This window comes from Lynx canadensis, chromosome E2, assembly GCF_007474595.2.
Source record: "Lynx canadensis isolate LIC74 chromosome E2, mLynCan4.pri.v2, whole genome shotgun sequence".
NCBI lineage: Eukaryota > Metazoa > Chordata > Mammalia > Carnivora > Felidae > Lynx > Lynx canadensis.
Genome location: NC_044317.1, coordinates 43,409,837 through 43,460,981, shown reverse-complemented (window position 1 = coordinate 43,460,981; position 51,145 = coordinate 43,409,837). Strand labels below are relative to the sequence as shown.

At 57.8% G+C, this 51,145-nt stretch overlaps 2 protein-coding genes across 4 annotated transcripts; both read right to left on the bottom strand.

The window, feature by feature from the left end:
* Positions 1-22,164: 22,164 nt before the first annotated feature.
* On the bottom strand, positions 22,165-39,918 carry HPN (hepsin). 2 transcript variants are annotated; one of them, XM_030298668.1, is made up of 13 exons: positions 39,783-39,918; positions 39,161-39,230; positions 33,159-33,260; positions 33,021-33,062; positions 27,796-27,925; positions 27,600-27,722; positions 27,447-27,487; positions 27,026-27,191; positions 26,746-26,936; positions 23,408-23,503; positions 23,072-23,214; positions 22,725-22,913; positions 22,165-22,506 (listed from the first exon to the last, which is right to left on the bottom strand). In XM_030298668.1, the coding sequence occupies exons 2-13, from the start codon at positions 39,174-39,176 to the stop codon at positions 22,468-22,470; spliced, it is 1,278 nt and encodes a 425-aa protein (XP_030154528.1). In that variant the 5' UTR covers positions 39,177-39,230; positions 39,783-39,918; the 3' UTR covers positions 22,165-22,467. The 2 variants fall into 2 exon arrangements, with proteins under 2 accessions (XP_030154528.1, XP_030154530.1); XM_030298670.1 differs by having other exon boundaries at positions 22,725-22,889.
* Positions 39,919-41,275: 1,357 nt separating this feature from the next.
* On the bottom strand, positions 41,276-49,996 carry SCN1B (sodium voltage-gated channel beta subunit 1). Of its 2 annotated transcripts, none has more exons than XM_030298672.1 (6): positions 49,871-49,996; positions 47,970-48,136; positions 46,940-47,180; positions 42,413-42,554; positions 41,999-42,075; positions 41,276-41,916 (listed from the first exon to the last, which is right to left on the bottom strand). In XM_030298672.1, the coding sequence occupies exons 1-5, from the start codon at positions 49,908-49,910 to the stop codon at positions 42,009-42,011; spliced, it is 657 nt and encodes a 218-aa protein (XP_030154532.1). In that variant the 5' UTR covers positions 49,911-49,996; the 3' UTR covers positions 41,276-41,916; positions 41,999-42,008. The 2 variants fall into 2 exon arrangements, with proteins under 2 accessions (XP_030154532.1, XP_030154531.1); XM_030298671.1 differs by having other exon boundaries at positions 42,004-42,075; positions 49,871-49,995.
* Positions 49,997-51,145: the final 1,149 nt, after the last annotated feature.

The window sequence follows — 51,145 nt, the reverse complement described above, 5'->3', positions numbered from 1 at the left end:
CCCCTGTGGGTTCCAGATAAAATTTTCAGGTCTCTGAGGGGAGATCTTCCAGGGCATTTACATTTTTTGGAGACCCTTGCAACAAGAAATACTCGTTTGAGGACGTGGGCCCCCTGGGACTGGGCTCGCATTTAGCCCTTCTCCCAGCAATGAGCAGCTGTGAGGGCTGGGGGGGTGGGGGGGTCTCTCCCACCTACAGCTCCTGAGATAGGACCAGACAGGCTAAGGCAGTCTTTGGGCCACAAGGATTGCTTCAGTGGGGTCCAATTAAAGTGAAGCACAGAATTTTGTTTAGTAATTGAGGGATAAGGAAATCTGGGTTTTGCTTTGGATAGTGAGAAATGCACACCGGAGGCCTGGAAATTGCGGTCATTTTGCCACCACAAGAAAAGCCAACCTGAGGACAATGCTAGCACCGTAGAGGACCCACAAACTAGGAGAAATGCTGAGAAAACAATCTGCGCCCTGATCAAATCACGCCCGATCTCCCTCTGGAATTTTCAGTCGTGAATCTAAAAATCTGACTGGTTTGAGTTCATTTTAGCCACGTTTCCTGCTATTTGTGATTAACGACAATCAAACTCGTACACAGGGAAACTCCGTGGGCCCAGAATCACTGTGCTTCCACTGGGACATGTCACATGATTTTTACTTAGTTTGAGCCAAGCATTTCTCTTAGCTTTAATCGGTCCAAGTGTCTCTGGAAGCCATTAAGTGCTTACCTTGGCCAGGTCAAGTATTTCTCTTACGGACAAATCTCAGCCCCTGCACCTGCAGAGACATCTGGAGAAGGACCTGTTCTCCTTCTCAAGTTCCACCTTGAAAAAGGGCAATGAGCCAGAGGAGCCACAGGACTCAGCAAAGACAGAAGCACAAGTGTCTGGGAGCCAGTCCTCATATCGAAGGTGGCAGTGTGAGAGTGCCCACATGCCTGGCAGGTGCCAGGGAAGAGTGGGTGGCGCCCGAAGGCACCTCTCGGGGTCCCACGCTTCTGCCCAGGCCTGCAGGAGGAAGGGGAGGAGCACACGGTGTGGGTGGGCAGTGGCAGAATTGCTCACAACGCTCCCCGGCCCAGAAGTCCTCCCTGGCCGGGTGGTACCTGCCCCCCATGGAACGGCCGCCCTGGACGGGGGGGGGGGGGGGCACGCAGTCAGTGCTGCTTGAGCACGAAGCCCGTATCACACTAGCAGCCCTCCCGGCGTGGCGTCAGGTAGCTGTCGGGCAGGGCAGGCCGAGTGCAAGGGCTGGGACACGTGAGGAACCGCAGAGCTCATAATGGATGGTGGGATGGCAGGCGAGATCTGGAAGAACACAGACGGGGGCTAATAATTAGCCAAGCGTTACTGTTCTGGAATGTTTCCAACCAGAAGATGACTAAGGGAGCAGAGGGCAGGTTGAGGAGGCCAAGGACGGATCATCAGGGCAGAGTGGGGAATGTGGAGGTATCATCAGGAGGTGATGCTGTTGATGGTGATGATAACGGCAATGACGGTGATGAGGACTGTCTTATGTAACATTTCCTGAGCACTCACTGTATGCCAGGCCCTGCTCTATGCTCCTTCTAGGTATTGTCTCTTCTAATCCTTAGTATTTTCTTCCTGAATTCACTGAAGAAAACGGAGTTAGCAAGAAACTGTGCCAGGTTATTGTCATTCATCAATAAAAAGAACGACCTATAACTGAGCAGTTACCAGGAGCTTGTTTTTCATGCACCACGTTGTTTATCCCTCACAACAATCTCATGAGATAGACTTTCATCACCCCGTTTGCAGACAAGGAAACTGAGGTCCAGAGACGTTAAGCGACTTGCCCAAAGTCACGCAACTGCTGAGTGATTTGGAATAAGCTATTGGACTCTACTGAGCCCACGATCCCACTTGGCAAGAATTATCTGGAAAGCAATGCCAACCCCCCCAGGCAGGACACACCCAGCCTCCCCCAGCCTCCCCCAGCCCATGTCAGCCATTTGCATGCCTGGCCCCACTGGCGTGTGGGTTTCTGGGACTTGAAGGAGCGACAAGCAGCAGGAAGTTGGCTGGAGAGGGTGGGAATTACACACACTTCAGGATCCCAGAGTGTAGGTGAGGAGCGGCTGACAGGGATCAGGAGTGGGCGCCAGTCTACATGAGCCCTCAAGTGCTCAGCCAAGGGCTTGTGCTTCATCCTAAAGGCAGCAGGAATCAATGCAACGCACATCCTACTGACCCTCCAAGTGACCCTACACGAGTCCCCTAACGTTCTGATACCTCAGTTTTCTCACCCATCAAACGAGTCCTAATAGCACTTCCCTTGGCAGGTGGTTACGGGGATTGAATGAGCTAATGCATATGGCAGAGTCACTTAGAGCCACCAAATGCCCACGTGCTTCCCCATCCCAGCCCCCTTACAGGTAGGTGGGACCATGTGGCCAAAGTGCTACGAGCTGTGAATGTGACTTCCACGGTGAAGGACTGAAGACCGGGGTGGCATCACAGGATGGAAGTGAACTTGAACGGTGCCCTGAACACTGTGGAACCTGTAGGAGAGAGAATAGTCTTTGGCCGTGTTGGGCCGTGGAGATGTCAGGTCGGTTTGTCACTGCAGCGTGACCTAGACCATCCTGGCTGACCCGATAGTATCAATGTCAGCTGTCATTATGACTGGAGCATTTTAAGGGGGGAGGGTCCTAGGGGGCACAGTGACCCAAAGGGCATGCAGTGACTCCACTTGGGTGGCACTGACCTAGGAAGACATCCTGGAGGTGGTATTGGGCCAGCCAGTGAGATCAGGCTCAGAAAGATCCCCGTGACGATACCACTCACCGCAGGCCACCAGGGGTCTTCAGGGAGGCACAGGGAAGCACTCCTGGGCACAGCTCCCTAGCACGGCACACAAAGTCTCTTGCAAGCCCCCTGTGGCACAGAGGTCACGGACACAGTTCTCCATGTGGACCAGAGGCTCCGTGTCCTCATTGCAGGCCCCATAGGGCCCTTTGTGGGTGCCCAGTGGTCCACAGGAGGGCCGGTGTTGGGTTGCCTTGTCCGGCGGGCACAGGGGACCAGGCCTATGGTTGAGCTGTGGTCATCAGAGAAGCATATGCCCTTGAAGTCGCCAAAATCATCCAAGATACCCATGTGACGGTCCCCACTGAAGCCACAGACGGTGCTAGTGTAGATCTCCGACACTGTCCCCCAGAGGACACGGGATTTGTGAAAGGCCACGGAGAGGCCACGGGTCACCTGGACCGCGGCGGCCGAAGATGTGGAGAAGGCCCGGAGCATGACCCCAGACAGAGGCAGGGGCAGGCTGGCCTGGGACCTGCTCACCTGGAAGACAGAACAGACACCGAGGTGTGTCAGGCGGCATTGCCCAGATATCAGCCCCTCGGGTCGGGGCTTCTGCCCCCTGTGACCCACCCTCCTCATGACCTCCAACGAATCGTCTAACGTCACAGATCACATCCTGTCCCTCCCTTGCTCAAGCCCTTCCATGGCTCCTTGGTCTCCTCAGATAAAATCCAAAGTCCTCCCTGTGGCCCATGTCACCTCTCTGTCCTCATGTCCGCCCACTCAGCCCCTCACTCACTCTGCTCCAGCCACACACCAGGCTCCATTCCAACCTTCACACTGACTGTTTCCTCTTCCTGGACACTCTTCCCTCCTGTGTCTACACGACTCCCCCTCTCACCTCCTTCAGGTCTCTGTCCCAGTGCTTCCCTACCTCCCTGCCTCCACGGGCCTCTTTGGACTCCTTCCGGGCCTTATTTTTCTCCAGAACAAACTGCATGCATCGCCTCTGACATCCTCAGGGTGCTCTCAGGGGTTTGTGTCTAGTTTTTTCACCAAAATAAACAAAGTCCCTGCGCTTGGAGAACTCCTATGCTGTCCAGAGGAAGGCGGACAGGAAACATAGTGACCCCCGGTAGCAGGTTTGCGACTGGCATCTGAAGTGGGGGGGGGGGGCAGTCCTGCGGGTCAGCCCTTAACCTGTGGGGTCTGATGCCATCTCCGGGTAGATGTGTCAGAGCCGAACTGAATTATAGGACACTCGGCTGCTGCCCACAGAGAATTGGAGAATTGCTTGGTGTGGGAAACGCACACATCTGGTCACAGAAGTGCTCTGGGTGAGCAGAGAATATGCCACACGGTACTCACATTTCATAGATGGGGAAACCAAGCCACTAGGCCAAGGTCAATAGTTAACAAAGGGCACAGTGGGGCTGGAACCCAGACCTCCAGGCCCAGCACCACACGCTTTATTGCTTCCCCACATTGCCTGTTAGAGCATCGGCTAACACTCTTTGTGTGAGCCTGGTGACCATTTGCCCCACTCGTGGGGTCTGGAGCAAGAGTGTGAATGGAGGCCCACATCTCATGTCTCCCAGCCGCCAAACTGTTAAATGAACTATGTTCTACCCTCAACACAGAGACCTTCCTAATTCCCCGGAGGCCAGGTGTGGCTTTAGAATTCTTGATTCTGCAGAGTTTCTGGACAGGACCTGGTGCCCAGGAGAAGCTGCCCAGGCCCACTTCCCGTCTTCCCAGCCCCGGCTGTGGCCCACGCTGCAGGAGGGAGGTCTTGCATAATGATACAACCCTGTAGCCTCGACCCACCTTGGCCGCCCCCCCTCCTGCAGTGGGGCTTGTTGTGTGCACCTTGCCCGCACGGTCCACCCTCTGAAGATGGACGTGGGATGAGGTCACTGAGAGCCCTGGCGTTGTGGCGCCCAGAGCAGATTCTGGAAAGGGGTCAGGAGGGGGTGCAGGATCCAAGGGCACTTCGCAGAGGTCCTTGGGCTCTGCAGCCTGTGGGGAGTGGCACAGCCAGAGCTGGTGGGACCCTGGAGTGCAAGGCTGGGGCAGGGACCCTCTGCCCAGTTCGAAGGGCGGCAAAGCCCTAGTGTCTCCTTCTCCAAAGTGAAATACGCCTGGGCTACCATTTCATCAGCCTGTCGTTATTTACGCTCATTAGTCATCAGGGCTCTCCGAGACCAGACTAGAGTCAGGTCACGCCTACCTGGATCACCCCAAACTGCCCCACTGGCAGTGACAGCTGCCTTTCTTCCATGTCCACGTCCACCTGTGGGCCCACGTAGCACCCCGGGGCTCCTGCTGCCCGGCCTCCATCCAGACGGCCAAGGGTGCGGCCAGCGCGTTCTGGCCAACACCTCCCGGCCAGGCCCTTGGAAGTGGTGCCGGGTCCCATCGAAGGTGTGCAGGTGGGGGTCTCCAGAGAGCCGCAGTGTCCCCTAGCACACTGCTCTGGCAGGCCGTGGCACGACTCTCAGGGCCCACAGGCATGAGGGTGGCACCCGAACAGGTGTCCAGGCCTGTGGCACCGACACTTCTGCTCACGGGTGGCCGTGGACGGCACCCGGGTGCCCGAGATGTAGCGCCCCTGCAGGTGGCGGCCACGGTCGGTGTGTGACACTCACGTGCCCGCCACCAGGGAGAACCCTTGTAGCAGAAGCAGCCGGCTGTGCGCCAGAGGGTGCGGGGCCCTGAGGAGTTAAGGCAGGCACAGGTGGCCGGGCAGGGTGGCCCATAGAAGTCGTAGTCACCGTTGGTCGGACGTGCCACACCCGGGAGAGGGGACACATGGATCGGAGGCCACCAGCCCAAACCAGAGGGAGAAAAACCTGGGATGGTTGCAGCTCAGGGAGGAAGGCAGGGATGGACCACAGGGTGCTTCCCAAACTGCCACTGTTCCTGGTTAATGCTTTCTCTCCATATGGCTTGTTAACATCATGTCCGCAGGCAACTTAAAAATTCTGGCACGTCAGGGGCACCTGGGTGGCTCAGTCCCTTAAACGTCTGACTCCTGATTTTGGCTCAGGTCATGATCTCACGGTTCGTGGGTTCCAGCCCCGCGTCCGGCTCTGTGCTGACAGCTCAGGGCCTGGAGTCCCCTTGGATTCTGTCTCCCTCTGTCTCTGCCACTCCCCAACTCAAAAATAAACATTGAAAATTTTTTTTTTAATGGTAGCATGCGATGAACAATTAGACAACTCAGGATCAAGTGCAGGAGATGTTTACAAGAGGCCTGTGAGGGACCCGGATTCTGATTTGAGGTTTGGGTCCCCATCCCCGAGAGCAGGGCTCAGGGTCTCCCTGGGGATGAGGGGTTCCGATCGGCTGAGGAAGGTGGCATCCTAGCTGCCCAAGGCGTGAGGCCCTTTGCAGAAGGGGAAGGGGCACTGACGGCCCCCCTCAGGCTGGCTCACCACTCAGGCAGGGGGATGCCACGCAGGGCGCAGAGCTGGACAGGGGCCTCCAGCACGGCACCCGGCGTGCGGTTGCCCAGGCCCCACCGGTGGAGGTCGAAGATGCAGCCTGCATATAGGCCATGGGCTCATCGTGCCTGTGATGTTTGCAGAAGGGCCCGGGGCAGTTCCCCAGAACCCCGCTGAGCTGCTCTCTGGGGCCTGTCCTGCAGGGCTCGGGGTCCCCAGTGTCCCGCCAGCGGCTGAGGGGACCACGGGGACTCAGCCGGGTCCCCCCAACCCATGTGTCCTGCCTCCCCCGCCTGGCCGACCCCACCAGCCCCCTCCTCCGGCCTCCGCCAGCCTCTCCTTTCCAGACCCTGCCATCTCCTCGTGTAGTTTCATAAACTTGAAAAAACCCAACCCGCAGTAACAAGTAATTTTCATACCATTGCTCCCCACAAAGAAGCTGTTAGGACACGGGTTCTGGAATCAGCCTTGTTGCCTCCAAATCCCAGCTCTTCCGCTGGGACGAATTTCCAAATCTGTGCCACCCGATAAAGGAGTCACCAGCCCCCCGGGCCTGCTGAGCGCTTGAAATACGGCTAGTGGGACTGAGGAACAAGATGTTTAAGTTAAGCTAATTTACACTTGAACTTAAATAACCGTCCAGGCTAGTGGCTGCCTCGTCGAACATCTCAGGACTAAGGTTTTGGGTATTTCCTGCCTCCTTTTCGGGATTTGGTAGAGTGGAGTATTTAAGATCCAGGACTCTGGAGCCAGGCTGCCTGGGTTCCAGTCCCCATTTCCTACCGTGGGAAGTTGGGCAAACACTCAGTCCTTCTGTGCCTCAGTTTCCCCCTCTGTAAATGGGTGTAATAGTGGTTCCTGGTACCAAGGAGCACCACGTGCTTGCTACTAGTGGCCTTTCAGCCTGTCTGTCCTTGAGAGACTGCCGGCTTGCCTGCTGTTTGGCCCCAGCCCAGCATCTCCCCCAACCCAGGCCTCCCTGGCCCAGCGTGGCCACTCACCTAGGCTCTCTGTCCTGGGTCTGCCAGGCGCTGCGGACATTGGTATTTCTGGGGACAGGTGCCCCACTAGAGAGTGACTTGTCATCACTGCGGCCTCTGTGGAAATTGCCCCAGAGGCCACGGAGGCCGCCGTGGTATTTGGGCCCCACCCACACAAACAGTATGTTGCGGCCTCTGAACCAAACCTGTAGCTGGGTGCCCACCCGCAGTAGCATCTGGTCCGCCTCCCACCACATTCAGGCCTCAGAGCACTGGGTGTCCTACCCCCAGGTCCTCCACCAGCGCACGCGGTCCGTCTCCTCCTGCCACGCCCTCCCCTGCCCAGTGCCAGGCACACATCCCTTTGTAACCCCCACAATAGTCACAGGGGGACAGAGAAGGCACTAAGGGACATCTCCAAGTGCACATGTCCAAGTCTGAGCTCCTCAAGCCCCGTCCCCTCACTTCCTCCATCACAGGCAGGGGCAGCTCTACCCTTCGGCCTGCAGAGGCCAGCACTCAAGTCCTCCTGGAACCCACTCTCTGTCACCCCACATCTGATTCTTTCAAAATATTTCCAGAATCCTACCACTCCTCCCCACCTTCTACTACCCTCTCCCCGATTCCAACCACGGCCACTTCCCGCCTGGACTGTGCATCAGCTGCCTCTCTGTCTACCTGCTCCCACCTGCCTCCAACAGTCTGTTCCCCACATGAAGCCACAGGGAACCTCACCCTATTTAAAATTATAACGCCCACCCTATACATACACGCACTCCCAATGTTCCTTTCATGTTTTATTTTTCTAGGACTTACTACCATCTGATATATATTTGCTTTTTCGTGTTTGCCTTCCACTTTATAATCTGAGGGGACCGGTCTGCTTTGTTCTCTGCTGTGTCCTCAGAGCTTAGAACAGGATCTGACACAAAGTCAATGTTCAGTAAAGTCTTGTTGAAAGATGGATGGATGGATGGATGGATGGGCAGGTGGATGGATGGATGGATAGATACGTGGATGGATGGATGGACTGATGCATGGATGGGAGCATGGATGGATGGATGGGTGCTTGGATGCATGGATGCATGGATGGATGGATGTAGAGATGAATGAATGGATAGATAAGTGGAGGAGTGAATGGAAGAATGGAAAGCTGGATGGATCAATGGCACGCTACATCATTGGAGATGGTTTGATGCAGGGGAATTTCAATGAAGGGATGGATTGATGAAGGGGTGGGTCAACTGAGGCGTGGAGGGATGAAGAGGTAGAGAGTTGGAAGGATCAGTGAATGGGTGGAAAGGTGGATGGGTGGATGCAGCATGGGCTTGACTGGATGAGGGCAAGATGAGGGAGCGGCCTGGACAGAGCTGAGTGGGCTTGCCTTCTGCCCTCTCAGCTGGACTTGCAGCCCTTCGGGGCCACGTGCATCTTCGGTCCCGGGCTGAGCTCCGCCTCCACAGCGTAAAGAAGAAGGACACACACTGGCAACAGTAGTTGCTGTTGGAAGCATCCGCACTGAAGGAAGGGCCCGGGGAAGGGACGTGGCCCAGCGGGGTGGGCCAGGTGGTAGGTGCAGGTGCTTCGGAAGTGGACCGCAGCCCCACTGAAGGTGGAGTAATGAGGGTCTCCGGTGGCCATACAGGTGCCTAGAGGGCTCTGGCAGCCCCACCGGTCACCCCACAGCCCGCAGACATCCCCAACAGGGCAGCAAGCTGGGCTGTCGTGAAAACACTCTGCTCTGTCCCTGCTGCAGCAGTGGGGGTACCATTCCAGCCAGCCAAGGTCTCCCACCTGGAGAGAGAGGCCACATGAGCATCTCCTGCCCAGGCGGCCGGACCTGACCGGGCACGGTGGAGCCCTGGCGCAGGCAGAAGTGTGGGCCTGGCAGCTGGACCCGAAAGAGCAGAGATTGAGGAGCTGGCTCAGCATGAGGATGGTCAGGAAGGGAAGGTGATGCTCAGAGGCAACCACAAGGCAGGCCTGGCACCCGTGACCGGCCCAGGCAGCAGCAAACTGTGAAACCTGCTTCCCTCCGCACAAAGCACAGCCCATCGGGAGAGTTGTTGGGAGTAGGATCTTGGCATCTCTGGGCATCTCAGGTCAGGCTCTCCAAGGGTGGGAAAGGACAGCCGGTCCCCTTGACAGGGAGGCAGGGAAGAACACAAGGAGTCATAGAGTCCGCCCAGAGGTGGGATTAAAACGTATGCCAGTCAGTAGAATGCCAGCTCCAAACCCATCAGCACGCATCCAGCTGGAGCCTGGAAAGGGGATCCGGAAGCCCCTGCGACGCCAGGCTTCGGAACACGGCAGGAGGTGGGGGCAGTCAGGAGTACAGAAACGTTTCTGTCTGCTAACAACGGGCTCGCAGATGAGTGCCCACCCCGCTCAACCGTGACTCACCACAGAGGGAAGGATTCTTCCAGAGCCCAGTGGTGAGCCCGGCATGCGTCTGCGGGGCCAAGCAGAGGGTGCGGCCACCGCCCTCCGCGACACACAGATCCCTGACACAGCTGGACACTCACGGGTCCGGGGTGCGGGAGCCAGTACCTCCTCCCCGCTGACGTCGTCTGCCCCCGGTCCCCTCGCGCTGGACAGGCAGCCCACAGCCATCCCCATAAGGCTTGCTTGGCAACCTGGGCCCCGGTGTCAGCACTGGGGTCACGGTTGAAGCTCCCGCAGAGCCCACAGGGGTGACCCGCATGGGGCTGTGGCAGGGGGAGGGGAAGGGGGAGGCTGTGGGTGACATCGGGGCTGAGCCACTGGCCACAGTAAGACTGCAGCACAGGGCAGAGGTCGTTCCCGTACACAAGGCTGCCTCCTTTCAAGCCCATGGGGAGGCTCACCGTCTCGCTGTTAGCCTGAGGGGCGGACAGAGGAAAGGAAGGTTCAGGACAACAGGGCCAAGTTCGTTTGGGCCCAGTACCGCTTGGCACATGGTAGGTGTTCAAATGTTCAAATACATGTGAAATATTCCTCAGCGAGGGGGGCAAAGACAAAAGTGTAATGGTGACCATCTCTCGTCCGGTCCTGCTCAGCCTTCTTTGCCCTTTCTCTGGGTTTCCTCGGGGAACCACCCCGCCAATCCAGGCAGTGGGGAAGTTCGCCCCCACACCCCCTAGCTTCCAGCACCTGACCCAGGCCCAGCAGTCAGCCAGTCCACGTGACTGGGCCTGAGATGGTCACATGACTCAAGCCGGGCCAATGAGGGACAAGCCCTGGAGGCTTCAGAAAGCGGTCCTCTGTCCACCAGCACTTGCTAAACTGGCCACCCTCTTCGTGGGGCCGCATGCGCTGAAAATGAAGCCCCCGCAGAGGAGAGTAGGGCCCAGAAATGGGCACAGATTCTGCACACATTGTTTGAGCACTTGAATCCAGCTGTGCCTGAAGCCAGAGACTTTTTTTTTTTTCAGTTATATAAACTAACAAATTCCTTTTTCTTTCTTAAGCTGATTTGAGGTGTGTTTCTATTATTTTATTTTACTTATTTTAATTCTTTTAATGTCTATTTCTGAGAGAGAGAGACAGAGCATGAGCAGGGGAGGGGCAGAGAGAGGGATGGAGACACAGAATTGGAAGCAAGCTCCAGGCTCCGAGCCGGCAGCACAGAGCCCGACACGGGGCTCAAACTCACAAACTGTGAGATCATGACCTGAATCGAAGTCAGACACTTAACCGACTAAGCCACCCAAGTGGCCCTGTTTCTGTTATTTTAAACTGAATGTGTTCTGATGGATATAGACAGAAGAGTAAGAATCATCAGAATAGAGGTAAAAATGAGGAAACATTGGAGGGAAAATTTTTTCCCAAGGGCCTGGGCTTCCTAGAACCCACATGTCCCCAGCCAGGCCTGGGCTGTCCCTCTGGAGGTGGACCCCGTTCTCGTTAACCTGGATAGACACCTTTCAGATGAGCATGATGGGGCTCTGGACCTGCTCCTGCCCGCCCCCCCCCAACCCCAGTCCTACTCTGAAAAAGGGCAATGAGCCAGAGGAGTCACAGGACACAGCAGATGGATACATGGGTGTCTGGGAACTCAACAGTCCCACCGTCGAAGATGGTGATGTGTCAGTGCCCAGATGCCAGAGGGGAGCAAGTGGCCCGTGAAGACGCTCCTCAGGGTCCCACACTTCTGCCCAGACCCACAGGAGGAGGGGGAGCCCATGGTGTGGTTGGGCAGTGGCAGAATCGCTCCCAGTGCTCCCCAGCCCAGAAGGCCTCCCCGGCCACGTGGTGCCTGTCCCTGTCTCCCATGGAGCAGCCACACTGGACAGGGGACACACACTCAGTGACATTGAGCCTGAAGCTCGTGTCACGCTGGCGCAGAGTCAGGCAGCCGCCGGGCAGGGCAGGCTTGGCGTAGGAGCTGGGACATGTGAGAAGCCACAGACCTCGTCGTGGCTGTCGGGAGGGCAGGCCAGCTCTGGAGGGACACAAGTCACAAGGACACCGATTCACTGCCCCAAGATCAAATTCTGTTGCCTGCTGTCTCTCCAGCACCCAGCACAAGGCAAACCTCCGTCAATATTTGTTGAGTCAATGAACGTATTGAGGCCCCTCTCTGTAGTATTTATTTGTTCAACTTCGAGTACCTACTATACGCCAGGTGCCAGCCTCTGCCCAAACTTACCTGTACCTTCCCGGACTCTGAGCCTCCATCGTCACCTTTACCCCACCTGATCTACGGCGTCCCAGTCATACCAGCCATGGGGCTTAGGTGCTCACTGTCCTCCCGCCCCGTAAACACCGGTGCCCCGCCCGCTCAACAGGTGCAGCCCAGCACATAGCAGCAGGAACCCCCGGGTTGTGAGGTTTGCGCCATCAAAGGTGCGGTGGTGGCGGTCCCCTGACACCCTCTTGGCACTCCACGGTGCCAGGCCCCAGCGTGCAAGGGGCATGGAGCTCCATCTCTGCCAGCTCGGGGGCGACAGTGACGTGGTCCCCTTTCCTTGTACTCACACAGCTCGCAGCAGAGGGGGCTCAGCTCTTGAGCCCCTACGGGCAAGACGTGGCCTTGCTGGGGACAGCCACAGAGAGCCCGGTACCTGCACAGAACAGGTAGCTGGTGTCATACATGCAGCCCCCACGACACAGGCTGTGGCGGGCCAGAGGCACCTCCTTATAGGGGCAGCTTGCCTCACAGACACCGGCATGTGTCTGCCAGAGGCCGTTTTCAGGGCAGGATTGTTCTGCAGTTGGATTCAAAGCATTCTCCTCACCCCTCACTCTGACTCAGGTCAGGGTCAAGACCCCTCAGAGTCCCAGTACTGTGTTTTCCTCAGAACCACCCCAACATATACACCCACACACACACGCACACGCACACGGAGTAGGGTTGTGTCCTCTCAGACCCCAAAGCAAGAACAGATGTTTCTGTGCAGTGCACAGCCTGTGCAACTGTACACAGTAGTTCTAGACACAGCACCCACCCTCCTCTTCACTATCTCCCTCCAGCTCACCACCAAAGCCAGGACAACACCAGGCACCCACAGGGATGTCAATAGTTTGACAGGCCCAGGCAAAGGCAGCCAGAGCCTGACAGCCAGGCTCCCGTTGGCTGTGCACTGCTTCTCCACACAGCTGTCCACGAATGGGCCCACAGAGGTCAGGGCACAGGCTGCAAAGGGGCCTGTCAGCTCTGAGAGCTGCCACGGGCCCTGGGGCCTGCATACGTAGCCTTCCTTTGGGCTGGGCGTCTGGACCATTCGGAGCTGCAGCGTCCCACCTCCTGTCAGCTGGCCTGGAACAGCCCAGGCTCCAGCTGGGGTGTTTCCAGGGGGGTCAAGGCCTTGGGTCCACACGAACCCCCCCCCACCCCCCGCGACAGCGACCTCAGCTTCGGGTCCCCCAAGTTCCAGGCGCACATCCTGGATCCACAGTTCAAGGCCGGCGCCCGTGGCCAGGTGGGTGACTGAGTACCGTGCGTGGACAGCAGGCCCAGCCTCAGGGACAGAGGGGGTGGAGGAAGCAGACACCCTTCCAGCTGTGGGACAGGACACAGCCCGGGGTCAGGGGACCTCAGCAGGTTCACTTCTGGGGGAGGCGTGGACGTTAACAGCAGACCATGTGAAAGCGTCGCTCTGGGGAGTAGGTGCAGGTGGGCAAGGAGGAGGCTGGGCTGAGTCCCGGGCAGGCGCTCAGTGGGTGTCCGGGTGGCGACTGCCAGAAGGTGGGAGGAGAACCAGGAGCTTGGGGTCCTGGACGCAGGGAGAAAGTGCTTCAGGGAGGAGGGAAGGGTTGGGGTGTCTCAAGCCACGATGGCCAAGCAGGTTGTGGGCTGAGGATGGGCCCCTGGGGGGACGGGGGGTAGGGGGCTCATCAGGACCGGTCTGGCTGGTGTGAGCTTGAAGGCGGACAGAAGCCCGAGCAGAGAAGCTTCACAGAATGGAAGGGGAGGGGTCGGAGGCACTGAGCACAGGTAACCCTGTGGGGGGTTTTGCTGTAAAGGGTTTCGAAGGCAGGGGGCAATCGCTGGAGGGGCTGAGGGATCAAGGCAGGTTTGTTTGGGTTTTTTTAACAAACGTAAAGAAAATTTTTAACGTTTATTTATTTTGGAGTGGGGAGAGGTAGGGGCGAAGAGAAAGGGAGAGAGAATCCCAAGCAGGCTCCACGCCGTCAGCACAGAGCCTGACGCGGGGCTCGAACCCACCAACTGTGAGATAACGACCTGAGCTGAGGTCAGAGGCTCAACCGACTGAGTCACCTAGGTGCCCCTAGGCAGGCGGGACAAATCGCAGCCTATTGGAACAAGGTGAGAAGGATCCATCAGAAAGGGGCCAACTGCGGGTGGACTCAGACCAGTGTGCATCAGAGTCCCCAAAGTCTGGCTGAAACAGACTGCTGGGCCCCACGGAGTGGTGGCCCGGGGTGGGACCCAAGAGCTCCCATGTCAACAAGTCCCCAGGTGTTGCTCATGCTGCGGTCTGGGGACCCCACTTCCAGAACCATCGATGCAGAGGCGAGAGAACAGAAGGATCTCTGGGTGAGACCCGGGAACAGTCGCAGGGATGGAGCTTAGTCAGGGACCAAGGCCACCGTCACCACAGCTGCTGGGACTCAGAGGGGGCCTCAGAGGGTTCCCACTGTGTTTCCCAGCGAAACAGGAGGCGAGACTGTGGCAGCGCAGCTGAGAGTGGGGTTCGGGAAAGGAGGTGTGAGTGCTCATCCAGGAGAGGCAAGTGAGGGTAGCCGGGAGCTGGGCAGGTGGCCCCTCAAGTTCACGATCACAGATGTGAAGCCGGCCCAGGGGCGAGTGCAAGAGGACAGGGGAGCCTTCTGAAGTGGGGTTTGCCTGATGAGCGGGAGGGAGAGGAGGGTGCCGGCCGGCCGGAGTCACAGACAGAGCCCGGAACCGGAGAAGGAAGGGCGCGGGAAGCAGCAGTAGGGTCAGTGGGTCCGTGGGCTGGATGGCCAGTGAGGTCGGCCAGTGGCTAGACTCAGGGGCAGCCAGAGACTGGCTTGTGCAACAAGGAAAGTGGCGGTGAGTAGGGGTGAAGCTGAGGCCTTGGAGGGCTGCCCCTCGGGAGGGGCCACGAGAGGCCTGTGGTGAGGACCCAACCGTGGGAGGCTCCACGTCTCCCGTGACCCTCTGTCTGCTTCGGAAGAGTCCGCCGTGCGATTCGCCATCCGCCCACCGTTCGTCCACCTGTCCGTCTGTCTCCCCGACTTCCGTCTCACCACTGCTTCCTTCGGCCCAGTATCATTCCGGCCTTCCGTTTTTCCGTCAGCCTGACACTCTCTTGGTCCACCTGCCCATCCGTCTGCCTGACGGTCTGTCTTCTCATCCCTCTCCCTCTCGGCCTGCCTGTCACCCTGCGGCTCGCTGCCTGCCTGCCAGGCTCTTTGACAGTCAGTCCCTGTGACGCCCATTTTCCCACTGTGCCCGTGGCTCCCTGGGTGCCCCTCCTTGCTCCACTCCTTGCCCAGCCCCCAGCCTCACTCATTCACCAGCCCGTGTCCTGTTGGGCCTCGGGGTCTCACCACCACGTCCTGGCCGTGGACCATCCGCCCCACGAGGGTCCCATGGACCACCCGCCCCACTTCCACATGGACGCGGACGCCAGGAAAGCAGGGCCAGGACAGCCTGACAGGGTGGGAGCTCGGCCGCTTCTCAGCAGTGTGTGTAGATGGCCCGGTGGGGCGGGGGGGAGGGCACCCAGGTGGCGGGAGGGGCCCGCAAGGGAAGGGCTGTGCACATGCGCTTTGCCGACCTGCCCACTTCAGCCGGCAGTGCACCCGGCCTTCCCGCCCACGGTGGCACCGGTGGCTACAGGCATTACTGTTCCAGAAAGAGGCACAGAGAGGCAGGAACTGGACTGTGGAGAGAGTGGGGCTGGGGCCTGGACTCCAGGTCCTGAGAGAGGACAGGACAGGGGCACCCTGACTCCTGGATTGGAGAATGGAATGGGTGGGGGGTGTGGACCCCTGGTCCTGGAAGAGGAGAGGGCTGCGGCCTCAGGTTCCTGGTACCCGTGGGCTTGGACCCGGGAGCAGGCAGGTCTGGGATAAGAGCCCCCACTGCCTCACCACTGTAGGCACAGCCATCGGGGACCACAGAGGTGTCGGGGCGGCAGGCCCAGTACCCGGGGAGGCCACATTGCTGCTGTCTGCCACCGACGGGATGTCGGGGGTCCCGGATCCTGGGATGGTGAAACAGTCCCTCTGCTGGCCACTGTTGAAGCCCACGTGGTGTGGGATTCAGGACAGGGTCAGCCAGGCCATTTCCTCACCCCGAGGACCCTGGGCAGCCGCTGTTGGTTCCCCACCCATGTGGGCAGCCATGCCCAACCCCCCCCGCCCCGGGCCATCGTGGGGCTCCCACCGCTGGCCACACCCACGGCCTACTGGATGTCCTTGTAGAGAAATAGCGCCCGGGAGGCACCGCTGGCCATGGAGCACCACCTGGAAGGTGTTCACCTGCAGGGGGGAGTGCGGCCTAGAGCCCCGCTCCTCAGCTGGGCTCCATCTGCCCCACGGAGCTGGCTTCTTCCGGGCTCCCCCCTGTCCCAGTCCCCTGTCCATGTGGGCCTCCCTCTCGCCTACCCTCCTTCTCTATTTTTCTATCTCTCTTTTTGCCTCAACCCTCCCTTCCCCCAACCATCTATCTTTCACCTTTTCTCACTCTCTGTCTCCCTGCTCTTGCTCTCTCTCTCCTTCCTTCTCTATCCCTCTCCCAGTCTGTGTCTTTCCATCTCTCTGCCACCCATTTTCTCTGTCTCACTGTTTCTCTGCTTCTCCTCTCTCTCTCCATCTCTCCCCATGTCCCTCTCGTTTTTATCTCTTGCTCTCGCCCTCTGTCTCTGTCTCCCACTTGCCAGAAATCAGACTCTTTCCCCTGGGGGTAAGGCCAGAGAGCCCCAGCCTGGGCCCTTCTCCCCTCCCCCATCCTCACCTCCATCCATCCCCAGAAAAGGGAATCGGGTCCCAGGTGGCCACGAGCAGGGCTCCTGGGCTGGGAGACACGTTGGGGAAGGCGTAGGCCAGATCTTGGGGCCTGCTATAGTAACCCTGCCTGTGATTCTGCAACATACACAGCCCTGACTCGACGTGGACCCATCTGCCCAGGATGGGGCCACAAAGGCCTGGCCCAACTCCCAGGGAAATGCCTCAGGTGGGAACAGGGCCACAGCCTCCCCAGAGGACACCAGCCCATCGAGGCAGACCTGGGGGAGGCAGGAAAGGAAGAGTTGGGCTGGGGATTGTCATCAGGTCAGGGATTGGAGGGACAGGGCCCAGGGCCCAGAAGGACAGAGAAAAGGAGCAGATATAGACAGGATCAGTCAGGGACCTGTGGTCAGGGGTCAGGGCGCTCACACTGGCCGTCCTGTGCATGACCTCAGAGAAGCCATCATCTGTCCTCTGCAGGGAGGGCCTCATCTCCATGCTTCAGCCCATAAAGGTGCAGGGGCAAGGCTGGGGACATCGTGACCTCTCAGAACTCCCAGGGAAGGGTCATGTCCCTTCAGTCCCCAAGGGCGGGGCTCACCAGATTGGGAGCATGTCCCGCCTCACCTCTGATCGCCTCTCTCCAGGTCACCTGGCTCTGCGCGACTGAGGGGAAGGGGGTTCGGCCAAAAGCTGGGGTCCACCTGCCACAGCTGACCTACCTCCAGAGCCCTCACTGCCCCCTGCCCACCAGCAGCAGCCAGAGCATCCCCATGGTGGCCTCGTGTACTGGGTGGCTGCAATGGCTTATCTATCCCCAGGGCTGAGGTGGGGGCCCGGGAGGGGGCCGAGGTGGGGCTGGGGGGACTGTCAGTTCTGCTATCCGTGGTTCGTGGATCCAGCAGGCCTAGGAAGCCCCCAGGGATCCTGGTCCTCATCGGGTCCGGCCGGGGCTGGGCCAGGCCTGTAGGTGGGGGTGGGGCAAGGAGAGCAGACAGATGGTTTCCAGGCCCTCCCCGGGAGCAGGGTTGCCCCAGGCCCCAGGGTGCAGGAGGGGCTCCCCACTCCATTAGCAGGCCTCGGCATGAGTCAAGCGATCCGCAGAGAACTGGAGCTCTGCTGCCTGGGGAGCTGACGATGCAGGGGCCTCTCCTTCCTTGGACCCCGCCGGCAGTGGGTTACAGACCGTCTCGCAGCCTCCCGGGACCGGAGCCAGCAGGTGCGGACAGAGCGGTCAAGATGTGCACCTGGGGAGATGGAGTGGCTGCAGGCCCGACACGGAGCCCACAGGGGGCGTCTGCAGAGAATGATGGGGGATTCTGTGGTAGAAAATCTTAGTTGAGCATTTGGGAGCATGACTGGGGGACATACCGGCCGAAGGAGAGGTGCACCTGGAGGGGTGAATGAGGAACCAGCAAAGGGGGCTCGTGCTGTGCACCTTGGAGACCGGTGGGGGCTGCCTGGCAGGGGAGGTTCTGAGTTAGGCAGTGGGGACCCCATTGTCAAAGTGGGGGGTCCCTGGGACACTGCTGTAACGTCCCAAATCCAAGCCAGCCTTCACCTAGTCAAACCAGGTGGGACAGAGGGGTGCTTATACAGGCCCTGATATGAGTGGACCCCTCACCTTCCCCCCCTCTGAGGAATCTCGGTTAAGGCCTCCCATCTACGTCCCCAGAACACCCCAGCATGGGGCCCAGGGGACCCCCTGGGAGCAGTGTCCAGGCCTGGTCAGCGGTGGGGGGGGTGCTGGGAGTGGGGGCACTTCTGGTCACATTCCCAGCTTTGCCCCCTCAAATGCACCACCTAGTAGAAGGTCAAACCCCCCAGCCCCTGCCTCCCGGCTTGTACGAGGATTCAGCCAGCATTTCCCAACGTGTGGCTCCTGGGCTGCAGTCCATGCAGGAATTCTGGGAGTGCATAGGAGAAGGTGAGGAAGCATTGGTTATTATTTTACTCATATTTTTCAATCTAATATTTTGTATTTATGTTGAAAAACATATGCCACTGCCACATGAAACCTACAGTTTTAGAAATATCGCCACTAAAGTCAAGGCTAAGTTGGAAAAAGAGAAAGACAAAAAGAAGGAGAAGCAGAAAGACATGATCTAAATAAAATAATAATACAAGTGGGACCAGTGGTATTTGTTGCTGGCCTGCCTCTCCCAAGACACCCCCAGAAGAGCAGGGTTTTCTCTGGTCTCCAGTTGTGTCCTCAGTGCTTAGAACCGCGCTTCCTTGGCACGTAATACATGCTCAATAAATACTAGTCGAATGAATGAAGGAAGGAAGGAATAATACAAATTAAGAAAACCACACTCAAATGTCTGACTTTGAGGAAATAATGAGAGAACATACATAAAACCCTTGGAAGCACCCAGACATAAGTGCTAAAAAATATTCATACATACACTTATTATTATAAAAAATTATTATTATGTACAAGTGCACCAAATAGACATTCTGGGCAAATGCTGACTGGCTGAGCATGAAAATCAAGATATGGCCAGGGCACCTGGGTGGTTTAGTCGGTTGAGCATCCGACTTCGTCCGGCTCAGGTCATGATCTCACAGTTTGTGAGTTCGAGCCCTGCATCGGGCTCTGTGCTGTCAGCATGGAACCCACTTCAGATCCTTTGTCTCTCTCTCTCTCTCTCTCTCTCTCTCTGCACCTCCCCCACTCATGCTCTCTCCCTCTCTCAAAAATAAATAAACATTTAAAAAAAAGTTTTAAATAAATAAATCAAATCAAGTCAAGGTATGCCCAAAGCTGAATACCCCCATCCTAGGACAAACTTTTGAGATGTAAAAGCAAATCTGAAAATGTATTAAACATTTCTTGCTGTCACAGCCTCATTTTCCACAATCACAACAGGCAAATCTTTCAGGTTGAACACTTCAGGGAGGGATAATTTCCCCACTTTGTCAGCTGCCAACATGCTCCTCCGGTCAATAAGTTTCTGTGGCGGTTCTGGAATGCGGGTCCCGAATTCTATCAACGGACTGAGAGTTGGGGCCAGTCTCTCTCTGCTCTTCTGAGTCTGGATAGGTTTGTGATGGCTTCGACCAATTGAGTCGAGCAGAGGGGAAGCTGAGGTGTAAAAGGCAGTGTTTGTGGAAAGGCTCACTGTGGAGCCCGAGACACCTGGGAAGTCCAAGTGTCCTGGGGTGGCCATGCTCAGAGGCCAGCGAGCTGATAGCTGAGCCTAACCTCTGAGCTGTTCCAGCCCCGGCACCAGACATGGGAATAAAGCAGCTCTCCTAGTCCAGTCTCTGTCCACCGACTCCTTCCTTCCCATAGATCTTCCAGCTGAGGGTCTGGACGTCACGGAGCAGAAACAAGCTGTCCCTGCTGTTCCCGTTAGACCTTCTGAACCACGGACTCCATTAGCATGACGAGATGGTTGCAATTTAACCCCCCCCCCCCCCCCGATGGTTGGGGTGTTTTGTTATGCAGCAAGAGGACGGGAACAGCTGCTCACTTAATAGCTGACGCATTTAAATAGTATTACTTCTTCTGCAGAAACTAAAATCCGCTCCCTACTCCCACCACGCCTTGAACGTTCACAGTGATTATTTCCGATCATCGCAATCATTGTTAATCAGGGTGGCATTTTCCTTGTAAGAGAGCTGTTGTGGAAGACTGTACGTTCCTCCTTCCGCTGGACGGGGAGGAAGCCAGCTTACAAACCACACGCGGGGCTTTCCACCCCAAGTCATCCAGAAGGCTTTTCTATATTTGAAAGCGAATATTCAGATAAAAAGTCTATGAGCGCAAACCCCTGCTTGTGTCCCGGATAGGGTTGCACCCGGTGGGCCGAATAGTTCTGGCTCGGAGATGCGTGCCAATGACACGGAATTAAGAGTGTTGATCTTCGACTTTTCTGAAGACCAAGACCTCAGCAGAACATCAAAACAGTCCTGTGTTGTCATTAGTTTTCTCATATCTGCGTGGCTCCTTGGGGAGGGGGCGAGGTGGGTGGGGACAAGAGGAGAAACTGAGGCTCACCGACCCTCAGCAAACAAAGGAAACTGGTAAATGGCTATTGAGTGAGTGGGCGCAATAATGGCCGCAGAAGCCAGCGCCGCCCCATGGCTGGCATGTTTCCAGTACACCTGCTATCGGCTTTTAATGCCCAGACGTCCACTAGATCCGCTAGAGCAGGGCTGTGTCCCCTCAGAGCCCCAGGGCAGGCCGTGCCCTCTTCAGTCCCTTGCGGAACAAGGTCATGTCTGCTCTGCCCAGCCCCTCCTGCCAGGGTAAGCTCCTCCAGGACTTGGCTCCACCTGCTCAGGACCCCTACGGTGGGCCATGTTCTCTCAGAAGCCCTGAGCTTCATAAAACACACGTACGGGTCATTTTTCAGCTAATTACAAAAGAAAATTTATGTTCACGACGTGCAAGTCGAGTCCCAGATGGGATGGGTAGGATGGTCCGTTCACATGCGGACATTTGGAAAACCTGCCTGGAGCTTGCGGATGAGACGGGAGGAGGGGGTCGGGGGGGTGCTGAGGTGCTCCCAAAGGACAAAGCGATGGTGAGGATCAACCACACTAAGGGTTTGGTATCCAGGGAGTGAGGCTTGGAGCATTTTCCAAACGCTCGGTTATCCAAAGGCACTTTCCTGTGTCTATTCATGTTTTAGGAAATTGCTCGGATGGACAACACATTATAATTTTTATCACCGAAAGTCATGGGAAGCAGGCACCCGTGAGCATTTTCCTGCAGACCAGCTGGTTGTCAGCAACACATGGATGAGACCAGGGCAGAAAACACTTGATTCCTCCCAGTTTAGGGGCAGCAGCACCCCCTGGTGGCCGGCAGGCCTCCAAGAGATCTGCAGATGCTCTAGGGAACAGGGGGAAGCTGGGACCCGACCTCCAGCCCAGACCAAGGAAGGGGTGGTTGTCTCAGGTTCTGCTCACAGGGCCTGGAACTCCTGTCTCCATCCTACAGGGACCCAGTTTCCTGTGTTGGCCTATGATGAATGTCTTTTTTCCCCCACTGGGTATCCACATCATGTTTTTAGAAAAAGCGCCCCATTTTCCATTGGGGAACCCCCTATACTCAAGTCATATAGTTCTTGAGGGTCAACCTTCCTGACTCCATGCACTACGTGCACAGTGATTTGATGAGGAATGAGGATATGACCCGAATCCGTCCAGAGAGAGCCAGGCCTGGACCTTGCTGTAGCTACTGGTTAAGAATTCCCTTTCCACTGGGGCTGCTAAGTGGTCCGTGAAGATAAGCCTTGTGTTTGGGTTGAGGGGGGGACATCTCTGTCTCTGGTTGTAGTGGAGTCTTCTTGGAAATAAAGCTGGCATGGAGAAAAGTAGATGTGAGAGAAGAAATGAGGCACAGTCCCGATAAAAAAGTATATGGGCAGCTGGATCCAACAGTACCTGAAGCCGATTGCTCCAGGGCAGTTTCAGTTAAGTGAGCCAATTATTTTTTTTTTTTTCTCTCAAGCCAGTGGGGACTGGAGGATAATGCTCCCTGCCTGATTTGTGCCAGTCCCTAACTTCTCTCTTCCCTCCCCCACAAATGTCCTCATTGCTGTTTCCATTTGCAAACTCAGAGGCCACGTTAATCAAAACCATCTTTATTATTTAAAGAGCATCCTGTCATCAGGGGCACCTAGATGGGGGTCCCCAGATGGCAGAACAATATTTACATGGGGGTCAGGAGGGTGAGGCTCGGGTGGTCCCAGGGCTGAGTGGGCCCGCCACTGTGGAAGAGAGGAGCCTGGAGGGAGGGTATCCTTGGACCTGTGGGCTCAGCCCAAGAAGAAAAATGTCCCATTCCAGGCCCAGGGTGAACCCCACCAGGTGGGGCTGGAGCCACCTAGGCGAACTTGGGCCCTGGAGGCGTGCACATCAAGGAGAAGCCGCAGGTCAGAGCTGGGTCACCATGCCGCTGGCTTCGGAGTGAGTCTGGGGAAAGACAACTGGGGGCTTCTGAGGACTGAGAGGTTTCCCCAGTCCCACAGCTCACCTCCCCTCCCCAGAAGCCCTCTGAAATCCATGTGTTCCCTAGGCCGCCCTCTTCTAGGCCTGAGCACAGGTTTCCAGAAAACCCCGCCTTCTCCCTTTTCCCCATTAGAGTCCCAAACACTCCCGCCCTCTGGCTCCCATCTGGGCCCAACGTTCACCTTTATGGCCTGGAAGATCCACTCCCGGAAGTCACTGACTTTGGTGTAGACACCTGGCTTCTGGGCCAGGGCACAGCCGGTGCCCCAGCTCACGATGCCACACAGCCGCCAACGTGGCGTCCGAGAGATGCTATCCTCACACACGAAGGGGCCACCGCTGTCACCCTGGTGGGGGAAGGGGAGGCCTGGCTGGAGGCCGAGAGGGCATCCAGGAGGCCCTCTTGAATGGCCAGCGGCTGTGGCCACAGAGCCCCCTGGGCCTGAGATAGGGAGCCCGACCGCCCCCTGCCCTGGGTCTCCATCCCCGGAGTGGCAGGGGCTAGGGGCTACCCCACACTGTCCCTCACCTGGCAGGCGTCGATGCCACCCTCAGGGTAACCGGCACAGAACATCTTGGGCTTGATCTGGTTCGCGTAGAAATCGGGGCCGTTGCAGACATCGTTGCTGATTATGGGGACTCGGGCCTCCTGGAGTACCCCAGCCTGTTGGCCTGGGGGTGTGCGGGCAAGGCTGGCCAAGGCTGGGGAGCGTGCGCGGCCCCCTTCCCTCCTGGTGCCCCCCGCCCGGGCTCCTCAGCGTCCCTGTGCCCCGGGGCCCAGAAGCATTCGACCAGCCGGACTGCTTTTCCCCAGCCCAGCTCAGTCTCCCTGACGGCGGCTCCGCAGACAGAGGACGGGACTCACCGTAGTACTGTGTGTTGCCCCAGCCGGTTACGGTACAGATCTTGCCATCCACCAGGGCCTGGCCGGCAGCCGGGAGGCACACGGGCTGGATGTATTCTGTGAGAGAGACCACGCGGTCCAGCCTCTGCCAGCCTGGCCCACCTTGTACCAAACCCCTGTCCGGCGGCCTCAAGCGCCCTGGTACACCCTTTCCTCGGTTCTTTTTTTTTTTTTTTTTTTCATTTTTTTTTTCAACGTTTATTTATTTTTGGGACAGAGAGAGACAGAGCATGAACGGGGGAGGGGCAGAGAGAGAGGGAGACACAGAATCGGAAACAGGCTCCAGGCTCTGAGCCATCAGCCCAGAGCCTGACGCGGGGCTCGAACTCACGGACTTCGAGAGCGTGACCTGGCTGAAGTCGGACGCTTAACCGACTGCGCCACCCAGGCGCCCCTCCTTGGTTCTTTTTTTTTTTTTTTTAATTTTTTTTTTAACGTTTATTTATTTTTGAGACAGAGAGAGACAGAGCATGAACAGGGGAGGGGCAGAGAGAGAGGGAGACACAGAATCAGAAGCAAGCTCTAGGCTCTGAGCCATCAGCCCAGAGCCCGACGCGGGGCTCGAACTCACGGACCGTGAGATCGTGACCTGAGCTGAAGTCGGACGCTTAACCGACTGAGCCACCCAGGCGCCCCTCCTCAGTTCTTTTAAAATAACCACGGGAAGAGTTGCCATCAACTGAGTTAACCGTGTACGAGGCGCTTTCCTGTATCCTCCAAACTCCCATCAGCCCAGGGGGGGGGGGCACCGTTAGCCCATTTCCAGAGGAGGGACATGAAGCCAAGTCACTTGTCCAGAGTCTCATAATGACTCAGTGACAGAGCTAGAACTGGAACCCAGGTCGGCCTGATTCCGGAGCCGGTGTTCTTAACCCCGGCCCACAGGGCCAGCCCCTGCCGAGAGGGTGCCTTTGTGAGAAGTAGGAAAAGGCATCCCTATCTTTACATACTTGACTTCCAACTGCCAGAAAACCATCACAGTAGATACACAGGTCTACGCCCACAACAGTGACAATGGTGCCCCTGAGATGCGATGTCCTTGTGCCGTGCACAACACGCACAGAGGGTTTGTCTGCTCCCTGCTGGTGACTTCACGGGCCTGAGCCTCGGAGCTCTACGCTATAAAATGGACAGAATAATCTTTTCCCCCAGAGGGTGTGGTGAGAAACTGGCGAAGCACTGAGCAGCCCACCTGACACATAGGAAATGCTCACATGAATGAGTCGCAGTAATAAACGACAAAAGCGGTGACTGCTCACACGAACTGGGTGCTCACTGTGTGCTGCCATCGCTCGAAGCTCTTTACTCACATTCCCCTTTTAATCGTCTCAAAAACCCTAGGCGGTCATTTAATGGATCAGGGAAACTGAGGCACAGACAGAGGTGAAGCCACACACTCAAGATCACATAGACGGCAAGCCCCGGAATCTGATCCCAAATCCTACGCTGTTACCCCCTCGGCCTCGTGTCTCGAACCGAAGCCACTCCCACCCCCTCCTCCTGTGCTTCCACGGACACTTCTTTACTTCAGTATTTGTAACCCCCAAAGACAAGGCTTTGTTTTTTTAAAAAAAAAAAAAAGTGTATCTGGGGCGCCTGGGTGGCTCAGGTCACGATCTCATGGTTCGTGGGTTCAAGTCCCACATGCTCTGTGCTGTCAGCGTGGAGCCCAATTTGGATCTCTCCCCCTCTCTCTCCCCCACTGGTGCATGCTCTCTCTCTCTCTCAAATAAATACAAAAGAAAAAAGCAAAATGTGCATCATCCCCTTCGATGGGAAAACCAATAACACGGACCATTCAAAAGAAAATAGGCATAAAAATAAGTATAATAGAAACCACAAAACAGTCCCAGCAGCACAGCCTGGGGGTTACACGCACAGATTCCCACGCCAGGCAGGCTTGGCTCAGATCTTTGCCATTTTCCAGCTGCGGGACTTTGGAGCAGAGTTCCCTTCTCTGTGTCGGGATCTTTCCCCACGTGGGAACGAAGGATCAGAGGAGGACCCACCCTCCCCAGGCTGCCGTGGGGGCTAATTGTACTATTTCATTATCACTGTACCGTTGCCTGGCGGAGGCTCATCGTCGTCATTACTACGACTTCGTGGCCATTGTTTTTATGATTAGTGTCACCACACTGTGGCCTGCTGAAAGCGGAAGCCCAAGGTCTGCTCTGAATCCAGAGGCAGGCCCTGGAGAAGCGTCCTGGCCCCCAAGGGGAGTCTTGCCCCCTGACAGCAAGGAGATGCCCCAGAGAACTGCAGAGGGGCTAACTTCTCAGTCCCTCTCTGATTCATCTGTGTATTTTAAAAGCCTTCTTCATTTCATCTTTTTAATTTTAATTTTTTTTTATGTTTATTTATTTTTGAGAGAGAGGGAGAGACAGACCGTGAGCAGGGGAGGAGCAGAGAGAGAGGGAGACACAGAATCCGAAGCAGGCTCCAGGCTCTGAGCTCTCAGCACAAGAGCCCGATGCGGGGCTGGAACTCACGAACCACGAGATCATGACCTGAGCCGAAGTCGGACGCTCAACCGACTGAACCACCCAGGCGCCCCTCTTCATTTCATCTTAACTATATTTGTTGGTAACAGCTCTTTTGAGACGTAATGCACACACCATGCAGGTCGCCCTCTTCGAGTGTACGAGTCAATGGCTTTTTAGTGGGTTCACATAGAGTTGGGTGCCTGACGATCCATTTTAGAACAAAAGAGATCCTGTATTCTTGACTCATCCCCTCCCAATCTCCCCACCTCAGCCTCGCCCCTACCTCATACCTCCCCTACCTCCTGGTAACCACCGATCTTTCTCTGTCCCCACACCTGCCCATTCTGGAATTTCATTTTCACGGGATCATAGAGCGGCCTTTTGTGTCTGACTTTGGTTTAGCACAGTGTTTTCAAGGCTCATCTGAGTGTGTCTTGTGTCGGTACCCTGCCACTCCTTCCGTGTGTGGATGGACCACGTTCTGTTCATCCGTTTGTCAGACGTGTGGGTTGTCATCTTTTGCTTGTCGTCAACCGAGCTGCCTTGAACATCTGTGTGTGAGATTCTGTGCGGACATGTGTTTCCGCTTCTACTGGGCGCGTACCCTGGGGTGGAATTTGCTGGGCCCAATGCTAACTCCATGTTTGACTTTTCGAGGAATTGCCGGGTGGTTTTTCAAAGTGGCTGCACCAGTCGTCCCTGTTTGACGCGTGCCCGTCAAGATCGTTTCCCTTACCCCCATGAATTCCTATGGCTCCGTCCTCTCTCCTCCCAGCCTCTGGAGTCCCCAAGGCCAAGGCTCATCTCCAGACTTACCCGTGAGGGGCAGGGGGCTGGACAGGTGGACCAGGGCGATGTCATTGCTGTTTTCCTCGCTGTTGGGGTCTCGAAAGGGGAGGTAGCCCCCGTGGTACACCACCGCCTGCACCCCTAGCTGCAGGCCATGGGGGGAGGCCTGGGCCACAGCTCCGGCAAACACCCGCCATCGGGACAGGACCCGGTTCCGCCTGCCAGGGGACAGGAGAGGAGGATGGCAGCTGCCTGGGCACGGCCCGTCCCACGTCGCCTCTCCCCCTCAGCGCTACGGGACGCTCACTCAGGGAAACAGTGGGCAGCTGTCAGGACCCAGTCTCCAGAGAGCAGGGACCCTCCACAGAGGTGAGCTCCATCGTAGCGAAGACTGACTTGCCACGGCCACCTGCCCAGGCTGGTGTCTCGGCCTCCCACAATGCGATCCACAGGCAGCTTCCGACGGCCACAATCTGTGGGAGAGGCGGAGTCACGAGGGCCCCGGGAGGGCCTGGAACCTCAGGACACAGCCCCATCCTTGGGGATCTATGGGGACAAGGTCCTGCCATCCTGAGGGAGTCTGAGAGGACACAGCTCTATCCTTGTAGGGTCGGATATGGCCAGTGTGGGGGGCAGGGGGCGGGGGGGGGGGGCCTGATGGGACATGGCCCTGCTCTGGGTTTGGGGGGAGGGCCTAAGGGAGAGGGTTCTGAGTTTCAGGGTCTCACCTTGGCAGACAGTAGCCAGGAAACGGCCCCTGGGACAGTCACTGTGAGAGAAAGACAGGGGCAGAGGCAGAAATAAAAAGAGAGGCCAATTAAGATGGAAGAAAGGGCACCGACCGCGGGCGGGTGGGCGCCCCTGCCCGCTGCCCTCCTCACCACACGGAGATGACCTCGAGCAGCCTCCGGGCCAGCGGCAGCCTCCCCTCGTCCACGCAGAAGAAGCCCGACGTGCCGTTGGCGCCCGCCGTCCGCACGTCCAGCTCCGAGTGGCCCAGGGCCCTGGGCAGGCAGGGGTCAGGCCTGCTCCTCCCGCCCCGCGCCGCCCGCCCACCCCCCGAGGGCCGCCCGCTACCTGAGGAAGCCCATGTCCTCGCAGCCCAGGCCCGCCACCCCGGCGTTGGAGCGCGAGGAGCACAGCAGCCGCCACGTGCCCTCCGTGTCGTCGAACACCATGAGCCGGGCGTCGGCAGGGCTGACCTGCACTGCAGGGCGACAGGACGGCCGCCTGGGTCACCTCCCCGCTGTGCCCACCCGCTTGCCCGCCCGACCCTGCGGGGCTCCAGGACAGGGTCTCCGCGGAGCCAATAGGAGCTGGGGCGCACCTATGGGCTGGGAACCCGGGGACCTTCCTGTGGCCGCCGGGCTGCCTGAGCCGGCTGCACAGGCACCGCTAGTCTGACCCTTTGCTTGGCCATTTGGGAAGAGGGAAGCGGTTTCCAGCGAGCTCCGGAGAGGATGGGCGTGTGCGGCTGGATCTCCCGGGGCCATCTTTACCCCCAGGAGGGGAAAACTTAGCCAAGGTGGAGGAAAGCCAAGATCTGCCCCTTGATGAAGCCAGGCTTGCCAGACCCCCAGAACTGTTGGAGAAGTAAGTTCATCATTTCCCTTTCTGTTTAACCAGTTTGTTTCTTTTTTCCTTTTGTCTTCTGCAGCCTGAAGACCCTTGACACATCAGATTGCCCAAGTATCTAGAGACCCTATAGTTTTTTTGAAAGAAAGAAAGAAAGAAAGAAAGAAAGAAAGAAAGAAAGAGAAAGAAAGAAAAGCTATCTTTTCTGCAAGACTTGTCCAAGCCTTGAATATACTAAAATGCATATGGCACTTCTCCAAGTAGTATCCATTCATTCATTCATTCATTCATTCACCAGATAAGTGTTAACCAGACATATACTCCGTACCCAGTCCTGTGTGGGGTGATGCTGGGGGCACAAAGATGACCTAGGCAGCCCTGGGTTGTGCCTTCACCAAGCCCAAGTCCAGGGGTGGGAAAGACAGACAGCAGAAAAAAAGTCACTCAACCAAACACCTCATCACAGGCTGTGAGAAGAGGTGGGGTGGAGACCCAGTAAGGCTGGAGAGAGCCCATGTCTGGGGCCGGTTGTGTTGAGAACTGAAGGCCCTCTGAGCCCCTCCCAGGCTGCTCCCCACATGGCCAGAGGACCCCTTTTCACACCTAAGCCAGGTCACAGGCCTCAGGCGTATTTATTTACATTTACCCCTCAGCACGGCCAGGCTCTGTTTTGGGCAGTGGACAAATTGCTAAAGCAGTAAGCGAACCAGACAAAACCCCTGCTCCCTGGAACTCAAAGGCCAGAAGGTGAGACGGGGAATGAAAGGGACAAACGAGTCACAAAAGGAGCCGGGGAGACACATCAAGGCTGACAGAGGCAGGGGCGTACTGGCGTGCGGGGTGAAGCTGCCATTTTCCATAGGCGGGCACAGAGAGAGCTTCGTTAAGGAGGTGGAGTGTGAATGTAGATCTGAAGGAGGGGAGAGGGTTGTGAAGGCAGGTGAGGGAACGGAGAACTAGGCCACAGGACCTGCGAGTACAGAGAACCCAAGGCTGGTGGGGGGTGCGGTGGGGGAGGACCAGCAAGGCGGCCGGAGCAGAGTGAGCGAGAGGCAGAGGAGCTGGGAGGCAGGCTGGGTCAACACCAGGCCTTTGCTTCTCCCCGAAGAGAGGGGCAGCCAGGGGAGGCTCTGAGCCGGGAGGCCCTGACCCGACTCGGGGGTTCACAGGCTCCCTCTGCCTGCGGGCCGGGAGCAGAGCAGCGGGGGACCTGGGGAGGGGCTGCTGTGGTGTCCAGGAGGGGGTGGATGGAAGCTGGGCCAGGGCAGGGACGGTGGGGGCGAAGGGTTTAGACTCTGGGTCGCAGGGACAGGGTTTGCTGGCAGACTGGACGTGGCTGTGAAGGAAGGACAGGGGTCAAGGACAACTCCACGGTGTTTGGCCTGAGCCACAGAAGGACGGAGCTGCCATTGACCAGGATGGGGAAGGGGGCCGGGGGAGCAGGTCTGGGGAAGGACCAGCTGTGACCTCCTGGGTCCTTTTCTCCCGAGCTTCCTGCATTGCTGCTGCTGCAGAGCACATTCTAAGAAACCAAATCTGGGGCAAACTCAGTTTGCCAACCTCTCAGGAGGAAGCCGGCGAGGCCGTACCCAAGCCGAGTGGTCTTCCCATAGCCCCACAGATCTGGACAAGGTCGTGCTGAGACCCTGCTAGGTGCCCAGCACTATGCCTCGTGCTCTCCCTGACCACCAACAGCAGGGCCTTGCCACACCACCCCGAAGCCACAGAGATCCCCATTTTGGTCAGAGGAGGGGCTCAAGCTCAGAGAGACGGGCTGACTTGTCCAACATCACCGGGTGAGTGAGAAGCAGAGAGGGTTCGCACCCAGGCTTCGCCACTCCAAACCCCAAGCTGTGAATGTTGCCCTAGGCGGCCTGTCCAGTCACTTCCCCTTCCGAGGGCCAAACAGTGACAGCGGGGGGATGTCAGTGGGTTGGACCATGTTATGCTGTGTCATATCTGGTATGGGGGGGTGGCTTTTGAATCTCACAACCATCCTAGGGCATAGAGACCCCTTCTATGCCCATCTTGCAGATCGGGAAACTGAGCCTCAGAGAGGACATACTTGCCCAGGAACCTACCACTAAGAACCAGCAAAGAATTTGAACCCAGGCCTGCCAGCCTACATACTCACTGCTGCTTCTGAGGGTCTCACCTGGACTTTCACCGGCCCCACCCTGGGCACACTTCCCCCAGCTAGCACTAAGAGCCTCCTGGCTGTCCTGCCTTAATTATGGCCTCCTGCTCTGAGGTGGGGGCAGGCGATGCCTGGTGCCTCTGCTGGATGGCGCCCACCACCCCACATTCCAAGACCAAGACCTGGGGTTCAAACCGTCAGCTGGGGGTGAAAAGTTTCCAAGTGTTCCAGATAGGGTGAGGCCTTAGGGAAAAAATGATCACTTTATAGATATGGGTTGGGGGAGATGCGGGGAGGGAATATCAAATGCTCCCTCCAATTATTTTTGAAGCCACGTTCTGTGCCACCGTTTCTCACTTTTCAACTCTTTATTCTTGTTTGAATTATTTGAAAAAAAAAAAATGTGTTCCGGGTCACCTGGCTGGCTTACTAAATTGTGTGATATAGTTAGAGGTGTGAAAATCCCAGGAAAATGAGGTGGGGATATAGTTTTGCGTCTGTTTTTGTTTGTTTGTTTGTTTGTTTGTTTTGTAATTTCCCAGCAGTTTTGGAAAACCCAAGTATAACTTGAGCAGTAGTGCTGACGTTGGCCGGAGCTCGGTCTGAATCACGGCCTAGTTACTTTCCAGCTGGAGGCCAAGAACAAGGTAGTTCATTGGCAACTTGTGTGGTTTCATTTAAGCAAAGACTCCCTGAGCACCGACTTAGATGCAGGACACCGTCTAGGACAGCAAACAACGTGCCCCTGCCCTCCTAAAATGCACCAGAAGTACATAATTATCAGTGTGAGGAGAGTTCTACCGCAGCAACACGGATGGTGGTGGGGTCGGGGGGAGCATGAGGTCTGGGGTGCAGGAAGGCCTTGCTCAGGAACGTTAAAGCCTGAAGGTGAGACACAAAAGCAGTATTTACCAAGTGGCTGAGAACCAAGCACTGCAAGGACCTGCATCTCTCATTCTCCCCCGCGCCCCTCGCCGCTTACAGATGAGGCTATTGGGACTCAGGCGGGGCAGGACCGGTAGGAGGCCCCAGAGCTCAGAGTGACGGTGCGGAACCTTGAAACTGCTTCTAGGTGTGAGCTGGAAAGAGGTGAGAAGCAAAGACTGTGGGACCGGGAGGGTTCTTCAAGGGCATGAGAGTGGACCCTGGCGAGTGCCAGACGCAAGCGTGAGGTGCGGGCGGAAGAGGGGGATGGACCCTAGGAGCCTTGGAGCCGCAACGCGTTGAGATTTTAGCCCAGCGGCAGTGGGGAGCTATGGAGGGGTTTTCGGCAGGGGCACGATCCCTCTGTCCTGCCGCTTATTCGGTGTGTGGTCTTCACTTCACTGGGCCTCAGTTTCCCCCATCTGAAAAATGGGGATTATAACAGCTCCAAATTCACACGGTATGGTGCAAAATTTACAGCCAGGGCCTGGCAGATGTTAGCCGTCACTATGGCCAGTTGCTTGGCTATTTCTCGAGAAACAACAGAGTGTAGTTGTTCTGCACAAAAGCAGATCTAGGCTACCTGGGTTCAGATCCCAGACCCCGCCGCTTACTAGCTCTGAGACCTGCAGTACATCACTGGGCCTTTCTGTGCCGCGGCCTCCCCACATTAAAATGAGCTTTGGGGGAGGGTTAATGAATTGACAGCATAGAGCCCAGGGGCCTGCGCCCGGCACCTGTAAATGCCAAGTGCTGACATGATGACCAACATGGACGTAGGCTTCCCTTGTCTGGATTTTCATTTCTTCTCTTGACGTGAGCAGAGCCCTTTATGGAATTGATGAGGCTCACGGGAGTGAAAAATACATGCCGACACTTAAGTTCCCCTTTCTTCCCGCTGCTCTGGGCCACAGAGCGGCAGCCTGGGGCTGGCATCTGGGGAAATTCGTCCATTCATTCCACATTTAGTGTCTGTATCTATTATTAGTGTGGCCGTTCATTCTCAGCTGCCTGCAGACACAGCTCTAGCAGGCAAGTCTAACAGCTATTCCTGGCCTCATCATCTACCAGCTGTGTGCCCTCTCTGGTCTCATTTTCCACGTCTGTAAATGGGGGTCATAACAGCAGCCGCCCCCCAGAAGAACTAGAATGGGTCGCCGAATTCACACGGCACCCCTCAGACAGGTTTTGACCTTGCCTCGCAGTAAGGAACACGTTTTACATCACAGCGTAGCCCTGAACCTGTGCTTTCTGGGGCGAATCACTGCGTTGCTCCGAGCCTCAGTTTCCCCATCTGTAAAACGGACTGATTAACGGTACCACTCTCGTAAAACCAAAACAGAAGATCAACGAAACTTTTTCTTACGGAGAGAGGTACACTGTGGTATTTTCTAATCTTACCTATTTTTTAAAATGCGGTTTTCAACTCCCTAATTTAATTTCACGATGCACCAAGCGGGTAATGCACCTAGAGTCTAAGAGACACCAGACAAGTGAAGTGCTTAGAACAGTGCCTGGCCCAGAGCAGGCCCTCCACACGGCACAACATCGCTGCTAACTTCTCTGCACGGGCTCCCGCAGTCACTCAGGACCTTTTTTCTGGAGCTCCCACCAGGTACATGTGTCCTCCAGGGCTTCCCAAAGGGTCCCAGCCTGCTTTACTCACCCGGATACAGCGGCTCCTGATCACTCTTGAGTAGAAAGGTCACTGCAGAGAAGGTAGAGGTGAGGGCAGGCAGGCGGCGGGGGGGAGGGGGGGGGCTGCAGGGGGCAGGGGAGGGTAGAGGCCCGGGGCCACTCTCACCAATGGCCCAGGATGCTGCCCCGATGGCCGTCAGGAGCAGCAGTGTCCCCGCAGCGAGAGCTGCCACCTTGGGTCCGGAACAGCATGGCACAGTCCGGCCACCTGCAACAGACACCGTGCTGGAGCCACCGCCAGGCCTGTCCTCGTCACGGCAGGGTCTGGGCACGGAGCCAGCTCTTAGCCCCCAGGGCTAACTTAGCACGCCTGAGCCTGCCATGCCCTGGGCCCAGTTTCTCAGGGCCGTCCCTCCCCTACAGCGTGGACAACCAGGTGTCCAGCTCCACAAGGCTTCCCGCTGGGAAGGGGCGTGGCCGGGACAGCCGCACTCCTGCCACGTAATGATCTCTCCTCCCCGGTGTCGGTGACACATGACAGGCGCTTCTGCACTTTGCTATCTCCTTCATCGTGTTGCACCCCTTTCTCGAAACTCTCACTTCTGATAACTCTCTCAGAGGTTCTTGTGACCCTTGACCTTTGCCCCCTTGGCAGCTCACTTCCCTCCTGTTTAGCATTTCCCCACCACCAGACTGCTCCGGTCCCTCCGTCCTTGGGTATTCTCCCAAAGCCAGACCTCTCCCGCAGGACCCAGCTCCAAGGTCAAATGTGCCCCTGGAGGGTAAGAACCTAAGTTTGAAAATTCGCAAGCCCCGCTTTGAAATATTGGTCTTACTCCGTGCTGACAGCTCGGAATCTGGAGTCTGCTTCCGATTCTGGGTCTCCCTCTCTCTGCCCCTCCCCCGCTCATGCTCTGTCTCCCTCTGTCTGTCTCTCTCTGTCTCTCTCTCAAAAATAAATAAACATTGGGGCGCCTAGGTGGCCCAGTCGGTTAAGCGGCCGACTTCGGCTCAGGTCATGATCTTGCGGTCCGTGGGTTCGAGCCCTGCGTCGGGTTCTGTGCTGACTGCTCAGAGCCTGGAGCCTGTTTCGGATTCTGTGTCTCCCTCTTTCTCTGACCCTCCCCTGTTCATGCTCTCTCTCTGTCTCAAAAATAAATAAACGTTAAAAAAAAAAAAGAGTTAAAGAATCCATGCTATAAATAAATAAATAAATAAACATTAAAAAACATTTTAAATGTCGGCCTTACCCCTCCCTCCCTGGGACCTTGGACAGGTGGCATCACCTCTTTGAGCCTCAGCTTTCTCATCTATTTAATGGACATCCTCCCAGCACTCACCTAAAAATAATACTTTCAAGTTCTCTTAAATAATAGCCAAACTCTAATCACAGGCTTATTTTCTCAAGCACTGCTCTAAATGCATTCACTTACTCAGGCCTCATTTCAATTATGGTTCCCATTCTTCAAGCAGGAAGCACTAAGGCTCAGAGAAGTGGAGTCACACGCTCAGGGTGACTCAGCCAGCAAGAGGCAGTGCTGAGTCCTGAACCCCGGGCACGTTTGGTGCTGGGGCCCAAGTGTAGAACCACTAAGCCATGCTACCTCTCCCCGTGCTATAATGCCCGGCATAGAAAAAGTTCTCAATAAATGCTTTTACATCATTATAGCTGTGTGGTCCTGGACAATACCCTTCACCTCTCTGGGCCTCACTTTTCTCATTGGTAAATGGAGCTCTATTCATTCATTGTCCTGTTGGAGCATCCACTGTACCTGGCCCCATTCTAGGCTCAGGAGACACATCCCAAAACAAAACAGGTGAGATGCCCGCTCTCGTGGGGCTCACATTCTCATACGTGTAAGGTTGAGGGGAAAACATAAACAAGTAAGCAAACTCGATCATTTCCAGACTGTGGCGAAGTCTATGAAGGAAATAATGCAGGTCAAGGCAGCAGGTGGCCTCCGGAGGGTGCTGAGGGAAGGTCTCCCCAAGAGGGGACTTTTGAGCAGAGACCTGAAGGGTGACACCAGCCATGTAAAGATCTCAAGGAAGAGCGCTGTGGGCTGAGGGAACAGCACAGGCAAAATCCTTGAGGCAAAAATAAGCATATGATCTGTTTGAGAGAGGCCACTGATGTGGCCAGAATGGCATGAGCTTGGGGGAAGGCAGGCACCGAGGCTGGGACCAACTAGGGAGGCCAGTAGCCTGAGGAGAAGGGGGGTTTCATTCCCAGTGCGACAGAGGCCCTGGGGATTAAGAGCCAACCCCTTTTGCTAGGGATTGCGGGAGGGCCGAAGACGCAGGGCTGCTAAAAGCCTTTGGCAGGGCCTGGCGTGTGCCCAGCTGTCCCTGGCACCTGCAGGCCGTCCCCAGGGCAGCAGGAGCTCCCAGCTCTCCCCTCCATGTCATGGGCACAGGGCCAGACCAGCACCCAGAACGGAGCAAGGCTTGGTCCAGGATCCTCCTGGGACGGCCGGCGTCTGGGTGTCTTAAGAATTTGAGGGGCGCCTGGGTGGCGCAGTCGGTTAAGCGTCCGACTTCAGCCAGGTCACGATCTCGCGGTCTGTGAGTTCGAGCCCCGCGTCGGGCTCTGGGCTGATGGCTCAGAGCCTGGAGCCTGTTTCTGATTCTGTGTCTCCCTCTCTCTCTGCCCCTCGCCCGTTCATGCTCTGTCTCTCTCTGTCCCAAAAATAAATAAACGTTGAAAAAAAAAAAAAGAATTTGAGAAGCCAGCAGTTCCCGTCAAGGCATGAGAAAACAAATACTCCCTCCCTCCAAAGAGGCCACAGTGGGCCAGGCCAACCCTGGCCTCCCGCCCACGCCCGCCCACCGGCGACTCTGCCCCCAACCATCTTCCTGGTTCCGGTGGGAGGTCTTGACTCCCTGCAGCCATGAGGCTGGTCCTGGTCCCTTTGTTTTCAGGTGCCTGTCAGGGCTTTGGGCCCAGCCCGGAGGCTCTGGTGTGCCTGCCGGGGTGCCGAGCGCTGCCACCCCGTGTCTCTTGGGGTGGGAAGAACCTCCTTCCACGCCTTCTGGATCTGGGGACTTCGAGTAACCCTAAAACAGGTGCCCCTGGTGGGACAGGAGGCGTCTTCACTCTGGGTCCGCCTGTGTGAGAGGCCTCCTCACAGCTCGTCTTTGTGGAGGCAGGAAGTGTCCTCACTGTGGGCGTGAGGCAGCCTCCTTGCCCTGATTCCCGGGAAGCAGGGGAGCCTCCGGGCCTGGGAGGCAGCCTGCCCAGCCTCTGCCGCAGGCACTGCTCTCTGCCCCCCAAGGGCACTAAGGCTGCCCTACCTCAGGTCTTCTGCCCCCACCATTTGGCTGCAAACCCTCACAAGTGACATCTTTGGTTCCTTGGCTTGAAACTCAGGCTCGTGGCTCAGCCCTCACCCTACCCAGCTCCCACTTCCCGAATGGAGGGCCCTCCTTTGGCCTCCGGGATACGGCACGTGCCCGATTCTCCTTCCATTTCTCCGATGGGGCCTTCCCCATTCCCTGACCCTCTTCTTACTCCCTGAAACCTGGGGTCCATAGGGTGGCACATGGCCTCCCCCCACTCAGGCCCCCTGCTCCCATATCTGTCTCACACACCTCCACAGCCTCAGTTTCCCTTTTCTGTCCTGCAGCCTCGTAGATGTCCCCGCCCACAGGATCCTCCTGGCCTGACACTGGCCTCGATGTCCTCCCAACCCCCAGGTTCCGTCAGAGGCTCTCATCCTCAGGACTGTCCCTCATCTGCAGAATGCTTCCCCCTGCCACACACACAGCTTGCCAGCTCACACAGCCTGCAGGCCTCCTGAGCATCTCCTGTCCACCCTCTCCTTCCCTGCTCCCAGCCCCACCTGGGCTCAGCCTCCCTTCTGGTCCAGCCTCCACACAGAAGCCCGAAGATCTTCCTAAACACAAAATCCATCCTGTCCCTTCTTTACCTAGAACCCTCCATGGCTCCCCAGTGTCCCCAGGACAGAGTCTTAGACCTTCAGCCCTGTGGTGCAGCTGTTAGAGATTCGGGGATTGAACATGTTTCCCCAAATTCCCAGAGAGTCTTATGGGGCTTTCTTTATCAGACACCCAATAGTTTCCAAAGAGCAGTCAAAGCCCCAGAACTTGTAAAACACAAGTCAGTATAAGAGAAACGAAGACTAACCACCAGCGCCATCTTGCGGAGAGACCCAGCACTGCCAAGGCATCAGCCAGCCCTTCAGCAGAAATAGTCCTAAGAGACGTGGCTCCAGCTTGCTCACCTCACCGCTGCCCCAGCTCCACTTCCGGTATTACCTCCAGAAATAGCCGAATTACCCATGTGCCACTGCACACCCAGCGCCTTGTCAGCCCCTGCCTTTAGCCGCTCTTCCCTCTGCCTGGCACACCCTACCTATTCCCTACTCATCCTGAGTGTCAGCCCAGGTATCGCCTCCTCCAATTCTGAGTCCCCAGGGAGCACCAAGAAGCCTGCCTTGGGCGCACTTCAAAGTAACACAGATGTAGCAGCCACAAGGCAGGGATGGCTCTCAGCCCTGTCCTAGCCCCGTCCTGAACTTCCCTTACATCCTTGCACCAGGTGTTAATAAGGACGGTATCATTATCCTCGTCCCCAGTGTACAGATGAGGAAAGGAGGCCCAGAGAGGCGCAGCCACCTACCCTGGGTCACCCAGCAAGTCGGCGCAGCACCAGAACCTCTAAGCATCTGTATCCAGGTTTGACCACCGGCTCCAGCCCCGCCAGCAGGACCCCGCGACGGGACCGGCTTGAGCTGCCCGGGGGTGCACTGGAGCCCCACTCTGCCTTGCTTCTCTCTGTAGCCAGACCATCTCCGGCCACCCCTCTGGGCATGACCTGCTTTTCTCCCTGGTTCATTCACACATGGGCCCCAGGCCCGGGGACCCCAGGAGAGATGCTGTCCCTGAGGTTCCAGGCTCTGTCACCCACCTGCTCAGCCAGGACAAGTGCCCCCTCCTGAGCCACTGCGAGCCTGGGCTCGCTCTGGGCCACAGCCGTGCGGCTTGGGGCTTGATCTGCCAACTGTGCTGAGACCCCACAAGGGCAGTGTCCACACTGATCGTTTCAGCCAACACAGCCAGCCCTGCCGAGCGTGCCATTCAGACCCTCATGCCACCCTGTGAGGCGTGCCTTCGTATCATCTCCATTCTACAGATGAAAGCTTGAGGACAAGAGAGGATAAATCCGGGACCTCCCAGCCAGAAAGTGCCACCACCTGGGACCAAACCCAGCTAGCCTGGTTGCAGGAGGAAGAGAGGGAGCCGGCCCCCACTGGAGAGGCAGGCAGGAAAGGCCGTCCCCTGATCGGGCCCCTCCAGCTGGCCCCCAAGCGTGGAAGAGGTTGAGGGAGAGGCAGGCTGTTTGGAACCCTCACCGGGGCCTGCCAAGAGCCCTTCAGTGCCAGCCACTCGGGCACGTGTTTTCCCCCATCGTTCCTGGAGTGCTTTCTCTGCGACCTCTCCCCTCTCCATCCATCCTGGCCGAGTCCAAAGTTCTCTCTCTGCTCTTTTGTCCACAGTGCGGGGAGGTGGGAGGAATGTCTGGAATCGGTGGGGGTCTCGGGTCCCGGGGACGCCAAGTCGGCTGACCTCTGTCATAACCGCTCCAGCTCATGGCATGTGTCTCACATGCTAAGCCCCACAGTGGTGCCTTGTGTGTGCTCCGAGCTCCCAACAACCCCCGTACATAGGCAGGTAGGTAGGTTGGTAGCATTAGGATCCATGCTTGACCCAGGGGTAAAATGAAGCCCAGAGAAAGGATGTCAGTTGTACAAGACCACACAGCAAAAAAGTGGCAGGTTCAAGTACAGGCCTGTGTGTTTAGCTCCAGAGTCTGTGTCCTTAACCATGATAGCTGGTCTTCCCACCTTAGCCCCAAGGAGAAGACGGTCCAGGGTTCGCTGAGAGATCACTGGGGTGTGAGGGGAAACTGAGGCATGGAGCCAGGCAGGTCATATGGGGTAGCGGGAAGGCGGGTGGTGGCACAGCCCCACAGAAAATTTGGTTAATAGTTAATCAGGTGGAAGAGACTTCCTAAGGGGCTGGGGGTGGGCCCAGGAGGGGTGCCAGAGCCAGGGGGCTCTGAGGGGGTGGAGGGCTGGGAACAGAGCACAGAGGGAGGGGCGCGAGGCAGAGCCAAGGTTGGGACTCAAGGAAAAGGGGACTCACCCTCTTTCTCCGCCATGTCACGGCCTCTTGTTAATGATTCCCCGGCTGACTTCCTGGGCCGGGGAGGGACCTGTGGGGAGATGAACCGAGAGGCAGGGCCTGGGGGAGCCGAGCCCAGCCCCGGTGCCCCCAGTCCCAGGCGCCCATCCAGGGAGGCTGGAGGGACTGGGCCCTGGCCAGAGCACGCCGTGATCACGGACGCAGATCGGGCCGGGTTCAAGGATGGGGTCAGTGTCTGACCAGCAGCCAGGGGACGCCTGATTTGCAGGGTTGGGGGCCCCCCGTGCCTGGGCCTTGGTGAGGAGTGGGCTGAAGGTCCGAATTCCTGGGGCTGAGGGAGTAGATGAGAGCTGGGGACCTGAACTCCTGGGTCCTGGGGAAAAAGGCATTTGGGGGCTCTGAACTGCTGGGTATGTGGGAGGAGGGGCGTAGGAGCCCAGACTCCCGGGTCTGAGGGAGGCGGAGACTGGGGCCCCATCCCTGTGTCTGAGGGAGATGGGGCTGGAGCTCCAAGGTCCTTGGAGAGACGTCTGGGAGCCCCTCTACTGGGAGGTGGGCGCTAGGTAGGGTGAGGATGAGGGGACCCGTATCCCGGCCTGGAACTGAGGGCCCTGGTCCTTACCCTGGGGTCCGGCAGGTGGGGGCGGAGCTGAGAGATAGTGCCCTTGTCGGGTCAGTCTCCAGGCCTGGGCAGGAGCATGGTGGCCCCGCAGCAGCGGTGGCCCGGAGGCAGAGGCAGCGGCGTGGGGCCTGCTAGGCCTGGCTGCCTCACCTGAGGAGGAGGGGGACTGGGCCGGAGGCGGGGGAAGGGGCGGGGAGAGGCAGGGCGGAGGGATCGGCAACGCTGGAGGCCACCTGGCTGGTGGGGCAGGGTTTGCAGGGGCTGGACCTGGCCGGCCTGCCCCCGCATCGCCTCCTTCCGGCCTGGAGGGGGCCCAGGTGTGCCAGTCTGAGGGGACATGGAAGGGGGGGGGGGTTGGGCAGACAGACAGAGCAGGCCGGGGATGGGGGGTGGGGCTGAGGGGGTGCCCGCAAGGATTGAAGGACGGGCCTTTGAACTGGAGGCAACCAGACAGAGGGCCCCGGCTGCCCCAAGCCCACCCTGCCCCTGCCTCTGCCCCTGCCTCTGGCCCAGCCCCCGCCCTACCCGCCCCCCCCCCACCTTGCCCCAGCTCAGGCCTAACTCCCTCCCTGTCCTCCCCTGCTTCCTCTAGCACCTCCTGCCCAGCCCCAAGCCTGCCACTGCCCCTGCCATTTCCTGCCCCCCATGTGCAGCTCCTGAACAAGGCAGTCCGGGTCCCTGCCCCAGCCCTGGCCCCGGCCCCCTCCCCCCAGCTGCCTTCCTACAAGTCACGGGGGCTGGTTTGCTTTGGCAGCTTCCCTGCTGCCTGCAGCAGTGACCTCTGGAGCCTGGAAGTCCTACACAGGGGGGATGGGGGGCTTGGCCCGGAAAAGGCAGCACTGAGTGCTGAGGCCCAGGCCAAGTGGCCGGAAGTGTCCACAGGCAGATACACACTGTCCCGCCAGCAGCCAAGAGCGATCCACGTCAGACCCCAGGGCTAGATAAACACCCAGACACACAAGGGTCACCATCAGACACCTGCTTGTGGACAGCCATGCACCCAAACACAGACCACAGCTGCTCGCCCCACACACTGGCTCCACTCAGAGCCACAGCCTCTCACAGGGGGTCGTGCTGGCGGGGCCCCGCTGCTGCCCAGCCCCTCATCTCCCTCTCCCTCTCCCCAGCTCCCATCACAGCAGAGACCCACACTGCTGGGAAGAGACGGCTGCATTCCCTCTCTTCTCTCCAGAGCACCTTCCCTGCCCTGCTGCCCCCTGCCCTACCCATGGCTCCCCTCTGCCCTCCCCCACCCTCCCATACCACTCACGGTCCCCACTGAGCTAGTGACCCCCCAACCCCAACTAGTCAAGTACTAAGTGGCTGTCCCCGGGGAGGGCGAGACCCACCCACCTGCTCCTTCCTCATCCTTACCCCTGAACATGCGCAGAGAGGTCCCACTGCCTGCCCGGGAGGGCGGCTCCCCAGGAGAACTGAGGCTTTGGGATTTGAGGGGTGTAGAGGGTGATGGGGCTCACGAGAAAGACTATGAATCAAGTCCAAGAATCTTTATTTCATGAACAAAACTACTTGTGTGAAGAGAGACGAGGCTGAACGGGCCCCTTTCTAAGTGGCCACGATCCAAGGCTGGTGAGAGAGGGCAGGGTTGGGCCGGGGGCAAGAGTGCATCACAGGGAGAGGGGACCCCAGGTCCAGCCAGAGGAAGGAGGGGAAATGTTGCTGGGGGTCGGGGTGGGCCCCAGAACCCCCTGCCCCAAACCGTGCCAGCCCATCACGACCCCCCACCGGGTGGGGGCTGGGGCAGGGAGGGGCTGGGCCCCAGTAGTGTGCATCTGAAGCGGCCAGTGTGTGCAAATCAGCAAGGAGGAGGGGTGCGGAGCCGCTGCCCCCACCTCACCGCCCCCCCTCCCAAACAGGCAGCAGAAGCAGGGGTGGGGGCAGCGGCAGTATTGCTTTACCCATCATGCATGGCGTGGGTGGGCAATGGAGCAGGAGGAAGTAGGCTGGATTGGGGGTGTGAGCCAAGCCCCCTGCCCCCTCCCACCCTGGCGGCTCCGTTGGCAGGACTCTGAGGCTCGTGGAGGCCCGGGAATGGCCAACCCCCACTGGGGGCAGGCTGTGCCCAGATGTTCCCCATTTAGGGCTGGCTCTTCCTTGAGGTGGAGCCCAGGGCCTAAAGGTGAGGGAGAGACAGGTATCAGGGACCTAGTGGGCTACACCCTCCCGGGCGCTGCGGTCCCTGCCCACCCACCTACCTTACCAGGGCTATTCGGCCACCTGGACGCCCGTACAGTTCTCTTTGCTTTCTGAGGTGATGGCCAGGTATTCCGAGCTGTGGGGGCAAAGGCCAGATGTACAGCGACCCCCATCATCAGTCTGGCCCACCCCCAGGAAACTGAGGCGGGTTGGGGTCTCCGCCCCAGGTGTACAGGGTTCTGGAGCTAGAGAGAGGAGGAGACTGCAGGCTGGGCTCCCAGGATCCACAAGAAGTCCAGGCTGGGGCCCGGAGTCCTGAGTCTGAGGGAAGAGGAGTCTGGGGGTCCAGACTCCTGGGTCCTGGGAGGGGAAGGGGCTGGGACCTGACCTTATCCATCTCTGACAACTAACATCCCTCTCGGGGAAGCCCTGGTCTGGGTCGCCTGACCCCCCTCCCTACCGACCCCACTCACGCATTCTCTTGTGCAGCAGCCTCCGTGGCCGCGGCGATCTTCTTGTAGCAATAAACCATCTCTGCCACGAGCCATATGGTCAACACCACGATGAGCACATACATCATGATCTCCGACACGATGGATGCCATGTCTCTGTTGGCTGCGAGTGCCAGGCAGGGTTAGGTGGCAGTCAAGGCTAGGCTCAGGAGGCATGACAGCCTGAGGCGCCTCAAGCCTGCTGTGTGAGCCTGAGCAAGTGGCTTGGCCTCTCTGGGCCTGGTCTGCAAATAGGACCATGCAGCTTCCCTAGAGTCATCATCGTTACCGTGATTCTTAATAACCAGCCTCAGGTGGGCCTTGAGGTCCCCCTCACCCTGCCTCCCTGTGTGGCTTGAGGGGGCACCTGTGTCATTCAGGTGACCGTAGGTGCCCAAGAGCCGTGGCTTTGCAACCAGGAGGCTCGGGTTCAAGTCCCGGCTCTGCCACTTGCCAGCTGTGTAACCTTGGGCAAGTGACTCATCCTCTCTGGGTGTGAGTTTCTCCATCTGTGAGAAGCTGATAATGACAATAGCTCCTTCTTGGGAGTGCTGTAAAAATAAGTCCGCTTCAAAAATCCTTAGAACAGTGCTTAACCTATAGATAGCATTCAATAAATGCTTACTATTATTAATACTATTATTAGTGTTAAGAGTGGGGGCTCTGGGGGCAGACTGCCAGGGTTCAGATCCTGCCTCTGCCTCTTATTAGCTGTGTGACCTTAGGTAAATGACTCCGCCTCTCTGGGCCTCATTTCCCCCTCTGTGAAACGGAGATGATGAGACTCATGCCTTCTCTCAGGGTGGCTGGGAAGAGAAAACAAGTTAATATCTGTATTAAGCACACGCTTAAAATCCAAGCACACGCTTGGATGTGCTCCCAGTCAGCACTGCCTAAATGTTGGCTATTCACTGACATTTTCCGGAAACCTTCTATCCTTTCCACGGCACTGCCTCTTGCCATTGCCAGCTTCCTTTCATTGAGCCTAAATTTAAACTATGAGGGGGATGCGTTCAGCCAGGGAACTAGAGGTGGAGGCCACTGTGGCGTCATCGGCCGGATTTCACGGGTGTCCAGTCCGTATCCCCGGGCCTTTCCTTCCTGATGGCCGGGACCTCATTTCCCCCCTGTCCTCACATGGTCTTTCCTCCCCTGTCCGTGGGCACTTTCTGCTGCTCCAACCGGTGCAGATGGCACCGATGCTTTCTGGGCCAGAGTGAGGGAGGGTGCGGACCGGATGCTTCTCCCCTGCCTCTCTGCCGGAAGGAGCTGGGGAAAGGGTTCCACACATCATTCGTTCGTTGGTCCTTTCGTTCATTCATTCATTCATTCATTCAAAAGATACGAGTGTATCTCATATGGTGAATGCACACTTTCAGCCAGGCTCTGTGCTAAGTTCCTTATCTGGGCATCTCTCTGAGTCTTTGAAACACCCTAAGGATAGAGAGAGTTCTGGCTTCCCATGTCAGCTGACCTCAGGAAGCACACTGAGTTGGATATATGTTGGATAAAGCTTACACCATCGGGTTCTCATCCCTGCTCCTGGAACTCAGTGCCCAAAGGGATTTAGGTAATCTGGTGTCTCCTGCCCTCCCAATCAGATTAGGACAGTGACAGGCACGGCTCTGTAACCCATTTTCCAGACAAGGACACTGAGGCTCAGAAAGTGGACGGTGCTGGGCAAGGAGGCACAGCCAGGATTGGACTCGGAGCCAGGATTCAACCCCAAGCGTTAGCAGCTCCAGGGTCTGGGCTCTTACCTGCCCTGGGAACTACTACAGCCGAAGAAAGACTTGGTAAAGGCTGCTGTAGATCAAGCGCAGTTCCCATCAAGCCGTATAGACATCCCAGGAGGTAGGACTGTGGTTCCCCCACTTCACAGATGAGGAACTGGGGCAGAGGGTAATAGGCACCTTGCCTGGGGAGAACTCTGATTTCTTCAAAACCCCCCAAGTCTTCTAAAAGCTTCACCTGCCTGCCCCCAATAGAAGCCCCCGGATCTGAGGCCCCCGCCCGCATCTGTGCATGCCGGGTTTCTCCGTCGCCTCAGACGCTGCTCTACCTCAAGACATTCTCCACCCGTGCTGGGTATATCCAAAATAGAATTAGCCCTCTGGTCCCTGTTTGCTGGCTCCACTCCTGGTGGGGGACTCCCGGGTGCTTCTCTGGTCTCCTGCAGCTCTGTCAGCTCGGCAAAGGTCCCACCACCAGCACCCACCGGCCCTCCTCTGGAAATGACTCCTTGGAAAACCCTCCTTGGGGTTATTACCAGGAGGCAGTATTGGCTGATGGGTCATGTTGAGAATGCAGTACGATTGTGGATTATAACAAAAAAAGAATATGGTAGGTGCCTGGGTGGCCCAGTCGGTTGAGCCTCCGACTCCTGATTTTAGCTCAGGTTATGATCTCGAGGTTTGTGAGTTCGAGCCCTGCATTGGGCTCTGCACTGATGGTGTGGAGCCTGCTTGGGATCCTCTCTCTCCCTCTCTCTTTGCCCCTCCCTTACACGCTCTCTCTCTCTCAATAAATAAACTTTAAAAAATTTTTAAAAATTAAAAAAGAAAAAATATGGTATGGCCAGCAATACTAACAATGCAATATAATGGGTAATGAAAGACATACTGTGGTCGGATGAGTAATCTTAAAAATACTACAGTATGCTGGGTAATGCTGACTATAGTATAGCATAACGAGTAAAATTTTAAAATACTACAATATGATTAATTTAAAGTACTACAGCATGGTGGGTAATGTTAAAAATACTCTTGTATGATGGATTATGACGAAAACATTGTTGTATGTTTGGTAATGTTAAAGAGTATAGTATACAGTAATACAAAATGCTTTAATACGGTGGATAAAAAACACTAGAGCATGTTGGATAATGAAGAAACCACAGACTCTGGGAAAACAACATAGCTCTGCCTATGATAATTGTTAAGAACACCGGCTCTGGTGGGGAGGAGAATATGGTAAGATAATGTTTAAAAGAGGCTCTGCTGGGACGTGGGCGCGCCTGACCCCTGCCTCCCCCTCGCAGGTGAGGACAGCATCCCGAGCAAGGGCCAAGCCACAGGATGGAAGAAACCCGGCTGCCTGAACGGTATCATGGAGCCTCCCTGCCCTCCTGACCCCTGGCCTCGGGGCCGATTCAGGAGACAAGACTGACACAGATTTTGTTCAGCTACGGTGTTTGGGGGCGTTCTTGCTACAGCCACTCCCTCGGGCGGGGCTCCATCTTCTACATCCGTGGGTGGCCACCCACCCAGCATCGTGACCTACACCAGCGAGTAGCTCCGACACGTCTCCTGTGTTGAATCCTGCGGGATCACTTTGATAACAAGCGTAAAAATGCTAATTATCAAAAGAAACCCACAGGCTCTGGCTGACAGCAGAGTATAGTGAATCATGCCAAGAACAGAAACGGCAGTCACACACGCTTGGTTGGGTTCAAATCCGGGTCCCAGCTCTGTGATCTCGGCCACATAGTCTTACCTCCCTGAGCCCGGGGTTTCCCATCTGTAAAGTGGGGGGTAGTAAGAGCCCCTAGCCAGGAGGGTGGGTGGGAGGGTTCGATGAGGGACCGCACGTAGGCTCTGAGGCTGGCACCCCCCTGGGGGAAAAGGAAGGACGATGCACGGTCCGTGACCATGCGCATGCGCCGTGGGCCCCACGGGGCGTACTTGCCATGGCTCTCGGGTGGCTCAAGTTCTGGGATATCTTCCTGACTCTAAGCCAATGGGCCACTGTGCCCTGGAAAATTCCAGTTTGCACCCATCAGAAGATGGTTCAGAGAAGGGATCCAAGGCAGCTGGAGCCAAAATGATGAAATGTTCAAAAACACCTTGCATCCTTGCTGTTCAGTGTGGCCCCAGACCTGCAGCGTCGGCTTTGCTGAGAGCTCGTTAGACATGTGGCCTGAGCCCCCGCCCCAGGCCTGCTGGGTCGGAGTCTGCACATTAGCAAGACTCCCAGCAGGTCCACGCACACAGCAGAATTTAAGGAGCTCTGCTCCAAGGGACACAGTCTTATCTCTTCCCTCACGGTCACAAAGGGAGGAGGGGCTGAGGCTCTCCGACAGTCAGAACCTCCACCGTCATCCCCACTGCTGAGGCCCCGCTGCGGGCCAGGCACGGGGGCAGCTGACACCCAGCACACCTCCCCATAGAACAGTTCAGACAATGCCCTGGGAGGTGGATACCATTATCGACCTGCATCCTACAGGACAACCCTTCCTCAGAGAGGGGAAGGCACCTGCCGGAGGCCCCACAGCACAGGTGGCAGAGTTTGGCACCCAGAACGTCCAGAGGAGAGGCCTGCTGTGGCCCTTGCCTGGGGTTGAACGGAAATGGAAGCCGGAGCTGGGGAAGGAGGTGCGGCTCCCCCCACCGCCGTGGGCGTTTGCCTGGCCCAGGCGTGGAGCCAGTCTGTCCCCTACCTGCCATCTGTCCCGCCATCTGGCTGCCAGTGGGCAACAGGGGTGAGGGGGGGAGGCAGGGTCTGACTCACCTTTGTCCACCACCTCAAGGTGGATCTTTTTGACGACGCTGGTGTTGTGCTCGTAGTTCTCAAAGAAGAGCAGCCGGTAGACGTGGCACTCGTAGTCGCCCGAGTGGTTGTAGGTGACGTTGGTGATGAAGATGGACAGGTCCTGCAGGTCCTTGGTGCCCCGGCTGCCGTTCCACACCACGCGGCCCTCGAAACGCTCGTCCTCCTCCAGCTGCAGCACCTCGTTCTCATAGCGCAGGATCTGGGGGCGGCAGGGCCGGTCACTGCCTGCGCCCGGCCCCCTACCCAGACTATTCTGTCCCTTGCTCTGACACTCAGACAGTCAGTGGACACACACGGGGGCACCGTGACCTCAGGCAGGGAGGGCGCAGGGGAGGCTAGGATCAGGCCCCGGCCCGCCCCCAACGCCGAGTGTGTCCCTGGAGCTGACACGCACACACACGCACACTCACACACATATTCCTCAGGCGTCCTCTGGAGTACCCCCCACCCCCCCTTCCGCTTTCCTTCCTGGCTTTCATTCTCTAAAGTTCTTCCCGGCCACCAGGCACACTCCTCAGGCAGGGACAGAGGGGTCCCATCTCAGCTGCTGCAGACCCCAGCTCTCCAGCAGGCGCCCCCCTCGTTTGTAATTCAAAATACGTGTAACACAAAGGAGGCCAAAAAAGTTCTGCTTGTCTTCCATAATGACTGCCTGAGACATTCTTGCTGGCACTAAATAGTTCCAACAACACTCACTCTGTGCCACCCATGTCCCAGGAGCAACAGCCACGTGGACCCTCACACACACCTCGGAGCTAGAGACCATCACCCCCCCATCTTTCCAGAAGAGGGAACTGAGGCTCGGAGAAGCTCAGGGCCTTGCCCAAGGTCACCAGCTGGTCACTGGGGGAGCCGGAGTTCGAATCCAGGCCATCGATAGTGGCACGTTATTGAAAACAGACAAGCTACCCCCTCCTGGCCCCTGGCCCCTGCCTGCCACCAACCCCCACACAAATGCCCACCCTCCCGCAGCCGTGCGCCCACACACCTTGACAAACTCCTCCGTGCCCTTCTGGCGGAAGGTCCACTCGGTGAAGGTCTCGGCGGTGGTCTCGCTGCGGCGCTTGCAGGAGATGCACAGGATTTTGAAGGTCATCCCGTACACGGCCTCCGTCTCCGAGTCCACCTCCACACAGCCCCCCCAGGCTGAGGACACTGCGGGGACAGCAGGCTCAGGTCGCGCAGGGCCACCCATCACCCTAGGCAGTGCCAGGCTCACTGGTTGTTGGCTCTCGGAGACCATCTGTTTCCCCTCAATAACATTATGAATGGACAGACCCAGACACTAAGCCTGGCCCTGCCACTTGCCGTGTCCCCTTGGCGAGTCTCTCAGAATCTGTGGCCTCAGTTTCCCTCTGTGAGGGGAGGGAAACCATCGTCTCTGCTTCTGGGCGTTGCTGGGCAGATTCCGTGAGTTAGGTAAGGCCCCAGCAGGGGGCCTGCCACACAGGAAGCTCCCCCCCCCACCCCTTAGCAAAATAGGGCTGTCACTATGGTCAGGAACTTCGAGTCTTTGCTCTCTACCCAAGTAGCCACCCAAGTAGCCCTTCTTAAGAAATCCACTTGCCCAGGGTGCTGCAGCATTTAGGTGGTGGGACTAGAATTCCAGATGGGTTAGAAGTTCAAGGTGGCAGAGTCTTTTCTACCATTACTGCTCTGCAAAACCAGTCAGCCCCAGACAGTGGGCCAGGAGAAGGCAAGGCCTGGGGGGGCTAGGTGGGCACTGGAAGCAAGGCCGACCTGCACTCCAGCCCTGTTCCCCAGGTCCCCAAGTTCTGGTGTCATCCACTCCCTACCCAACTTCGGTCTCCTGGCCCCTCTGCCCCCAAGGCTGCTCACCTCCCGACTCCTGTCCCACCTCCTGTCAGCTTCTCAAAACTCACTGAGCTCTTTGCAGCCTCAGGGACTTTGCGTCCGCACTGGATTCCAGTCCCTTTGGGTGCCTCCTCCACATTCTTACCTGCCACCCCCTTCCCAAGGCCCAACACTCATCAGCGAATGCTATGCCCCTCCACCTCTAAGCTCTGGGTGTTCTGTTGTTTGTTCGTTTGTTTTCCCCCTGAGTGTCTTCGTCTAGGAATCCTGGGAACTTCTTGTCCTCCTTCTCTTCAGTCTCTCTCCAACTCCTTACGCACCTCTGTGTCTGTCTCCCCTACTTTATATCTCTTAGGGAGTCTCTCTGGAGGGCCCACCCCTTTGTGTCCTCTTTCCAGACTCAGACAGCCTCTTCCGGTCGGTCTCTCCACCTTTCCCTGCCTCTTTTACACCCTGTCTCTTCCTGTGTCTACCTGTGTCTCCGTCTGGCCCTGCCTCTCTCAAGTTTCTCTCTCTAGCGCTCCGATTTCTAACTCGCTTCTCGGCCTCTCTCTGGCACCCTCTACATCCCTCTCGGTCTCCGTCTCCCCCCTTACTCCCGATCCCCAGTCTCCGCGGAGCAAGCCCGAGTACTCCGAGTGGCTGTGTCTCTCGCGCCTTTCCTTCCGTCCCCATCTCTCCCTGTGTCTCGGTCTCCCCCGTCCCAGTCTCCGGGCGCCGCCTTCCCCCACCCCCTCCCGCGGCTGTGGGTGTCACATTGCAGCCTGCGGGGCTCCGAGAGCAGCTGACTCCGCGTTTCCTCGCCCCCGGCTGGGCGCCCGCAGCCGCCGAGCTGTGCCAGCCCGGCCCCCGCCCTCTCTCGCCCACCCGCACCTCCACCGCCCTCCCCCGCCCCGCGCCCGGCGCTCCGCGCTCACAACTTCGGAAGCGGACTTAGCCGCGCCGGGGAATGGGCCGGGGGCGGCCCTCGCCCCGCCGTCCCGGGTCCCGCGCGCGAACACCGCCGCCGGGCCGCTGCCCGGGCTGTGCCCTCCGCCGCCCCCCCCCCCCCCGCCCAAGCCACCGCGCACTCACCCAGCGCCGCGCCGACCACCAAGGCCAGCAGTGTCCCCATGGCTGCGCTGCGCGCGCTGCGCCCCCCTCCCGGGCCGCCGGTATTAATAGCGGGGCAAGAGGCAGCGGGCCCGGGCGGCGGTTAGAATGTCCCCGGGAGCGCGCGGGCGCAGCAGCTGCGGCTCTGGGACCGGCAAGGGCGGGGGGGGGGCGGAGGGGGGGCGCGGCCCCCCCGCTCCGGTTACCGCCGGGGGCCCAGCCCCGGGGCCCGGCGTCCGGGCATCCCCGCCGCGCGGGCGGCGGCCGCTCCTCGGGCTCCTGCGCTGGCGCGCGCGGCCGGGCGCATTCGCCAGGTGCACCGACCCCGGCCCGGCTCCGGCTCGGGCGCGCTGAGGCGCGGGCCGCGGTCTCCTGCGCACTGCAGCGGCGGCGGCGGCGGCGGCGGCGGCCTGGGGAGGGAGGAGGGAGCGGGAGGGGGCGGGATGAATCACCGCGGGGGGAGGGCGCGGCCGCCCAGCCTTTGCCGCAGCGGCCCGGGAGGCGCCCGCCGCACCGGCCTCTCCCGGTGGCGCAGGGACCGCGGCTTCTGGGCATGGGCGGATGGCCTGGGTGTCCCCTACCCTTCCCGACGCTGGGGACCCCCAGCTTCGGAGTCTGGAAAAGGTCACCCACAGAGTCCCAGGAGGACTTAGAGGGCGTTTGAGGGGCAAGGCTTCCGACTTCAATTTATGGAGGTCATCCTCCTGGGATGGAGGGGGACTTGGCTGGGACCTCCAAGTGACCTCCCTCTCAGATCCTTGGCATCTGGACCTGAGGGGGTCACTGTGCAGGAACCCAAGTGGGCGTGAGGTGGGGGGGTGTCATGCTAGGGCCACGAGAATACTTCAGACTCCACCCAAGCAGGAGGGAGGGAGGGAGGACCATGCCGGATCTACACCACAGAGGCTTCTCTGGGGGTTTGGGGGTACCTGTTTCAGGGGGTAACTTGGTCTCTGATGTCATTCACCCACCTGCGCCTCCCGCGGCTCAGTCCCCCCCCCCCCCAGGCCCCTGCTGCTGTTCCCAACACTGCAAACTTATTCCTGCCTCAGGGCCTTTGCCCTCTTTGCTCTTCCCTCTCTGCCTGCTCTGCCTCTGCTCTTCCCCCTGGCAACCAAAAGGCTCACTCCCTCTTCTCCAGCAGCTCCTGGCTCCAATGTCACCTTCCTCAGGTCTTCTGTCCATTCCCAGGAAACTGCCTCCCCTGTCCCTTACTTGACCGCAGTTGGCACTACCTGACATTTTTGTCTTCCTTTA

What these genes read in the sequence shown, in the direction of transcription:
- HPN (XM_030298668.1), bottom strand. An exon ending in CTCGAGGTCATCTCCGTGTG is followed by an intron (nt 27,488 to 27,599) that starts GTGAGGAGGGCA and finishes TTTCTCTCACAG; the next exon opens with TGACTGTCCCAGGGGCCGTT. An exon ending in GTGGCATCGACGCCTGCCAG is followed by an intron (nt 22,914 to 23,071) that starts GTGAGGGACAGT and finishes CTCGGCCTCCAG; the next exon opens with CCAGGCCTCCCCTTCCCCCA.
- SCN1B (XM_030298672.1), bottom strand. Translation starts at nt 49,910, where the DNA reads ATGGGGACACTGCTGGCCTTGGTGGTCGGCGCGGCGCTGG. An exon ending in CCTTGAGGTGGTGGACAAAG is followed by an intron (nt 42,555 to 46,939) that starts GTGAGTCAGACC and finishes TGGCACTCGCAG; the next exon opens with CCAACAGAGACATGGCATCC. An exon ending in GCTGCTGCACAAGAGAATGC is followed by an intron (nt 42,076 to 42,412) that starts GTGAGTGGGGTC and finishes TTGCCCCCACAG; the next exon opens with CTCGGAATACCTGGCCATCA.